The sequence below is a fragment of the Aquarana catesbeiana genome, linkage group LG05 (assembly GCF_042186555.1).
Source record: "Aquarana catesbeiana isolate 2022-GZ linkage group LG05, ASM4218655v1, whole genome shotgun sequence".
Classification (NCBI taxonomy): Eukaryota; Metazoa; Chordata; class Amphibia; order Anura; family Ranidae; genus Aquarana; species Aquarana catesbeiana.
In genome coordinates, this window is record NC_133328.1 from 318048476 (window position 1) to 318120564 (window position 72089).

Here is a 72089-nt window from a genome sequence, read left to right on the forward strand (position 1 = left end):
AAGCATGCAACTGATCTGCATGCTTTGGCCAATCACAGCGCAATATACTGTCAGAGCCATGATTAGCCAAAGGGAGGGTGCTTTTGGCCAATCATGGCTCAGGGACTAAGTCCACACCCCCCACTATATAAGGCTGCTTACACGGCGGCTGTATGTAGTGTGTTAACGTGGAGAACTTGAGATAGATTAGGCAGGTTAGTTAGTGGCGTGCAGGCAATGTAGTATATATACACACATAGGGCAATGTAGTATATATAATACAGTTCAGGGTATATAGTGCAGTCCATATAGTATATATATAATGCAGTTCAGAGTACATAGTGCAGTCAGTGTAGTATATATAATACAGTTCAGGGTATATAGTGCAGTCCGTATAATATATATATACAGTTCAGAGTATATAGTGCAGTCCGTATTGTATATATAATGCAGTTCAGTCTGTAGAGTGTATGTACAATACAGTTCAGAGTATATAGTGAAGTCCGTATAGTCCATATAATACAGTTTAGAGTATATAGTGCAGTCCATGTAGTATATATAATAGAGTTCAGAGTATATAGTGCAGTCTGTGTTGTATATATAATACAGTTCAGTGTATATAGTGCAGTCCATATTGTATATATAATACAGTTCAGAGTATATAGTGCAGTCCATATAGTATACAGTATATAATGCAGTTCAGAGTATATAGAGAGGTCTGCATAGTATAAATAATACAGTTCAAAATATATATTGTCGTCCGTATTGTGTATGTATAATACAGTTCAGAGTATACAGTGCAGTCAGTGTAGTATATAATACAGTTCAGAGTATACAGTGCAGTCTGTATAGCATATATAATACAGTTCAGAGTATATAGTGCCGTTTCGTACATTATCCACTTGAGCCCCGGACCATTATGCTGCCTAAGGACCAGAGGTCTTTTTCCAATTTGGCACTGCATCGCTTTAACTGCTAATTGCGCGGTCATGCAATGCTGTACCCAAACGAAATTTGCGTCCTTTTCTTCCCACAAATAGAGCTTTCTTTTGATGGTATTTGATCACCTCTGCAGTTTTTATTTTTTGCGCTATAAACGGAAAAAGACCGAAAATTTTGAAAAAAAATGATATTTTCTACTTTTTGTTATAAAAAAAATCCAATAAACTAAATTTTAGTCATACACTTAGGCCAAAATGTATTTGGCCACATGTCTTTGGTAAAAAAAATGTCAATAAGCATATATTTATTGGTTTGCGCAAAAGTTATAGCGTCCACAAACTAGGGTACATTTTCTGTAATTTGCACAGCTTTTAGTTTATGACTGCCTAAGTCATTTCTTGAGGTGCTAAAATGGCAGGGCAGTACAAAACCTCCCCAAATGACCCCATTTTGGAAAGTAGACACCCCAAGGAAATTGCTGAGAGGCATGTTGAACCCATTGAATATTTATTTTTTTTGTCCCAAGTGATTGAATAATGACAAAAAAAAAAAAAAATATTTACAAAAAGTTTTCACTAAATGATATATTGCTCACACAGGCCATGGGCCTATGTGGAATTGCACCCCAAAATACATTCAGCTGCTTCTCCTGAGTATGGGGATACCACATGTGTGGGACTTTTTGGGAGCTTAGCCGCGTACGGGGCCCCGAAAACCAAGCACCGCCTTCAGGATTTCTAAGGGTGTAAATTTTTGATTTCACTCTTCACTGCCTATCACAGTTTCGGAGGCCATGGAATGCCCAGGTGGCACAAAACCCCCCCCCAAATGACCCCATTTTGGAAAGTAGACACCCCAAGCTATTTGCTGAGAGGCATATTGAGTCCATGGAATATTTTATATTTTGACACAAGTTGCGGGAAAGTGACACTTTTTTTTTTTTTTTTTTTGCACAAAGTTGTCACTAAATGATATATTGCTCACACAGGCCATGGGCATATGTAGAATTGCACCCCAAAATACATTTAGCTGCTTCTCCTGAGTATGGGGATACCACATGTGTGGGACTTTTTGGGAGCCTAGCCGCGTACGGGGCCCCGAAAACCAAGCACCGCCTTCAGAATTTCTAAGGGTGAAAATTTTTGATTTCACTCTTCACTGCCTATCACAGTTTCGGAGGCCATGGAATGCCCAGGTGGCACAAAACCCCCCCAAATGACCCCATTTTGGAAAGTAGACACCCCAAGCTATTTGCTGAGAGGCATGGTGAGTATTTTGCAGCTCTCATTTGTTTTTGAAAATGAAGAAAGACAAGAAAAAACTTTTTTTTTTTTCTTTTTTCAATTTTCAAAACTTTGTGACAAAAAGTGAGGTCTGCAAAATACTCACTATACCTCTCAGCAAATAGCTTTGGGTGTGTACTTTCCAAAATGGGGTCATTTGGGGGGGTTTTGTGCCACCTGGGCTTTCCATGGCCTCCGAAACTGTGATAGGCAGTGAAGAGTGAAATCAAAAATTCACGCCCTTAGAAAGCCTGAAGGCGGTGCTTGGTTTTCGGGGTCCCATACGCGGCTAGGCTCCCAAAAAGTCTCACACATGTGGTATCCCCATACTCAGGAGAAGCAGCAGAATGTATTTTGGGGTGTAATTTCACATATTCCCATTGCATGTTTGAGCAATATATCATTTAGTGACAACTTTGTGCAAAAAAAAAAAAAAAAAAAATTTGTCTCTTTCCTGCAACTTGTGTCGCAATATAAAATATTCCATGGACTCGACATGCCTCTCAGCAAATAGCTTGGGGTGTCTACTTTCCAAAATGGGGTCATTTGGGGGGGTTTTGAACTGTCCTGGCATTTTATGCACAACATTTAGAAGCTTATGTCACACATCACCAACTCTTCTAACCACTTGAAGACAAAGCCCTTTCTGACACTCATTGTTTACATGAAAAAGTTATTTTTTTTTGCAAAAAAATTACTTTGAACCCCCAAACATTATATATTTGTTTAAAGCAAATGCCCTACAGATTAAAATAGTGGGTGTTTCATTTTTTTTTTTCACACAGTATTTGCGCAGCGATTTTTCAAACGCATTTTTTGGGGAAAAGACACACTTTTTTAAATTTTAATGCACTAAAACACACTATATTGCCCAAATGTTTGATGAAATAAAAAAGATGATCTTAGGCCGAGTACATGGATACCAAACATGACATGCTTTAAAATTGCGCACAAACGTGCAGTGGCAACAAATTAAATACATTTTTAAAAGCCTTTAAAAGCCTTTACAGGTTACCACTTTAGATTTACAGAGGAGGTCTACTGCAAAAATTACTGCCCTCGATCTGACCTTCGTGGCGATACCTCACATGCATGGTGCAATTGCTGTTTACGTTTGACGACAGACTGCGTTCGCCTTAGCGCGAGAGCAGGGGGCGACAGGGGTGCTTTTTTTTTTTTTTTTTTTTTCTTTATTATTTTTTTTGCTTTTTTATCTTATTTTTAAACTGTTCCTTTCATTTTTTTTTTTTTTGTCAATCATTTTTATTGTTATCTCGGGGAATGTAAATATCCCCTATGATAGCAATAGGTAGTGACAGGTAGTCTTTTTTGAAAAAATTGGGGTCTATTAGACCCTAGATCTCTCCTCTGCCCTCAAAACATCTGATGACACCAAGATCGGTGTGATAAAATGCTTCCCCAATTTCCCAATGGCGCTATTTACATCCGGCAAAATCTAAGTCATAAAATGCTCGTAGCTTCTGGTTTCTTAGGCCATAGAGATGTTTGGAGCCACTCTGGTCTCTGATCAGCTCTATGGTCAGCTGGCTGAATCACCGGCTGCATTCTCAGGTTCCCTGTTGAGACAGGAGAGCCAGAGAAAAACACGGAAGACGGTGGGGGGGGGGGGCTTTCCCTCCCACGGCTTGTAAAAGCAGTCTAGAGGCTAATTAGCCACTAGGATTGCTTTTACATGAAAGCCGACCGCTGGCTGAAAAGAATGATACCAAAATGATACCTAAACCTGCAGGCATCATTCTGGTATAACCATTCAAAGTCGTGAATGGCGTACCTGAAGACAAAAAAATGGTTAACAATAAAGCACAGTAAACGGTAAAGTATAAAAAATTGCATACCTGAAAAGCAAACATGATAAAACATAATAACAATAAAACATTGCAGAATAGAATACAGTAAAAAAGAGCAGAACAAGAGAGAGAGAATAGAGAGAGAGAGAACAATAAAACGACAACTATTTTTTTTTATTTTATATATTTTTTTTTTTTTTACACTTTTTTTGTAACTAACTTTTATAACTGTAACCGGTTCCAGGTTCGGGTCTCTCAAAATGCGATGGCATCTTGGGAGACCCTGTGAAAGTGTGCCTAGTCTGTGCAATGCTGTACCCTACGCTAATACTCAACTAGTGAATGGTAGCGTTCAAAACATTCATCAATGCAAAGACCAGGATTATCAGGACAGGAGGGACAATAATAGAGGGTGTCACGCCTATATTCGCGCTTGCTGCAGACACGACATCTTTTTTGGGGGTTCGTTGGGTAGGGGTACTCGGGAGGACATAAAGAAAATGCCTCTCATGCAGCCGACTGCATTTGGTTGGGGATGTGAATGGGGGAAGTACGGGCGCTGCAGAAGCGGTGGGTTCCCAATTAGGATTGGCGAATGCAGCAGGAAGGGCACTATGGGCACGACGGGCCTGTGTTTGTCTTCTTGGTGGCAGCAGGACACTACTTGTGCTTGCCACCTCACCAGCTTGAACTGCACTTATGGGACTCGCCACATCACCAAGTGTTACTGCAGTGCTGGTTTGACTACGACCGGGGTGTACTAGGCCGCTGGCACTTGCCAGTTCAATAAAAAGCTACCAAAAAAACTGTTAGCGATTGCAGGGATCAGGCCTGACTCTGCGAACGCTGCAGTTATGCGTTAAGTGTTTTGTAAGTGACAGTGATCGATCGATACTGCACTTGGGTGGGCTGGGCCGGGCAGAGGGGCAAAATGCAGGTGCTAGCAGGTATCTGGGCTGATCCCGCTAACACTGCGTTTTTGGGAACCCTAAACTGCTGGGGACGCCAGTATAGATCTGATCGGATCAGATATTGATCCGTTCAGATACTATACCACTAAGGGAGGTGTACGGTGCGTGCGTGGGTGTTAGCGGTACTGGCGCTAATCTGACGCTGCTTGGGGCTGGTGCTTGCCAGATCACCAAAATACTACCAAAAAAACTGTTAGCGATCGCAGGGATCAGGCCTGACTCTGCGAACGCTGCAGTTATGCATTTAGTGTTTTGTAAGTGTCAGTGATCGATCGATACTGCACTTGGGTGGGCTGGGCTGGGCTGGGCCGGGCGGAGGGGCAAAACGCAGGTGCTAGCAGATATCTGGGCTGATCCCGCTAACACTGCGTTTTTGGGAACCCTAAACTGCTGGGGACGCCAGTATAGATCTGATCGGATCAGATATTGATCCGATCAGATACTATACCACTAAGGGAGCTGTACGGTGCGTGCGTGGGTGTTAGCGCTACTGGCGCTAACCTGACGCTGCCTGGGGCTGGTGCTTGCCAGTTCACCAAAATGCTACCAAAAAAACTGTTAGCGATCGCAGGGATCAGGCCTGACTCTGCGAACGCTGCAGTTATGCGTTTAGTGCCTTGTAAGTGACAGTGATCGATCGATACTGCACTTGGGTGGGCTGGGCGGAGGGGCAAAACGCAGGTGCTAGCAGGTATCTGGGCTGATCCCGCTAACACTGCGTTTTTGGGAACCCTAAACTGCTGGGGACGCTAGTATAGATCTGATCGGATCAGATATTGATCCGTACAGATACTATACCACTAAGGGAGGTGTATGCTGCGTGCGTGGGTGTTAGCGGTACTGGCGCTAATCTGACGCTGCCTGGGGCGACGCATATCACCGCCGGGCGATCAGGGGGCTAAACCTTTATTCGGTAATAAACGGCGGGTGCCCTGACACTATAAAAAATAAACAAACTAACCAGCGTCACCCGTAACAGTTATACGGTGATCAGTGGTGAAAGGGTTAACTAGGGGGCAATCAAGGGGTTAAAACATTTATTCGGTAGTATATGGGGGTCCCTGTCGCTATAAAACGCTGACGGCGAACCTAAATATTTAGGTCCCTAACTAGCGTCACCAGCGACACTAATACAGCGATCAGAAAAATGATCGCTTAGCGACACTGGTGACAGGGGGTGATCAAGGGGTTAAAACTTTATTAGGGGGGGTTAGGGGGGTATCCTAGACCTAAAGGGGGGTAATACCAACTGTCCCAACACTGTAACTGTCACAAACTGACACCAATGCAGTAATCAGAAAAAAAAAAACAAAAAAACAAAAAAACTGCTGGTGTCAGTTTGTGACGGGGGGGGGATCGGGGGGCGATCGGGGGGGGGATCGGGGTGTTTAGTGTGCCTGGCATGTTCTACTGTGTTGTGTAGTGTTGGTGCACTCACATACCTGTCTTCTCTCCTCGGGCCGGAACGGAAATTACCGAGCCGAGGAGAGATGACATAATTTCCTTTGCTGCTGTTTAGCATACAGCAGCAAAGGAATGATGTGATTGGCCGGCGGCGATCGCGAGGGGGGGGCCACGAACGGATGGCCTCCCCCTCACCTCTGATCGCCGCTGGACAAAAGACGACCGCCTCGGGCACCGGGGGGGGTCCGATCGGACCCCCCACCCGCGGAAGGCAAATCACGTATATGTACGTGATTTTGCCTGTCCGTGCCACCTTGCCGACGTAAATCGGCGCGAGGCGGTCGTCAAGTGGCTATATATTATACAGTTCAGAGTATATAGTGCAGTCTGTATAGTATATATATACAGTATATAATACAGTTCAGAGTATATAGTGCAGTCCGTATTGTTTATATAATACAGTTCATAGTTTATAGTGTAGTCCGTATAGTATATATATAATACAGTTCAGAGTCTATAGTGCAGTCCGTATAGTATATATATAATACAGTTCAGAGTCTATAGTGCAGTCCGTATAGTATATATAATACAGTTCAGAGTATATAGTGCAGTTTATATAGTATATATAATACAGTTCAGAGTATATAGTGCAGTCTGTGTAGTATATATAGTGCAGTTCAGAATATATGCTGCAGTCCATATAGTATATATAATACAGTTCAGAGGCAAGCCTGAGAGGACTGGGAGGTTGCAGTCTGGGATGGGTGCAGAACCAGAGGAATGGACTGGGCAGTGGAGAAGGACAGCTGCAGCCAGGAGGGCTAGCAGGGCCGGAAGATGGCTTACTGGGCTCAGTAGCCACATGTAGGACAGCTAGCACCAGAGACTTTCTATTTTGCTACACTATAGGGGCCCGCGGTCCCTGGCCACTAAGGCCTGGCTGAGCCAGTGTCAGGCCTAACCACGCGGTGCTAGCTGTGCCTGGAAGCTCATGCAAGTAGAGTGCTGGAGGAGCTGATGCATAATAGTCTGCAGGAAGAGAGGCCTGTATATACCTAAGAGTATATAAATTGTCCCAATTAATAGTTCTAAAATTCACCAATTGATTGTTCTAAAATTCACCAATTATTGTTCTAAAATTCACCAATTGATTGTTCTGAAATTCACCATCTGATTGTTCTAAAATTCACTGGACATCCCATACTTCCTATACCCTATCCAAGTTCAATCCCCTCAATAAAAATAAAAACAAAGCTAATGGACTGTTCATTACCTTGGAGTGACTGAGGATTGAGTACCGGGCAGGGTGACAGGTGGGCCACAAAACTCAGCAGCCCCTACGGGGGTATATTATATATATATATATATATATATATATATATATATATATATGGAGAGTATATAGTGCCATCAGTGCAGTATATATAATACATTGCAGAGTATATAGTGCAGTCAGTGTAGTATATATAATACAGTGGAGAATATATAATGCACTCGGTGTAGTATATATAATACAGTGCAAGATATATAGTGCAGTACAGAGTATATAATACAGTGTATTGAAGTGGTTAAGGGGATCCCTATGCCAGAATTAAGAAAAAAAGCGGCATGGGGTCCCTCCTAAAATCCATACCAGGCCCTTTGGGTCTGGCATGGATTTTAAGGGGAATTCCATGGCAAAATTTAAAAAAAAAATGGCTTGGGGGTCCTCCCCAAAATCCATACCAGACCCTTATCCGAGCATACATTTTTCATCTATATTGCCAGGAGCCAGCAATGCATTACAGCCGCGAGCAAGTTTAATTGACATTTTTCTCTTTAGAAATTTCATTATTACTGTGGCATGTTTTACACATCGCACAGTTGTGCCACTTTACAGGCAGACTAAGGGCCCCATTGGCTTTAATAGGGTTTGCATGTTCGCTAGAACTTTTTGGCTGTTCACTGTGTTCTGGTGCGAACCGAACCGGGGGTGTTTGGACCATCTCTAGCAGTAACCCATCACAGACCTGCACAAGTCATCAGGTATGAATACTGTAAACTGGGACTTGAAGACTTGAATGGCTTTGATCTGGTACTTGTACTTTGCTTTGTAGTCATGACATTTTGCTGTTATCTATAAATTCATATATTTTCAAATTTGACAGACCATTTATGAAAACTGTAGCCATTGTGAGATAAAATATAACAATCAGTATTTTATAAATTATTAAAAAAACATATTGCAAATTCTGGGGGGAATTAACAAAGAGTGGTGCAAGCGCAATGCTTTCACCACTCTTCTAGACATAAGAAATAGGGGGCTTGACCAAGATGGCAGACTTAACAGACGTGGTTCCCGGAGCTCTGCTGGAGGGTGATATGATTATTCTCCGGTTACAGGACTTGCCTGCTCCTGCGTGGCAGCGATTGGGCTCTGGATGCCTCATAAACCTTCTGGGCATCCAAAGGGGGGCAAGAAACTTTGGTTTCCACCATGTGCAGCCGTTGTGGCCAGTTCTGAACCTCCAGCGGTGGGACTTTTGGCATGCTTCTCCAACATGACTTCTCAGACAGATCACAAGGTCTGCTGCCTCTTTGCCGCTGGGTATTCCTAAAGTGATGGTGGCTATTACTGCCTGCCAGGCTACACTGGCTTCCAAGATGGATGAGGTTCAGCTGGACATTGGCTTGATTTACCAGGACCTGGAAAAGATCCACTCCAGGTATACCACTACTGAGCAGCGAGTTAGCCACATGGAGGATACTGTGGTGGAGCATACTACCTCCATTCAATCCTTGCAAACAAAGATCGGAGCCCCGGAGTACAGAGCGGAGGATGCAGAGAATCATAGCAGACAAAATAATCTTCGAATTGTGGAGCTCCCTGAAGGTGCGGAGGTTACAAACCTCACTGTCTTTGTGGAAGAATTGTTGCAGTCCCTGTTGCCCACAGCCATGCTCTCCTCTTACTTCACGGTGGATCAGGGCTCACCATGTGTAACCTATGCCTGGCCCAGAGGGATCTCCACCCCGCACGTTCATCCTGTGGCTGCTGAATTTTAGAGACCAGGATAATCTTACTATGTAAGGTTTTTTCTCTGAGATATTGTGAAATTATTCTGTGTAGCCTGATCCTCTCATACTCTTTCCCATCTCCATATTATGGCTAAGTTTTCTAGAGGAAAGAAAGGCGCCTCTAAGTGCGGTATGGATAAATTTAATTCAGTGCACAAGGGATTAAAACACTTATAGGATTATTTAGTATGAAAAGCATGTAGCATGGAGTCCTCATGTGTGTTCCTAGTCCTTCCTCCTGTCTGTGAATAGAGTACAGGGGGGAGCCATCCAGCAGCTGTCAGAATCTCCAGTGCATGCAGGAGCGAGGAGGCAGTGAGACGGCCTGTCTTCCAGGTTCACACTGGACTTTACCAGGCTGATGGCATTAGTAAAGGGCGGTGGGCAGTAACGTGTTTCAGAACATATGTGGCTCCTTCATCAGACCTACGCCCATGTTTTCCAGATGAGCTTATGAGAGGTGCGGGGGCAGAGTAAGGGGAGGAGTGCGGACTGGGTTACTGAATGATTGATGGAAATGGGAATTGTATTATTGCTGGCGTGCCGCGAGTGCAGCCAGGGCGGCGATACACACACAGATTGTATCGTATTGTATTCCATACAGATAGAAAAAATGTTTTAACGTTTGACATAAATTAAATATTTTCTTTTCATATTTACTTGCTGCATCAACCTAGAATTTTTGCTGTTTGTCTTTTGTGTTTCATTAGGTTTTTTTTTTACTTGTGTACCTTGTAAACTACACTACTACAACTACATATATAATCGTCAAAAACACAAACAAGGAAGGAAGATAAAGGCGTGACCTCAACACGTTTCACAAATCTAGCTTGGAATCACACCATCATCTTCCTTCCTTGTTTGTGTATTTAATGATTATATTCTTGCATATCTTATTTTGACTATTATGTGAGGAAGGATAATATTGAGGGTGACTGAGCTGAACATGAATTGAACTTATGCTACATGCATTTTAGGGATTGATACCTCATCATTTTTTAAATAGATTTTTGTAATAAAATAAGTGCTTTTAAAAACACCCTTTCATGGCTAGCATATTATTAAACTGTTTCACTACCCTCTATACCCTCTAACACTTAATCCTCACCCATCTGAACACTTACAAATTAAACTCCTAACCTGCTCCCAACACTTAAGCCTTAACTTAACACTTAAAGCAGAGGTGAAATCCATATAAAAAGCATTTGAAGAAAAAGACTGAATGGACCCTGTCACTGGGTCTCACCACACTCAGTGCCAGTTCACACTGGGGTGGCTTAAAAGTTGCACGACTCTGAAGCTGCCCCATACAGCGTGACTTCAGCACGGCTTGCAAACAACTTCTGTAATAGTAGTCAATGCAAGCCACTCCAAAGTCGTCCCCAAGTAGGTGGCTAAGTCCCCTGACAGGTCGCCTTAGTTAGGATCTCAAAGTTTACAAAAATATTCCCCAGAACTGTTAGAGGGCATAATCCTGTGTGATTTTGGAACTTCAGCTTTTCCAGGATCCAATGAGCAAGTCCAGCTCAGCCTATGCAAGCCCACTGGAATTTGAGGAGGAAGGTATTTTTTTTCATCTAACCCTTGTGCTTGTCATACATGTAGCAATTTCCAGGAAATTTCAATCACATTCAATCAGTTTTCGATTGTTAATATAGTAAAAAATAATTAAAGGAAACCTACCATTAAGGAATTAGACTGACTGTCAAACTTGGATCAGTGTTAATAATTCCAACAGATTTATTAAATTGAAAGAATAATTGCAACCAAATAAAACTCAACTGAAACAAGGACTCCACCAAAAATCTGATAGAAAGTAACTGGATTTTTCACTGCTTTCAATCAAGGTTGCCCAGCAATTTATACAAAATTGTGGACTTTGATTTATTACTTTTTTCTGTTAATGGAAAACCAAATGAAAAATTAGGATCAAACAATTGGGTTACTAAGTCTATGGCCAGCATTGCATTTAACTCTCACCCTATTCTAACTCTTAACCTAAAACCTTTATACTACCCCCTAAAAAGAGAACCCAAAACGCTGTCCTTAATACATTTATAACCTAACCCAATACAATACACTAACGTAACCCCTACTACAACATACTTTCCTTACTTCAAATTCTCTACTGAAAGATACTCAGTGACTAAAAGCTACTGTTTTAACATCTTGTATTTACAAGAAGGACAAGTTTAATAAAATATGTTAGTCATTATGATGTGTCATTTTAACTCATGATTTTAATAATTCCATCTGCCCTCTAAGGTGGAAGCTCTAGAACACTTTACATGCCTCAGTGCTATTTACTGACCTTTGTTTTATACCAGACATATTCGTCAACAAAGATACGATCCAGATCTTGGAGTCTCTATATTTTTATAGCATGAGTAAACACTGAAAATCCCCTACTGTTGTCTTTTGGCATGTTACCATGTTACCAATCAGGATGTTTTTGTATGTGTTTCTTATTTAAGTGTACTGTTTTTGAACACAGGAACTGGCTTTCATGATATATGATTTTTGAATCATAGACAGCCCATAGTCACCAATTATGCTCTGGCTTGCTCATAAGCATAAACCAATGTGAATCTGGTCAAAACTGTTTCTTTACTAGTTCACAGCTTCACCACAGATTGGCATCTAAGAAAATATATTGGCATTCTATGCTAAGCTGTATTTTAACCATTACAGTTTTATTTCACTAGCGATAGAAACACAAAAACACAACCATTTAGCAAAATATTGTTAAAACAGTTTTTAAGTTGAAGCATTTTATAGAACATCATCAATATTTGTATAATGCATACCCCAAGCTGACATTTGTGCTATAATGATTCAGTACTTTTTAGGGGTCCACAATGAGAGGTTGATGGAAAATACAAATAATTTTGACTGGCGTAAACTAATATGTAGCACAGACCCCAAACTGGGGTCCTCCATTACCCAACAAAGTAACTTTGGTTGTAATCCCCCCCCCCCATATATATATATATATATATATATATATATATATATATATATATATATATATATATATATATATGGACTGGTACTCATATACATATATACGCACGCCTCCATTTCAGTTTGCTGTTACATTGTGCTAATCTTGCTCTAATCCTGTCTGTCCCTTCCAAGACCATTAAGACCAGAGGCACACTAAATCTAATGTGGTCAATATGTCACATGTACAACCACATTACTCTGACTCTGACCCTTTATGAAACCAACATCCATCCATTTAAATATAACCCTTGCATTTTCAGTATGCTGCACTTTAATATTAATATTATATTCCATGAACACTGGCTCATATATATTCTTCACCACCATCCAATGCCCCAGACCTGCACCCAGAATTGCATCACCAATCTCTCTCATTCCCACAATGTGATCTATATGTATATGCCTTTGACAGACTACATCCTCATTGAGCCTCGGCTACACAACCCTGGCTCCAGATCAATCCAATCAGTAGGTCTGCACTCCACCCTTCTTTCCCCCAGCCTATCAGCAGACACCAACTCCTCCCCTCTCTCCTCCCCCTCACCTCTTATAAGCTCGCCGGGCAAAGGTGGGCGTAGGTCTGACAAAGAAGCCAGGCATGCGCCAATATGCGTTACTGGCCACCGCCTTCACCTGATGTCAAATTGGTCGCATGTGCTCCAGCTTGGTTCCGGAACTGGGCGACCTCATCGAATCTTCACCTCCTCACTCATCCACATCACCAGGGAATCTGACAGCTGCAAGACGGCTCTCTCTCTCCCCCAAACAGACGAGGATTACAGTGATTCACATGAGGACTAATCATATATATAATAAGGGATTATTACTGCGCTGTCAGAAAAATTGTAAGTGATAAAATAAATAAAACAAGCCGCAACTTCCTGTGAGATATGCACAGCATCAATCAAAAAGTTCAAAAATAAGTTGCGCTAAACAATCAATTAATCATATAATATATGCAAAACAAATAAAGTCCATCCAGTGAAGTGACATCCGAAGTGACAATGTATCACAATACACCAAGAAATTAGTGATGTTCAGAAAGATGACTTCCACCTCTTAAAAAATGGCCGCTTACCGACTCCCTATGATCTCCTATTATACCCAGCCAGGGCCTTTGATGGGTCCAGGTGAAATCGTACTTCAGGAACTTCCACTGCCCCGATTGGGCACGATCATATCAGGACCCCAGAGAGAAATAAAAGCCTCCATAGGGTAAAATCTTTGTGGTATTTATTGTAAAAAAATTGTAGTACACTTACATATAGCAAGTAGTAAATGACATATAAAAACAAGTCGGTGGGCTTAGACTTGCATTCCGTCTCTCGGGGACCTGCGCGACTGTGGTGACGTCAGCACGATGCTCCTCCCTGGGATAGAATATGAACAAATTCAGCACAGCGGGATCCCACACTGGAAACAGCCCAAGCCAGAAAATCAGGAACAGTCTCTTCAGCAAATAAGCACAGACAGCAACAGTCTCTCTCCAGGATTTCTTTCAGGCCTCTACTCACTGTGTCCCTGTATACATGGAAGCCTCCTTCCTGTATCAGCCAGAACCTGTACTGTGTGCTTCCCAGCCACTTCTCTGGATCACATTGGAGGGCAAACAGCCCTTCCAGGCTGGGTCACTCTCCTACTGGCAAAGGACACTGCTGTTCCAGGCCCCTGACCATTTATACCCTCCCTCCTCTTCCCCCTGCTGGTCACTCTCCTGACCAGGGATTGGCTGAGGTGGTATGAATATTCTGCCCCTTCGAGCAAACTATGTTCCAGCACCTTCTGGAATACAGGGGAAAGTAGGTGAGCCTGCAGCTGCAGAACCCAAATAGCTTGTAACAATCAAGCCCAGCTCAACTGATTACAGTGAAGACCAAAAAAAAAATTTAAAAAATAAAAAAATTTACCTATACCTAGTAGCACCCCTAAATAGGAGGATGCTACAAATTAATACTTGTTTATTTATTATAGTAAATTTTGAATCATTATTATTTTTAAAACATTTAGGTTACATGGAAGAATAATATTTTACAACATGTATTTACAAGGGAATCTATAGCTTTTGCAATGTTTTTATCTGTGTGGGAAAGAGGTCAGCTTTATACACAGTAACTAAAGTCATCTTTTCATGTTTATAATATGCTTGACAGTGCACTGATATGTTATCATGGCAGTTGAACTAGTCAAATACAGAGATCCCGCAACTGAACAATTTTCCTCAAAGTCTATAATAAATACAATAACAAAAATTTAGAATACAGGCATGTAAAACGTGAAAGTGAAGGGCACATCAAATGCTACTAGAAAGTCCAACTCTAGTTTGGATCAAGCAGAAAGGTTAGAAGCACTGTCAAATTCATGTCTATTTGACGGGTGTGAGTGTTTTATTAGAGTAGGAAAGGTTAAAACCTTTGTCAGGTTATCAATACAAAGAGAAGGTGCAGAGGCGCCTCTAAGTGTAGACTGTTATAAAATGTATTCAGCTAAAAGTGTAAGAACAACCCACATTTGGGGCAGGTAAAACAGGCACATCAAATAGTCCAACATCCATGGGTCAGCACTCGCGCTGTACAAGATGGTATTACCGCTCAGCTGAGTCTAGAAGCTGGCTCTATGTGTGCAAGGATCCAGGAAAGATGGCTGAAATGCTTGTGAAGTGCAGCATCAAGCACAATGACATCACAGGATGTTCCACAACGCGTTTCTGAGCATATGCACTGGCGATAACAGGTCAGGTGTGCTCCTTTGTCAGGCTAATAGTACAGGGCTAATAATGCCTTATTTATACCACTATATAATGGTACTAATGGGAACTAAATGTGAAATGAAAGGTATATAATGCCACTAAGGTAATAATATCATATGAACAAGAAACATTGGCTTTACTGTATGTACCAGAAGGTGTAACGCTAGAGAGGTGTCAATAAGACAATTTTTTTCTTATACACTATAACTTATACTTACTGGGGATGAGACCACCCACCATCCCAGCCCTTAGATGCCACCCCATAATCACATGGAGCTCTGTAAGGAAAGGTAAAAAAAGAGGTGGCTAATATTAATAGTGGTACAGTCAAAGGATAGTACTAATATCAAGCTCCTCACTGAGTCCACCAGGGGAGAGTGTGTCTAGAGTGTATATCAGTATGTCTCCCTTTCACAGAGCCTATGAAATTGCTCTGCTTCCGGGAGACATCTGGGTATTTGTTCAATCACCCAGACTTTTAGGCAATCTGTGGATTCTTGGTGACAATCTGCAAAATGGCGGGGGGACACTATACTTGTCCTTGCCCTCCTTTACTAAGCGGCAGTGTTTTCCAAACCACTTTCTAAGTGGGTGAATAGTGCAGCCTATGTATAAAAGTTTACAAGGTCAGGTAAGGTAAGCCAATACATTACGAAATCTGAGGAGCAATTGTAGAATTCCTTTAATGTGAAAGTTTTCCCTTTAGATAAAAAAGAATTTCTACCATGTGTTACAATGGAGCAGGTTTTTTTGCATTGGAACATGCCCTGAAGGGAGATAAGACATATCTGGGGAGAGGAAACTGTTTTTTTGAGCTTCAATCTTATTTTGTAGACTAGGAGCCTTTCTGTATGTCACGTGGGGTCTGTTGGGAAGAATGTTTTTTAGATGTGGGTCTTCTAGTAAAATGTTCCAATGCTTTTTTACAATGTGTTCCATATTCCGATACTCATGGTGGAATCTGGTAGTAAATCTGACAGAGTGGTCGAAATGTTTTTTATCTTTATTCTTTGGTTTTCCTTCCAAGTATAACGTGTAGGCCTGTTAAATTAAAGATTTTTCTAGAAGCTTTTGTTTTAAGGAGGAACTCTGCTCTATATAGTCAGTTGTCTTTGTACAATTTCGCCTAAGGTGGCAGGCTTTCTTTTGGGTCCACTTTGGGTAGTGGTAACTACTAAAATGAAGTGGCGAGTTACCCACAGTCGGTTTTCTGTAGTTTTTTGCATGGATTTTTATGTTATCATGGCTGACCCCAAGATCTAAAAAAGGTGAGCATGTCTGTGTCTGGAAGCAATGTTTGTGCTGCAATTGTTAATCTTCTTATCGTTTATACCATTTTTTTTAATCTGCCTATTGTGGGGTAACAATTCCCAGCTAATTGCATGGTACCCCATGGAACTATTATCTCATATAGGGTCCCACAAATACAACATTTTAGATTACCTATATACCACTTTACCTAGCTCCTTGTTCTCCCCAAAACTCCCCCACTAAACCTGGTGGGAACACATGCATTCCACAAACGTATAATAGTGTGAAAAATTCTTTCTTTCCAAACATCTGAAGTCAAAACCTTAGGGACTCACCAATCAGGGGAATCACCAAGTCATGTCCATTTCTGGAGTCTGGCAATTCCAAAGAATTTCAGAATTCTGCACATCCAAATAGATTGGTATTTTGATCAATCATAGACACTCTAGGTATGAATAATTTACACACCAGGTGCAAATTTTGTCTCAGGAGATCATAGATATGAAAACCTGGATTCCTAGTTCTTGGTATGGCACCCTTGAAAAGAACACTAAAAGGAAATAAGACTTCCTGATTAAAACTAAACTCAAAGGAGATTTAGACGATTACACTAACAACATAATTTTCTCTTGGAAAAACAAAGCGAGTTCCTTACCTTCGCTTTTAACTCTTAATCTGTAATATAGCTAGACCAGCCCCATCACTTTTTCCTCCTCTTAACCAGAGTGTAAACCCCACACCACAAAAACATGGGCATATACCTCATCCCCTTAAATTGAATTTAAAAAAATCTCCTGCTCTTCTGCTGAAGAGCCTAAATCACTAAAACACAGGCAGATCCACCCCCCATGAAACTTTAGATTCAGGAAAAACATCTGCATGCATACATACCAATAGACCTCAGGAGCACAAGAGACCTTAAAACTCAAAAAGATATTATACGAGAACCCACTCCTACCAATAACAATCCTTCCAATCATGTGTGTTCTGACCCCCCTATAAATTCACCAGAATTTCTAAGAATAAACTTAAGGTTTCAGCCATAATCCACTGCCAGCCGAATACAGTGATCATCCCTTCCCAGGTACCTTCCTTGATAGACCTTACTGGGCAGTGCATCAACACTCCCTCTTTCTCACTCCAGAATAATGCATGGCAACACAGAAACCATAACCTCAAGCCAACCTGTGGAGTCTTTTTTAGGGAAAAGTCCCCTTCAAGTCAACTCCCAAAAAAGAAAATACACGAGAGAGGCTGCAGAGGGGAATAAGGAAGAAGTAAACAAAACAAAAATAAAATCACGCAGACTGTAAAAATCTTTCATTTGTCTATACATATACTGACAGAAGTAGAGAAAATTCCTTCCCGGTAAACAAATCCAATCCTTATCTTTTATTTAAAGATCTAAAAAGATATATTAGAAATGTAAACCTAAAAAGTTTTTTTCAGATCAAAACAACTAAAGACAACATCTCTTCCTCAGAACAAGAGGATGAACCAATAACACCAGTCTCCTTCTCTTTGGTATTTGATTATTAAGCAGAAGTTATAGAGACTTTCCAGCAATTATACCAGGCTAGCTCATACGGTAATCTCAGCCTATACATCCAACACCGCATGACTTCACCCCCTATGGTGCATTTACCACTTAAACCTAAATCCGTGTTTTATCTCTGTTATGCAAAAGGCCCATACTTTAAGACATTTTACAAGGTGGTTTACTCAGACTTCCAAAAACTATGTCCACTACCTCCAAAAAACATAGCAGGTCACCTTAAAAAAAGAAAACCAAGCTCTCCAAAATCTCATGGATAACAATGACATCATTTTAAAAACTGCCGACTAGGGTGTAGGTCAGGGATATGCAATTAGCGGACCTCCAGCTGTTGCAAAACTACAAGTCCCATCATGGCTCTGCCTCTGGGTGTCATGCTTGTGGTTGTCAGAGTCTTGCTATGCCTCATGGGACTTGTAGTTCTGCAACAGCTGATGGTCGGCTAATTGCATATTCTTGGTGTAGGTATGGTTATCCAGGACAAAAAAGATTATATTGCTGAAGCATATAGGCTACTTGCTGATACATCTACTTAGACAAAACTGAAAAAGACCCACTACCTGACTACTAAATTGAGGTAGAAACCCTAGTAGCTAATGCCCTTGCCAGTGGAATTATTAACAAATTTGAGGAATCTTTCTTAATTAGGGAATTCTATCAAACTCCCTACTGTTGTCATATACCCAAGATACAGTGTCTTGAAATAGTATTCATACCCCTTGAAATTTTTCACATTTTGTCATGTTACAACCAAAAACATAAATGTATTTTATTGGGATTTTAGTGGAAGGAAAATGATAAATGTTTTTCAATTTTTTTTTACAAAACAATATTTAAAAATGTGGCGTGTGTTTGTGTTCAACCCCCCTGAGTCAATACTTTGTAGAACCACCTTTTATTGCAATTACAGCTGCAAGACTTTTTGGGTATATCTCTACCAGCTTTGCACATTAAGAGAGTGACATTTTTGCCCATTCTTCTTTGCAAAATAGCTCAAGCTCTGTCAGATTGGATGGAGAGCGTCTGTGAATTTTCAAGTCTTGCCACAGATCCTCAATTGGATTTAGGTCTCTACTTTGACTGGGCCATTCTAACACATGAATGTGCTTTGATCTAAACCATTCCATTGTAGCTCTGGCTGTATGTTTAGGGTTGTTGTCCTGCTGGAAGGTGAACATCCGCCCCCAGTCTCAAGTCTTTTTTAGACTCTAACGGGTTTTCTTCTAAGATTACCCTGTATTTGGCTCCATCCATCTTCCCATTAACTCTGACCAGCTACCCTGTCCCTGCTGAAGAAAAGCATCCCCACAACATGATGCGCCACCACCATGTTTCACGGTGGGGATGGTGTGCTCAGGGTGATGTGCAGTGTTAGTTTTCCGCCACACAGAGCGTTTTGCTTTTAGGCCAAAAAGTTCAATTTTGGTCTCATCTGACCAGACCACCTTCTTCCACATGTTTGCTGTGTCTCCCACATGGCTCCTTGCAAACTGCAAATGGGACTTCTTATGGCTTTCTTTCAACAATGGCTTTCTTCTTGCCACTCTTCCATAAAGGCCAGATTTGTGGCATGCACGACTAATAGTTGTCCTGTGGACAGATTCTTCCACCTGAGCTTTAGATCTCTGCAGCTCCTCAAGTGTTACAATGGGCCTCTTGGCTGCTTCTTTAATTAATGTTCTCCTTGCACGGCCTGTCAGTTTAGGTGGATGGCCATGTCTTGGTAGGTTTGAAGTTGTGCCATACTCTTTCCATTTTCGGATGATGGATTGAACAGTGCTGCGTGAGATGTTCAAAGCTTGGGATTTTTTTTATAACCTAACCTTGCTTTAAACTTCTCCACAACGTTATCCCTGACCTATATGGTGTGTTTCTTGGCCTTCATGATGCTGTTTGTTCACTAAGGTTCTCTAACAAACCTCTGAGGGCTACACAGAACAGCTGTATTTATACTGAGATTAAATTACACACGGGTGGACTCTATTTACTAATTAGGTGACTTCTAAATGCAATTGGTTCCACTACATTTTAGTTGGGGGTATCACAGTAAAGGGGGCTGAATACAAATGCACGCCAAAATGCTAAATTTTTTAAACCATTTATTATTTTCCTTACATCCGACGGATGTTGGCTCAAACTTGTCTTTCATACACACGTTCACACAAAGTTGGTCGGAAATTCAGAACGTCAAGAACGCGGAAGATGAGCCAAGAAAAATGAAGTTCTATAGCCAGTGCGGCTCTTCTGCTTGATTCTGAGCATGCGTGGCACTTTGTGCGTTGGAATTGTCTACACATGATCGGAATTTATGCGAACGGATTTTGTTGTCGGAAAATTTTAGATCCAGCTCTCAAACTTTGTGTGTCAGAAATTCCGATGGAAAAAGTCTGATGGAGCCTACACACGGTCGGAATTTCAGACAACAAGCTCCGATCGCAGATTTTCCATCGGTAGAGACATCCCCAAAAAGACTTGCAGCTGTAATTGCAGCAAAAGGTGGTTCTACAAAGTATTGACGCGGGGGGCTGAATACAAATGCACGCCACATTTTTCACATATTTATTTGTAAAAAAAATCTGAAAACCATTTATCATTTTCCTTCCATTCACAATTATGTGCCACATTGTGTTAGTCTATCAGATAAAATCCTAATAAAATACATTTACGTTTTTGCTTGTAGCATGACAAAATGTGGAAAATTTCAAGGTGTATTAATACTTTTTCAAGGCACTGTAGATGGTTTTAGGGAAAGTGTTAACAACCATTGCGCCATTTCTACAGCTTGTCAATACAGTCTGTATTCCCAGTGAGATTTTTCCTTATTCCCTTTCCGGGAGATAGATGTCAGATAGAACAGGAAGTGAGGGGAAGTTTTACTTGGCTTGTGCTTTAACAACTTTCCAAACAACATACATATACAGTATCTCACAAAAGTGAGTACACCCCTGACATTTTTGAAAATAATTTGTTATATCTTTTCATGTGACAACACTGAAGAAATTACACTTTGCTACAATGTAAAGTAGTGAGTGTACAGCTTGTATAACAGTGTATATTTGCTTTCCCTTCAAAATAACTCAACAAACAGCCATTAATGTCTAAACCGCTGGCAACAAAAGTGAGTACACCCCTAAGTGAAAATGTCCAAATTGAGCTCAATTAGCCATTTTCCCTCCCCGGTGTCATGTGACTCGTTAGTGTTACAAGGTCTCAGGTGTGAATGGGGAGCAGGTGTGTTAAATTTGGTGTTATTGCTCTCACTCTCTCATACTGGTCACTGGACGTTCAACACGGTAACTCTCTGAGGATCTGAAAACAAGAATTGTTGCTCTACATAAAGATGGCCTAGGCTATAAGAAAATTGCCAAGACCCTGAAACTGAGCTGCAGCACAGTGGCCAAGACCATACAGCAGTTTACCAGGACAGGTACCACTCAGAACAGGCCTCACCATGGTCAACCAGAGAAGTTGAGTGCACATGCTCGGTGTCATATCCAGAGGTTGTCTCTAGGAAATAGATGTATGAGTTCTGCCAGCATTGCTGCAGAGGTTGAAGGGGTGGGGGGGTCAGTCTGTCAGGGCTCAGACCATACGCCTCACACTGCATCAAATTGGTCTGCATGGCTGTTGTCTCAGAAGGAAGCCTCTTCTAAAGATGACGCACAAGAAAGCCCACAAACAGTTTGCTGAAGACAAGTAGACTAAGGACATGGATTACTGGAACCATGTCCTGTGGTCTGATGAGACCAAGATAAACTTATTTGGTTCAGATGGTGTCAAGTATGTGTGGCGGCAACCAGGTAAGGAGTACAAAGACAAGTGTGTCTTGCCTACAGTCAAGCATGGTGGTGGGAGTGACATGGACATGAGTGCTGTCGGCACTGGGGAGCTACAGTTCAGTGAGGGAACCATGAATGCCAACATGTACTGTGACATACTAAAGCAGAGCATGATCCCCTCCCTCCGGAGACTGGGCCGCAGGGCAGTATTCCAACATGATAACGACCCCAAACACACCTCCAAGACAACCACTGCCTTGCTAAAGAAGCTGAGGGTAAAGGTGATGGACTGGTCAAGCATGTCTCCAGACCTAAACCCTATTGAGCATCTGTGGGGCATCCTCAAACGGAAGGTGGAGGAGCGCAAGGTCTCTAACATTCACCAGCTCCGTGATGTCATAATGGAGGAGTGGAAAAGGACTCCAGTACCAACCTGTGAAGCTCTGGTGAACTCCATGCCCAAGAGGGTTAAGGCAGTGCTGGAAAAATATTGACACTTTGGGCCCAATTTGGACATTTTCACATAGGGGTGTACTCGCTTTTGTTGCCAGCGGTTTAGACATTAATGGCTGTGTGTTGAGTTATTTTGAGGGGACAGCAAATTTACACTGTTATACAAGCTATACATTCACTACTTTACATTGTAACAAAGTGTAATTTCTTTAGTGTTATCACATGATAAGGTATAATAAAATATTTACAAAAATGTGAGGGGTGTACTCACTTTTGTGAGATTCTGTATATTATCCTTTATCAGAAAGTGGATCACTGTTACAGACGGCGGAAGGGGGTCCTCCCATGGTTGCTGCCACCCACTACCTTTCTTGGGTGCTTCTGTCCCACTAAGGATCCCAGGATTGATGCGACCTGTCGGATCAGATATCAGATGCACTGTGAAGAGTGGAAGGAACTCTCTGTTAGTCAGGGTTCGTGGCTCTCCCCATGCTTTCCCACGCTTAGCGATTGTGCGGCATTTGGTGGGGACCCGCCTTGACCTCTGGGCATAAAGGGGGAGGCAAATTAGGGGACTGTTCGCTTCTTCGTGTTTTCTTGCTTTGTCGGCATCTTTATGCTTTCCTACACGATGGGTCTCCACATCTTAGTGCCACTATGGCTATCACTGTTAGCACTCACCTTTTGGGTTTGTCACCATTGAGCTTATGCTCAATGCATGTATGTTTATATCTCCCCATTCTGGTTATTGTCCATACTAATTTTGTTTTGTCTTCTTCACATGTAATTTGTCACTATAAGCATATATTTCAACTCAGTATTCCTATTACATATATCTCTCTACTCTTTCTAAGAATGGTGGGAGCTGATGATGTATAGTATATAATGCTATATAATACAGTATACTGTACATAAAGCACTTGTAAGCACATGCCTTTTATACTGAAATTTAGAATAAACTTCTTGCTGAGTTAGTAATTCTGGCGACTTGATACCACTGTAGGGTCTCAAAAACAGACACCATCTCAGACTTCTTTCCATAAAAAATAAAGTCAGCAAATATTTTTACGTTAAAAAAAATAGGATTATGAACGCGGTGGACAGAATACTGTATTTACTGTAAGATTTGGTAGTCTGTCGGCTGAGAATTAATGTTCTGTATATAGTGGCCTCACTCAGTGTTTAATCTGCAGTCTAGTATATGCTTCTTATGGTTAACAACACTTATTTTCCACTCAATTACTCATACTCTGTTGGCAAAGTTAGCATAGCATATTAGTATAATGATCACTTTTATCTCTAAACCAATACATGTAATGTAGCAAGAAATTGGGGAATGTTTTTTGACTACATGCAAATCTATTTGCCCAGTGACTAAATGCTTTACTTACATCATTTAAAACCCTGCCATAAAGTCAATTTGTATGGTATGTTTGCAACTAATTTGCTTAAGGTAAAACAATTTCAAAATATCTGTGTGTATATCTAAAGATTCACATCTTTGTACCTCTGAATAAGGTGTGTGATTAAGATTTCCCCCCTATGTACATTGCTAAGTGGGCACATTGGAGTTTTTGCTACATAGCGCCTGTAGTTCAACAATAGTAATTGGGAGGCATCATGTTCTGTACAGTACTCACTTTATAAACTCACTGATAATACCCATGCCCAGTGTAAAAATAGAAGCATAAACTATATGTAGCAAGGTCTCTGGCCTTGTCCAGTCTAATGAGAACTTTCCAGGTCAAAGATAGCTGACATCCTTCTGTATGTGGTGTCCTGCAAGGCATAGTGGGTGCAAGGTGGACAAAGGTATTGAACGTCAGACACTTCTTGGATGTAAAAGAGGTTTTATTTCTCTTGACAGTCCTTTTTGATATTTTAGCCACCTCGCCAGCTTGTACTGTCTGCTACTCCAATCCTTGTGGTGGTATCTCCCTCAAGCGTCACCCACGCTTCCCTGCTGGGTTCCTAGCTTGACACTCCAGATACTTCTCAAGCTTCATCCCCGCTGACCACCTCGGTCCCTGACCTGACTCACAAGGCTGCTCTGCAAGCGTCACCTCCACTGGTTGGGTCCCGGACTTGATCACCGCCTGAAGTTTCCAGATTCTCCGCCGTGCCCATTCGTTGAGAATGCTGCTCCGGTACTTGCTTCAGTTACTCACTGTGGTCACTCGTAATAAGATGGTTGGTCCCTTTGTGGTGACAGCTTCCCTTCTACCTCTGACCACTGACAGGTTCTCTGGCCGGCAGAACCATCACTTCTGGTTGGACTGCAAGCTGCAATCCCATCCCTGAGCTGCTCTCTTACTTCTGGATAGACCCTCACACAGCCTAGCAGTCAGATGCTACTGGGATAGGCCCAATCTCTGGCCTAGCAGCCTGGGGCACACATCCACCCAGACAGCCGTTCAGGTGGCACAGAACATAGATCACCTGACTCCACCCGAATATTTAGGCTCTCCCAGCAGGCCAAGGGATTCAAGAAAACCCCTGCCCATTGGCTGAGATACCCCATATACCCATAACCAGACCTTCTCATATCCAGTACCACCAAATGCCCGGCCGCCTAGTGGTAGAAGAGAGAAGTACAACCAGGCCAAGCTTAGGAAGAAATCAATGGATCTCTAACAATTGACCAGGGTAACTACTCCTGGCAAGTAAATTTGTGAGGAGAATCCCTGACTAAACCCCAGGGTGCTACATGTATATTGAGGGCTGATACTATCTATCATTTCTGTTTTTTACCCCAATTACCTTACATTGGCTCTAGTGCTAAAAGTCTGAATTGGAAGTAATGAAATGGTATTCAACTCCTCAGTCATCTCATCTGAAATTTTGGAACTCCATGGGCAGCCTTTAAGGCTGAAATCCATGAAAAGTTAAACAACAGTGGGGCTCTGGCTACCCTGTAAGGGTTAAATGCTTGTTTTGTCTAGGGGGAACAATATAAACGGCTTTTCTTTCTACAAGCTTCCCCTGGCAGCCAGAGCTTTCAGATGTTCTCAAGCACTCCCGGGATATTAACGAGCTCCATCACATCCCCACATACACTGCATGACTAAGGTATAATGCACAACTAATGGTCCTGCCCTCTTGTGATGATGTTGAAGTATCTATGACTGGCAAAACAATGAAGAGAGTTGGCCTCACAGAAATGGTCAGGGATCTGGGAAGAAGACTGTGGAACAGAGGAATAAAATAAATATTTTTGCTTACTCTGCCTACTCTAGACAAAACAAGCAATTAACGCTTGCAGTATGGAGGGGTCATTTTTCAGCTGCCTAAATTTGGCCTTTAAAGTGGTTCTAAAGCCTTAAGCTTTTTATTTACCTTGATGCATTTATAAAAAACCTTCTGTGTTGCAGGATCCCCCCTTTTTCTTACCTGAGCCCTATCTGATCCAGCGATGTGCACAAGAGCATCATCTCTCACCCCTGTCTCCCTCCTCATTGGGAAGATTGATAGCAGCAGAAGCCATTGGCTCCCACTGTTGTCAATCAAATGCTGATTGGGAGGGAGCGGGAGTCACAAGACAGGGCAGCTCGGGAGCAAGCACGAACAGGTGCACCCATGGAAAGCAGCTTTCCGTGGGGGCACTTGCCGAAGAGGAGGGACCTGGATTGCCAGCGGGGAACCCCAGAATATGATTGGGGCTGCTCTGTGCAAAAGCATTGCACAGAGCAGGTAAGTTTGATATGCTTGTTATTTTAATTAAAAAAGAAGGTTTAATATCACTTTAAAGTATATGTGAACCCTTGCATTAAAAAAAAAAAAAAACATTCAGTTTAACCACTTACCGACCTGTCCACAGTAGATATAGTGCGAGCAGTCGGCACAGCCAGACACCACTACTGCTACAGCACAAGTTTGTCAGCAGGTTTCAGCCAATGATTTTGGCCATCAACCTGATAATGAGCTGTAGCCAATCACAGCAGGGAGAGATGAAAGCTAGATCATATAAGAGTAAAACCAGAACATATACACTTGTACACACTTGTTAGGCACATTCACCCTTTGACTGCTCTCCAGTTAACCCTTTGATTTCCCTGTTATCAGTGTCATTAGTACAGTATTTATCACTTATCACTGTATTAGTGTCACTAGCGACGTCAAATAGTCAAGAGCGTCAGAGTCAATTAGTGACCCTCCCAGCCATTGTTAGTTAACGTCAGATTGCCTGTTATACTATCACAGTCAAACTTTAAGTCACAGATCACCGCCATTACTAGTATAGTGTCTGTATGGATCAGTATCTTGATCAAGATCAAACTTATACCGGTGTCCCCAATAGTATAGAGTCCCCAAAAATGCAGCATTATCAGGATCAGCCCCGATCACTGCCAGCACTTGTGTTTACCCCTCCCAACAAGTGCAGTTCCAGTAAAATTTTTTACTGCCAGCTCTGATACATTGTCCACAAAACCACAATGTTAGCAAGATCAGGCCTGATCTCCGCTAGCACTAGCAGTTCATTTTATTATTAGTGCGCAGTCAGTCCCTGGTGCTAGCCAAGAGCTTTTTTTCCTAGTTGCCGCTAGGTATCTGTAAATATTTAGTGCCCAAAATGTCCAAAGAAAGATACACTAGAGAGGAGGCCTACAGCATTCTGAGCATGACAGAAGAGCGCAAAGGGGAAGCCTCACTGTCAGAATCAGGCTCAGAATATGAACCTGTAAAAAGCAGAGGGACCCTGACAGCTAGCTCAGATGCTGGTGAAGACGTCCTTGCTAAAATCAGGCACACCCAACCCCATGTTGCTGAAGTGCTAGAAATGCATGATTATGCACATATGCAACAGGGCGCAAGTACTAGCGCTGAACTACCTTTTGGTGATCTGGCAAGCACTAGCAGCTTAGCACATAATGGCCTTTAAGACACCAGCACTGCAGTATTTTATGGTGAAGTGGAGAGCAGTACAAGCTGGCGAGGTGGCTAGCACTAGTAGTGTAATGCAATCGCAGCCACCAAGAATTCAATCACAGGCCTGTAGAGTCCATAGTAGCCTTCTAGGGATGCTTGCAAACCCTAATTTGCTGCCTCCAAATTGAGCAGCACCTGTTACCCCCCCATTTACAGCCCAGCCCGGGGTTCAGGTGGAAACAGTCAACTTAATAACGCTGCTTGACCTTTTTGAGCTGTTTTCCATTGAAGACTGCAACATTTTGATTGTGGACCAAAATAATCTTTATGCCAAACAATACATTGCTGTCAACCCAAATTCACACCTTGCCAATCCAATTTGAGTAGAAACCCATCTGCAATAGCCAGGAAATGATATGAGAAAATAATGCATTTTATGCAATTGAGTTATAACACTCTTTCTCATCCCCGGGGTGTTTCTGACTATGATCAGCTCCACAAAATTCAGCCTCTCATATAATTACCTGTTCCAGAAATTTGCAGATCTTTATACATCCCAACAAACGTCTACATAGACGTGTCCCTTGTACATTTTACTGGCAGGCTTTCAACTAAGCAATATCTCCCCAGCAAGCGTGCCAGATATGTGGTCAAAATGTATCAGTTCTGTGAGAAGGCCGCAGGCTTTACATACCACTTTAGAATTTATGAGAGAAAAGACAGTCAAGTGGAGCCCCCTGAATGCCCAGACTACATGGGGAGCAATTGTAAGATAGTGTGGGACTTGTTGTCACCCTTGTTCCATAGGGGGGTAACATTTGTATGTGGACACATTTTATGCAAGCCTGACACTTTTTAGATATTTGTTCCTTAAAAAAATTGGCTGCTTTGGCACCGTGCACCCTAATCGCAGGGGCTTCCCCCAACGGCTCAGTAACATCCCACTTTGAAAGGGGGGAGAAAGCCTGTTTTGCAATGAAGAACTACTAGCAGTAAAATGAAAGGACAAACGTGATATATTTATCCTGTCCTCCATTCACTCAGACACGATGATCGAAATTCACACGGCATCTGATGTCGTTGAAAAGCCTCTGTGCGTCTACAACTATAATCTAAATATGGGAGGTGTAGACTTCAACACCAAATAAAGAAGCTGTATTTACACTGGTACAAAAAAGTGTCTATATATGTATTTCAATTGGCTATATACACAATGCTTTTGCTATTTACAAAGCTACTGAAATTGGACTATGTCGAGCACCCTCATCTTTCATTTATTGCAGACCAGCGCGGAAACTAAAGGGATTATCTCACATTGCTATCAGATGCTATTGATGCATCATTTAAAAGCTTACCCAACTAAGGTACCTTCCCGATGGCAGAACGATGTAGGTCCACTTATGGGAGACCAATGAGAGGAAGTCCTGCAATCAATTAATATATGCTCTCTCAACGTGGCTCAAAAGATCTCCCAATTACATATAATACTTAGAGTACGCTACACCCCACTTAGATTATATGAAAATGGGTAGGCGGTCGGATTCTCTATGTAGCAGATGCAGGCGTAATCAAGGCGATCTCATTCACTTAATCTGGAGATGCCCAAAACTCCATAGGTACTGGAGTGAGGTGCTTGGGGCGCTTAACCAGGTGTTCCGGACTACCGTCCCCTTAGATACAATTCATTGCATACTAAGGGTTCTGGAGGAAGTTGTCCCGGAGGAGGTGACTAGAATAGCACTCTCCAGGGCACTGTTCCAGGCACGCAAAATTATTTTGATAGGCTGGAAGTCGGTCTCCTCGCCCTCAGTGGCATCCTGGATAGCACACATGGGAAATAACTTGGTTATGGAAAAATACATTTATCAACATAGGGGTAGCCCTGGCAGATTCGAAAAAATTTGGGCACCATGGTTGGACACCCATGGACTAAGCCCCAGGGAATTGGTAATGTCTTGATTGTTGCAATGCCCTGCGGGAGGAACATAAAAGTTTTATTGCTGGACAATAGTCAGATGTTTAATATGTATTGGTATGTTGTTAACATCTTAAGTTTATAAGATGTGATAAATCTGATGGACGCTAGGAGGACTGTACTTTATGCATGAAAACTGTATTATTAAGTGCTGCTTGTGCATTGGAAACTGTGTGAACTTGTTTAATAAACACCTTTTGATTAAAAAAAAAAAAAAAACAAAGCTACTGAAAGAATTGAATCCTTCCTAAAATTTCAGGTAGCCTTTTTGTATCCAGAAGGCACTGTGACCCAAATCCCAAATCCACATGCAGTTAGCCAGCTGCATGAGAGCCATTTTCCAGATGTCCTCCAACCTACCCCAACAAAAGCGTTGCCTCCAAAAAGATGTTGTGTCTGTGGTAAACACAGAATAAGGTGTGACACCAATTTTTTGTCCCTCATTTCCTTGCCAACCTGGCCTCTGCTTCAAGGACAGCTTCTGTTGCTACCACACTGTAGTGACCTACTAGTCTATGGTATAGCACGGCACAATCTAGGGTACAACATGGTACACAATTCTGCACATGTAGGGTCACAGTCAGATGCAGCACTGATCTGAGTATTCTGACAGCAGCAATGTGCTGCTCCCAGAATACATATGTCAGTGCCTGCAGAGGGAGATTTCTCCCTCTGCAGTAAAAAAAGATGTGCTTGCCATGGGGTGGTCAGCGGGCGGTAGTTCCGATGCTCTGGCATATACTCTTTTCACTTTTTTCTGGCGGATTTCTTCATCCACATTGATCAATTTGATTTGCAGAATCTGTTCTTTTTTTCATTTAGCCCACAGGCTGAATGAAAAAAGAACATTACATGTATGCTCAACATTGGAAGTGTGGCAGAAACTCCTAATGCTGGTCATACCAGGACAGTTCAAACACCCTCAAATTACCCCTTTTTGGAAAGTAGACACCCCAAGATATTTGCTGAGAGACAGGTTGAGTCCATAGAAGATTTTATTTTTTGCCACAAGTTTTTGGAAAATAGCAAAAAAAAAAATATTTTTTTATACAAAATTGTCACTTTATTAACCACTTAAGCCCCGGACCATTTTGCTGCCCAAAGACCAGAGCACTTTTTGCAATTCAGCCCTGCGACGTTTTAACTGACAATTGCGCAGTCGTGCGATGTGGCTCCCAAACAAAATTGATGTCCTTTTTTTCCCACAAACAGAGCTTTCTTTTGGTGGTATTTGATCACCTCTGCGGTTTTTATTTTTTGCGCTATAAACAAAAATAGAGTTTCAATTTTGAAAAAAATCATTTTTTTTTACTTTTTGCTATAATAAATATCCCCAAAAAATTATATAAAAAAACATCTTTTTTCCTCAGTTTAGGCTGAGTACCTGTTCTCTTAATGATTTGTCCAAAAGCTTACCACATTTGTTCCCTGATTCATATGAAACGCGCCGGCAAAACTGTATTGCAGCCTTAGCACGAAACTGCATTCGTTCTGTAATTTTGTTACGTAGAAGCAGGATTTCCGCCTCTACCGAGGGGGTTTGAGCATGTTTGTGTCTAGCTTCGGCTATATGTAAATCATTAAGGAGCGACGTTAGCTGTGCCGAACGCCGCCTCTTAATGCTTGCCCCATGTTTAATTAGAACTCTGCGGATCACCGCTTTGTGGGCCTCCCACACGATTCCAGGGTTACTGTCAGGGGTATTGTTGGTTTTAAAGTAGCAGTCCAATTCCCTAGTCACGTCTTTAAGGACTTCTTCGTCCTGTAAGAGACTTTCATTTAATCTTCAGGTCCTCGTTCTAGAGGTGAGATTGTCAGTCAGGGCGTATGTCAGTAAGACCGGAGCATGGTCAGACCATGTAATAGATCCAATTGAGGAGTCGCGGATGGCGTGCAGTTGGGCATGGGGGAGTAAGAAGTAGTCAATCCTTGAATACTGCTTATGTGGAGTAGAGTAGAAGGTGTAATTCCTTTCAGTCGGGTGGAGAAGTCTCCAAGCGTCAATCAGTTGTGCTTTGTGTAAGGTGCGTGCTATGCGTTTTCTAGCTGCAGGTGTGACTGAGGAGTATCCTGAGGAAGTATCCTCGGTGGGGATTAGCGGGACATTAAAGTCACCCCCTAGTATCAGCTAGCCTCTAGTGAACTCTACCAGAGTATCTAGTGTCTGGGTAATGAAATGGTCTTGCTGGTTGTTAGGGGCATAAATATTTGCCAGAGTAACCTCGATACTACCAATTTCACCCCTGAGGAACAAATACCGTCCCACCGGGTCCGATTTCACATCTATACATTTCCAAGGAACATAGCGGGAAATAAGTATAGGGACTCCACGGGATTTAGCAGCCCCATGTGTGGAGTGGTACACCATTGGAAAGAATTTGTTCTTCAGTATGGGAAGATTACCTCCCTTGAAGTGCGTTTCTTGTATGAACGCTAGGTATGCCTTATGATAACGAATATCATTTAGCAACATGCGCCTTATTTCAGGCACATTTAGGCCCTTTGCGTTTAGTGAGAGCACAATCATCGCCTCCATAGCTCCCAGTTGTAAATGGGGGATAGGGATCGAGAGGTACAGGTAGGGGAAGAGAAGCACTTACGGTGGGGGGAGGAGAAGAACGCAAAAAGAGGAAACAGAGGATAGTAAAGTGAGAAGGAAAAAGAGTTTAGCGTTAAGATTGCTCTTATAAATTACAAAAAGTGTATTCTAAGTGAGTCGCACAACAGTGCTAAGACTCTCACCAGTACAAAAAAAAAAAAAAGGACTGGTAATCGAGCGCAAGCCTAGGTGGGGTCGTGGAAAGAAACAGCCAGTATTGAACCCACTGGCCACCTACTCCCACACCTTGTCGTGATGCTAAGTGGCACAACTTATATGATTACGGCTGTAAGTCATGAATAAGGAGGTTAGATTTAAGTAGGAGGTGTACAGACTTCCAAAAATGTAATGCTCATTTTTATATAACATACCTGATCGTGTCAACAGCTGTGAACATAGTATCCCCGTTCAATTCCTAAACCATTACTAGAAACCTATGACTGTATTCCCAGCACCTATGTGGTATGCAAAAAATCCCTACCCATCCGGGGGGAGAAGATAACTGGCAGTATAGGCTCAATGCTCCACATCAGCTGCCATTCCATCCGCTCCCCAGGATGTCCCCCGCATTCCTTTCATGTAAGGTGAATTAAGCCCTTAGTACCCAGATCCACATTCCCCTACTTAAGTCGCCAAGGCCGCATCACAGAGTCAATTTCAACACCCCGACCTAGTGTCATAGTGTGGATCGTCTCCTCCAGATCTTGCGGGCCAAATCTCCCCTACTAGTTTTATGGCATTTTTATTTATTTTATTTTATTTTTTATTTTTTTACTAGTAATGGCGGCGATCTTTTATCGTTACTGCGACATTATGGCAGACACATCAAACAATTTTGAAACATTTTTGGGACCATTGTCATTTTTACAGCGATCAGTGCTATATTACAGCGATGGCACAGGGCAAATTCAAAGGGACATACAGGTACGCCCATTTGCCCAGCCGTGCCATTCTGCCAACGTATAAGTACATGCAGCGGTCGGCAAGCGATTAAGGTATTTCTCACACATGCCATGGGTATACATGGAATTACATTCTGAAACACATTCTACAACTTCTCCTGAGTTTGGGGATACCACATGTGTGAGGCTTTTTGTAAGTCTAGCCATGTGCAGGGGCGAAAATCCAATGACTACCTTGAGGCTTTCAAAAGGCATTAAATACGCTGACTACCTATCACATTTTCGGTAGCCCTAAAATGCCAGGACAGTATGAACACCCCCCAAATGACCCCTTTTTGGAAAGTTGATATACCCCAAGGTTTTTGCTGAGAGGCATGTTGAGTCTTTGGAAGATCTTTGTGTAAAAAGAAAAAAAAAAAAGTTGTAACTTTACTGAGATCTTTCACACACACACATGGGTATATTACACCCCAAAACACATTCTGCTACTTCTCCTGAGTATTGGGATACCACATCTGTGAGGCTTTTTGGAATCCTAGCCGCAAACGGGGGGCCCAAAATGAGTATCTTCAGACTTTCAAAGGGCGTAACATAAAATCCCAGGATAGTACAGATACCCGGCCCCCACATGACACGCCAAGGTATTTGCTTAAAGGCATGGCAAATATTTTGCAGTTCTCATTTGTTGCCACAAGTTTTTGGAAAATGAAGAAAGAAAATGAAAATTATTTTAATCATAGAGCTTAAGCCATGGTGCACTAGACCTAAAGAATCAAGTAATTATTGATTTGTCCTTCTACAGAGATCCTGTTTTCTAGTTTAGGTAATATGAAATGGCAGATTTATAAAAAAAAAAAAAAAGAAACACTTTTGTTTTAAGAAATTTGAAAATGAGTTAAAATAGAATCTCTGATTCATTTTGATGAACAGATACCTATTATTCGCATACATTTATGATGCTGATTTTCATAAAAATACTCAACATCTTATACATTTGAAACTGGATTTCAATATAAAGGCAAAATACTGTATAAAAGGTAAAAACTAAATATACAATTTTGGGTGGTGGTTTTGACTGGTGATGTCTTTTCTGTCTTTAGTGCCAGTACACCTTCCACAGGAACTCCTAGTCTCGCAGGCAGTCTCCCAAACCACAAGCAAGGAGAATTTCTCCCTGTGGTCCAGACTAAATTAACAGCCATGAAAACAAATTGAATAATGAAATTCAGGGGAGAGATAAATCTACTTATGTCTGGCACAGTAGTGCACTCTAGTACAGTAAATTTCAGTTGAACTTTCAGAAAAGAGACTCCAGCTTTTAAAAAAATACTATTAAAGAACAATGTTGGAGGAAAGTGACACTAAAACTATGCCCAAAACATGTTTTGTTTGTTTTAGTGTTAGGTAGAATTTAGCCACGTATGATCCCTACTAGGCCTTGATGGTCGTATATGATTGCTCCCATGAGAAAGTATGTATTCTTCATACATACTTTAACTTTAGATTTTTATGTTTACATTAGGGCGTCAGCAGTCCTCTACTAGTTTCTCTATAGGTACATATAAAGAATACATTTTAAAGATAGAAACCAAAAACTTCAGAACCTGGTTGTCATGGCTACGCCGGCGGTGGTAGGACATCAGCCCACCAATGTGATAGAAAAAAACCCAACATAGGACCAGGTCCTGCAGTATTTCCCCAAAATTGAGCCCATTTTAAATGGTATATTAACGAAACAGAAGAAACACAAACTTAACTTTATTTATATAGATGGAAGATTTTCAATAGTTAAACAGTAGGGATGAGCTCTTGGTTCAGTCAGTGTCAAACGCCGGGTTTTTAGTTCATTCATTGGGAGCCGGACATTTACATCTACTATAGGTTTTTCCACCACTACTATAAATGACAGATTCCTCTGTTACCTCTCTCAATAGTAATGAACCCAGTTACATCCTTAGCAATCAGTGACACCAACTGGCCACATTCATTTGCTGACCAGGAATCCCCAACTATGTAAACAAAGAGGTAGGAATAGGGCAGACATCGCTAACTAAATATGTCCACATGGCTATATTTTGGCAACGAGATTGACCAAATATGGTCAATGACATCACTAGGTATACTTCACCCTTTGTTTACATTTAGTGACTGGGACCAGAGCTGCCATTTACCATGTAACAGCCATTTAAACAAATGGGGTATTTGTTTATAGTCATGTAAACAAAAGGGCAGGGATAGGACTGACATCGCTGACAAAATATGTCCACATGGCCATTGACATCACTAGATATACCCCAGCCCTTTTCTTACATTTAGCGGTTGGGACCGAAGCCGTCATTTGCGGGGAGTATAGCAACAGCAAATGTGTCCATTGACTGGCAGGCTTTTACTTTCGCCATGTCAGCGAGCATTGCTCATCATGATTTGATGTACCCTACATTGGTGAATGACATGATTGACTTTTTGGGGCCTTTTAATTTCTTAATATAGGATTTGTCAAAAAGTTTTTTTTTTTTTTTTCACACTTTACACTTTTTTTGTGATTTTACTCATTTTACTCATTTATGCCTTTTTGCGGGCCAACTTGTTTTTAAAGGTGGCTTCCAGATTCTGGCAAGACACCTGGCCGCAGACCCCACAACCAGGCCCTTGTACTCACTTTCATCATGGAAACCCATGTTTCCAATGTGGCCTGGTATGTTTCAAGAAGGAAGGGAATATGCTTATCCCTCTTATCCCTCTTTACTGACCTCTCAAGCTACATGCTTGGATAAAGGTCTGGTATGGATTTTCGGTGGGTCCACATGCTTTTTTTTGTGTCTTTTTGCGTGGGGTTACTCTTTAAAATCATTGAATTTGAGGGGGACCCAATGCCAAGTCTAAAACAGCCTATAATGCCAGAAGTCAAAATCCCTACCCCACTGCAAGGGTCAAATACAATTTTTTCCTAGGTATAAAGGAATAAGGTGTAATACTTACCATCATTTCTTACTCCAGCAGGGTCTCTCCAGTGGTGTGATTGATCCTCCTCTCTAAGGGGCTTATTTTCCAGCACTGCCTAAACCCTCTTGGGCATGGAGTTCACCAAAGCTTCACAGGTTGCCACTGGAGTCCTCTTCCAGCGCTCCATGACAACATCACGGAGCTGGGGGATGTTAGAGACCTTGCGCTTCTCCACCTTCTGTTTGAGGATGCCCCACAGATGCTCAATAGAGTTTAGGTCTGGAGACATACTTGACCAGGCCATCACCTTTACCCTCAGCTTCTTTAGGAAGGCAGTGGTCGTCTTGGTGGTGTGTTTGGGGTCGTTATCATGTTGGAATACTGCCCTGCGGCCCAGTCTCCGAAGGGAGGGGATCATGCTCTGCTTCAGTATGTCACAGTACATGTTGGCATTCATGGTTCCCTCAATGAACTGTAGCTCACCAGTGCTGGCAGCACTCATGCAGCCCCAGACCATGACACTCCAACCACCATGCTTGACTGTAGGCAAGACACACTTGTCTTTGTACTCCTTACCTGGTTGCCACCCTACACACTTGACACCATCTGAACCAAATAAGTTTATCTTGGTTTCATCAGACCACAGGACATGGTTCCAGTAATCCAAGTCCTTAGTCCGCTTGTCTTCAGTAAACTGCTGCAGGCTTTCTTGTGCATCGTCTTTAGAAGAGACTTCCTTCTGGGATGACAGCCATGCAGACCAATCTTATGCAGTGTGCGGCGTATGGTCTGAGCACTGACAGGCTGACCCCCCAACCCTTCAACCTCTGCAGCAATGCTGGCAGCACTCACACGTCTATTTCCCAAAGACAACCTCTGGATATGATGCTGAGCATGTGCACTCAACTTCTTTGGCCGACCATGGCGAGGCCTGTTCTGAGTGGAACCTGGCCTGTTAAACCGCTGTATGATCTTGGCCTTCGTGCTGCAGCTCAGTTTTAGGTTCCTGGCAATCTTCTTATAGCCTAAGCCATCTTTATGTAGAGCAACAATTCTTTTTTTCAGATCCTCAGAGAGTTCTTTGCCATTAGGTGCCATGTTGAACTTCCAGTGACCAGTATGAGAGAGTGAGAGTAATAAAACACCAAATGTAACACACCTGCTCCCCATTCACACCTGAGACCTTGTAACACTAATGAGTTACATGACACCGGGGAGGGAAAAGGGCTAATTGGGCCCAATTTGGACATTTTCATTTAGGGGTGTACTCACTTTTGTTGCCAGCGGTTTAGACATTAATGGCTGTGTGTTGAGTTATTTTGAGGGAACAACAAATTTACACTGTTATACACACTGTACACCCACTACTTTACATCGTAGCAAAGTGTCATTTCTTCAGTGTTGTCACATGAAAAGATATAATAATATATTTACAAAAATGTGAGGGGTATACTCACTTTTGTGAGATATATACATATATATAAATATTAAATATAAATATAATATTTCTTTTGTTCTTTTTTGGTTACCACACCAAGAGAGGAAACCCGAAGGAGCGTTAGTGGTGAATGAAAGGGATCCAAAACCCCCGATTAAATCCCGACTGTAAGATTCAAGCCTCCCTACTGAAAGAGTACTGGTCTAGCCAGTGCAACATCCTTGAGACTTTCACTGTTATCCTCTATCTTAGGAGGGTTGAACTTGGAACCTGGTTTGGCAGGTGGTATATTCTCAATTCAGAAAGTCGACTGCTGGGTGGGCACCACCACCAAGGGAAAAGTTGTGCGCACACAGTGGCTCTCATTAACTGTTTTCGCCCCGGAAGATTTTACCCCCTTCCTGACCAGAGCACTTTTTGCGATTTGGCACTGCGTTGCTTTGACTGACAATTGCGCAGCCGTGCGATGTTGCACTCAATAAAATTTACTTCCTTTTTTTCCCACAAATAGAGCCTTCTTTTGGTGGTATTTGATCACATCTGCAGTTTTTATTTTTTGTGCTATGAACAAAAAAAGAGCGTCAATTTTGAGAAAAAAACAATATTTTCACTTTTTGCTATAATAAATATCCCCCAAAAATATATAAAAAACTATTTTTTTCTTTTTTTCCTCAATTTAGACCGATATGTATTCTTCTACATATTTTTTGTAAAAAAAAACAAAAAAACGCAATATGCATATATTGATTGGTTTGCGCAAAAGTTATAGCATCTACAAAATATGGGATAGTTTTATGGCATTTTTATTATTATTTTTTTTTTTTATATTAGTAATGGCGGCGATCTGCGATTTTTATCGGGACTGTGACATCATGGCGGACACATCGGACACTTTTGACACCATTTTGGGACCATTGTCATTTATACAGCGATCAGTGCTATAAAAATGCACTGATTACTGTGTAATTGACACTGGCAGTGAAGGGGTTAACAACTAGGGGGCGATGAAGGGGTTAAGTGTGTCCTAGGGAGTGATTCTAACTGTTGGAGGATGGGCTTCAAGTCACATGACAGTGATCACCACTCCTGATGACAGGGAGCAGTGATCTCTGTCATGATACAAGACAGAACTTCCCCCTCCTGCGTCTCCATTACACGATCACGGGGAGACCGGCGGATATCGAGTCCGCCGGTCCCACGGGCATGGTCACGCTGTACGTGGCGGCGCCCGCGCCTGCTATCCCCACCTCTTAAAGGGGACGTACAGGTACGCCCATTTGCCCACCACTGCTATTGTGCCGACGTATATCAGCGTTCAGCGGTCGGCAAGTGGTTAAACAGTCAGCAGTTGCCTAGAGTGAATAAAGTTGGCAGCTACCAACGCAGGTCAATATACATATATACCATAGACTAACATTTCGGCAGTCAAAACTTAGTTATTTCCAGGCAGCCATTTTTAGGCAAAACTGGTTATCAAAATTAAACAGCACAGCCCTCCATATATTTTGTAGACCTCCCAACTGAGATCCACAGAACTGAATAGGGAAGGGACTAAATCTAGATTTTCTTTTTTTTTAAGGCCCCTGTCACACTGGGGCGGTTTGCAAGCGCCTGCAAACCGACCCGAAACAGCCGCTGCTGTGTCTCCAGTGTGAAAGCCCGAGGGCTTTCACACTGGAGCGGTGCGCTGGCAGGACGGGAAAAAAAGTCCTGCTAGCAGCATCTTCGGAGCGGTGAAGGAGCGGTGTATACACCGCTCTTTCACCGCTCCTGCCCATTGAAATCAATGGGACAGCGTGGCTATACCGCCGACAAAGCGCCTCTGCAGAGGCGCTTTGCGTTGGTTTTTAACCCTTTCTCGGGTGCTAGCGGGGGGTAAAACCTCCCCGCTAGCAGCCGAATACCAATAGCGATGCTAACAATAGCGGTGCTTTACCGCCGACGCCGCCCCAGTGTGAAAGGGGCCTAACAGAGTAACGCATAGGCACAGAAACCTTGCAGCCAGTTCCCAACAACACAAGGACGTTGCTTAGATTTTTCACCCTCAGTATTAACATCAATATCTTTCTATATGTCAACTGTCTGTGTATCAAAAAGCACCAGTGTCAGCACGTCAGTGAACTGAGGGTGCCATTTTTAAAATGTATTTATTTAATCCCCTGTTATAAGTAAGGATGAGCCAAACATCTCTTTTGGTTCGCACCAGAACTTGCGAACAGGCAAAAAAAAATTGGATGAACACACGAACACAAGGACACGAACATGAAAAATTAAAAGTGTTCATTTTAAAGGCTTATATGCAAGTTATTGTCATAAAAAGTGATTGGGGAAATGGGTCCTGCCCCAGGGGACATGTATCAATGCAAAAAACAGCATTTTTTTTGGGAGCAGTGATTTTAATAATGCTTAAAGTGAAACAATAAAAATGAAATATTCCTTTAACCGATTCAATACAGGGCATTTTCACCCCTTCCTTCCCAGACCAATTTTTAGTTTTGAGCGCTGTCGCACTTTAAACGACAATTTCGCGGTCGTGCGGCGTTGCACCAAAACAAAATTGACGTCCTTTTTTTCCTACAAATAGAGCTTTCTTTTGGTGGTATTTGATCACCTCTGCAGTTTTTATTTTTTGCGCTATAAACAAAAAAAAGCAACAATTTGAAAATAAAAAGCATTTTTTTTAACTTTTTGCTATAATAAATATCCCCCAAAAATATATATAAAAAACTATTTTTTTCCTCAGTTTAGGCTGATATGTATTCTTCTACACATTTTTGGTAAAAAAAATAGCAATAAGCGTATATTGATTGGTTTGCGCAAAAGTTATAGCGTCTACAAAATACGGGATAGATTTGTGGCATTTTTAAAAAATTTTTATTTATTTTCTTTTTTACTAGTAATAGCGGCGATCTGCGATTTTTTTTCATGACTGCAACATTATGGTGGACACATCGGACACTTTTGACACATTTTTGGGACCATTCACATTTATACAGCGATCAATGCTATAAAATTGCATTGATTACTGTATAAATGTGGCAGGCAGGGAAGGGGTTAACCACTAGGGGGAGACGAGGGGTTAAATGTGTTTCCTAGGGGAGTGATTCTAACTGTAGGGGGAGGAGACTCACAAGGGGAGGAGACCGATCGGTGTTCCTCTGTACTGAGAACACAGATCGGTCTCCTCTCACCTGACAGGACGTGGATCTGTGTGTTTACACACACAGATCCACGGTCCTGCTCGTCAAACGGGCAATCGCGGGTGCCCGGCGGACATCACACGCACCGGGTCCCGAGCAACGCGCTGGGCGCGTGCGCCGCCCCCGGCGGCGCGCGCCCCCTAGACGGCCGGGAAGCCCAGGACATCATATGACAGCCGCCCAGGATGGGAGATCCCATCTGCGGCCGTCATTTGACTATGGGCGGGTACTGAAGTGGTTAAATATCATGCCTGGGGGGTGTCTATAGTATGCCTGTAAAGTGGCGCAGTTTTCCTGTGTTTACAACAGTACCACAGCAAAATTACATTTCTAAAGGAACAAAAGTCATTTAAAACCAATCGCGGCTGTATTGAATTGTCGGGTCTCAGCAATATAGATAAAACTAATTGGAAAAAATGGCATGGGTCCTCCCAGTCCATTACCAGACCCTTTGGGTCTGGTGTGAATATTAAGCGGAACCCCGAACCAAAAATGTTTAAAAAAATGGCATAGGGGTCCCCCCAAGATCCATACCAGACCCTTATCCAAGCATGCAACCTGGCAGGCAGCAGGAAAAGAGGGGGGGATGAGAGAGCGCCCCCCCTGAACCATACCAGGCCACATGCCCTCAACATGGGGAGGGTGCTTTGGAGTAGCCACCCAAAGCATCTTGTCCCCATGTTGATGGAGACAAATGCCTCATCCCCACAACCCTTGCCCAGTGGTTGTGGGGGTCTGCGGGCGGGGGGCTTATCGGAATCTGGAAGACCCCCAGATCCAAGCCACCCCCCCATGTGAGATGGTAACAGGTACCATTTCACAAAAAAAAAGTGTCAAAAATAGTAAAAAAGACAGGAGACACTTTGGGACAAGTCCTTTATTAAAAAAAATAATAAAAATGTCCCGTAATGTAGATCCATCTCACGCCGCCCAAAGGACCAAAAAAAGAAAAAGCTGCAACAGCTCCACCTCCATAGGAGGCTCCAGACGAGTGACGCTTCTTCTCGATGACAGCTTTTATATAGCTGAGGGCGGGGACAACCGGTCCACACGACGTCAGAGGAAGGCAGGGTCGCCCATTTACGTCACCGAGTGACCCCGCCCTCAGCTATATAAAAGCTGTCATGAAGAAGAATTAATTTTTAATCTTTTAATAAAGGACTTGTCTCAAAGTGTCTCCTGTCTTTTTTACTATTTTTGAACACTTTTTTTGTGAAATGGTAGGGGTGTGTACCCGTTACCAATACACATAGGGGGAGGCCGGGATCTGGGGGTCCCCTTGTTAAAGGGGGCTTCCAGATTCCGATAAGCCCCCCGCCCGCAGACCCCCACAACCACCGGACAAGGGTTGTGGGGATGAGGCCCTCGTCCCCATCAACATGGGGAACAAGGTGCTTTGGGGGCCTACTCCAAAGCACCCTCCCCATGTTGAGGGCATGTGGCCTGGTATGGTTGAGTGCTTATATATGGGTCTGGTATGGATTTTGGGGGGACTCCTACGTCATTTTTTTTTATTTTGGCGCAGGGCTCCCCTTAAAATCTATACCAGACCTGAAGGGTCTGGTATAGATTTTGGGGGGGGGCCCTATACCATTTTTTTTTATTTGGTGCAGGGTTCCCCTTAATATTCATACCAGATCTGAAGGGTATGAATTTTGGGGGGACCCCCATGCAATTTTTTTAAAAAAATTTGGTTCGGGGTTCCCCTTAATATTCATACCAGACACAAAGAGCCTAGTAATGGACGGGGGGGACCCATGACGTTATTTTCACTGAGTTTTATCAATATTGCCGAGACCCGATAATTCATTACAGCCGCGATCAGTTTTAAAAGACTTTTTTTCCTTTAGAAATGTCATTTTGCTGTGGTACTGTTCTAAACACTTTACAGGCATACTATAGACACCCCCGAGGCACGATATTTAAAGGAAAATTTAATTTTTATTGTTTCACTTTTAGCATTATTAAAATCACTGCTCCCAAAAAAACGGCCGTTTTTAAAAAATTTTTTTACATTGATATATGTCCCCTGGGGTAGGACCCAGATCCTCAAACACTTTGTATGACAATAACTTGCATATAAGCCTTTAAAATACGCACTTTTGGTTTTTCATGTTGGTGTCCCATAAATTTTAACGGGGTTCCGCGGCTTTCAAATTTGCCCTGAACACCGCATAATGTTCGTTGTTCGCCGAACGTCTGAACAACCAAAGTTTGGCCCGAACTTATGCTCGGGCCGAACCATTCACCCATCCCTAGTTCTAAGTGCAAATCGATGGGGAAAATCGATTATAGAGGGCCACCCAGGTGAGAACCAGACCCTGGGGATGAGGTGGGTGCCACAGCTGGCATGACAGCCAATAAAGTAAACATAAAAATTGATTGCACTGCTGCACAAATGCATCAGTAGCCCTAAAACAGTACACTTGACTTATCTCAGACCACCATATAATTACACTTACCCAGCGGAGGTAAAATAGAAGGACTGATAATTGCTTGCAGAAAGAGCTGGAAGGAGAGTCTGGAGTCCAGGAGTTGACCCTGTGTGTCAGAGGTTGTGCTGGGACATACAGGGTTAATAAGAAGGAGCCTCCTGCCTCAAATGGCACAGAAAACTCAGTCTCTCTGACAAAATCCAGGGAGTGAGATGCTGCAGCTGTCCAAGGTCCGAGGCCTATTCACATGTGTTGGCAGTGCTCTGGGAATCCTAGGATGGGGAAGGTGGTGTCCATTAACAGAGGCAGATGCTATAATAGAAGTCTTCACAGGTTGTGGGCAGAGGAGTGAGTGGTGAAAGCAGGAGAGGTGCCAGTGCCATCAGCGCCAGTAGCTGTGGTGAAGGGCCCCATTCCATGCAGGAATGAGCATAGGGGAAGGCTGCTGGGTGTAGAAGAGAGACACCTTCTGGTAAGAGCAGAAGTTTTCAGGGGATGTGATGGCTGAGTGTGTGGTGTGTGTAGCATCAGGGGTCCATGAATTAAAGGAGAGATCAGGGCTATGTAAATGATCCTGTAGAGCTGTGGGCAGAGTGGGGATTGTAGGAGTGAAGCCAGCAAATTCATTACCAGTGGCTCCAGTACTAATCCAATGTCTGACTGAAGTACTGAAGGACCCTGCAGGGGCTGGGGATCAGTCAGTATGATGGATCAGAGCACCTGTGATTTTTTTGTAGTGAGGAGCCTGGGAACAGAGGATGGATACTCACCTAGCAACTCTTGTGACAGGCTCCACCTCAAGTCTTTGCAGCCAATCATAAGGGAGCTACTTAAGTTCCCTTTTAGGTTCACACCCACAGTGATGCCATGCTTCCAGCAGTCAAGGCTCCCTTTCCCTAAAGGCAGTTCAAGGGGCCATCATGATGTCACCAAAAGGATTCTTTCACATGTGAAATGATCTGAAGGGACTGAAGAAATATGAAAAATAGTCATTAATTTCAAAAGCGCAAAAGTGCTTCTTAGATTTTGGGCCCCTCTAAGCATCTAGACTGTGAAAAAGTCTCACACATGTGGCATCACCATACTTAGGAGGATTAGAAGAATATGCTTTGCGATGTATATCCAAGTATACATATGCTGTGTGAGAGAAATATCTTATTAATTGACAACTTTGTTTAAAAATATATACATTTTCATTTTCTTTCCTGCATTTTCCAAAAACTTGTTGCTAAATTTACAACTTCAGAAAACTCGCCTTGCCCCTTACTATATACCTGGGACTGTCTACTTTCCAAAAAGGGGTCATGTGTGGGGGGTACTTGTACTGTCATGTTGTTTTAGGGACTCAAGAAATTAGATACATCAGAATTGATCAAATTTCAAATATATATACTATAGTTTGTAGACGATATAACTTTCACAGAGACTATATAATATACACTGATTTGGGTTATTTGTACCAAAGAAATTTATGAATTTATATTATTTATTTGTAAAATGTCATAAAAACTAAAAAAATGTTTTATTTTTTTACAGTTTTAAGCAGTGATAAACTGCTGCCAAATAAAAGCAATATCAAAAAACGATATAAAATGTATTTGGGTATGGTCCTGGATTGCTCAGTCATTGTCATTCAAAGTGTCACAGTGCTGAAATCTGAAAAATGACTGGATGGGGGTGAAACAGTCCAGATCTGAAGTGGTTAATCTTTTTTTACCATTATCTTCCGCTCTTCAGTCCTTGACTTATCCTCCCTTTCCTTTATTCTCTTTTTAGAAATCAACAGTATACGCTGTATATATTCAGAAATCAGCCTATTATTTATCCATATATATTACATTTCTAATTATCTACACTAATTCAGAAAACATCTCTACAGTTCTATATAATATTGTTTTCTTAAAACAGAACACAAGGCCAAGATAATGTTTATACTCTATGTTTTATTTGTATTGAAATCATATTAATAATACCATTAATTACCATTAAGCGGCAAGGATGTGGAATTCCCTTCCACAGGCGGTGGTCTCAGTGGGGAGCATCGATAATTTCAAGAAACTATTAGCTAAGCACCTGAACGACCGCAACATACAGGGATATACAATGTAATACTGATATATAATCACACACATAGGTTGGACTTGATGGACTTATCTTTTTTTCAACCTCACCTACTATGTAACTATGTAACTGAATGTAATTAATGGTAATATGTAACAGATAAACATTATTGTCTACTTAACATATTGCATATATTGCATATTATGGTGTTTACTCATATGCCTTCCTGTAACATTAACATAACATTCTATATGCTATGTTGTATATATCTTTACATGGTAAAGATAACCAATAAAAAAATACTTAATTAAAAAAAAAAAACTTTATATACTGTATAAATCCTTATATATTATATATAAAGATTTTAGTACTGAACCTCACACAGTGGGGCAAATTCAGCTCACACAACAATAATGCTGGGTTCACACTTATGCGAATTGGATGTGGCTTTCGCCACATCCAATTCGCATGACAGAAGAGTGTGACCGGCTCTCTATGGAGCCCCTTCACACATCTCTGGGGAGGCCGCGGAGCGCATTGCAGAATCCTGTGCATCTTTGGCTCTGTTTCAGTTCCGGATTCAGGCAAAAATTCGTTCCTAATTCAGACCTGAAACAAAGTGTGAACCTAACCTCAATAGTAAAGCATCTTCATAGTTTGGACCTGCTAGAGCTCATGCCCACTGGCATTCTTGTCAGTTTGCTATAGTATACAAATGAAGTGTTTGACCAGAAAAGGTTGCCTTTGATTTGCTTTGCCTGCAATTTAAAAATACCTCAATAGGACATGCTGCGTTTAAGGCAGAAGTAAACCCATCCATAAAACAGTTTAATTTCTGGCACGTGCCAGAAATGTAACACTCCCATTGGTTGTGCTCTCAACCGAACTGTCAAACCATCCAATGGCTGGTGTCATAACTGATCACATGTGCAGCATTATGGCAGTTTAAGATTAAACAGAAGCAAAGATGGCAGCTTCCTTTAGGGCTCTTTCACACGGGGCGGATCAGTGATGATCGGCCCCGTGAACACCCGCTTGCTCAGCGGGGATCGCTCCGCCGATCCCCGCTGAGCAGGAAGATGACAGGTCTGTCGCTGCACACTGTGCAGCGACGGACCTGTCAGAGCGCCGCTCTCCCCTATGGGGGATCGGATGATGACGGACCGTAGAGTCCGTCGTCACCTGATCCGATCCGAAAACGGATGGAAAAGTAGGGTTTTCCTCCGTTACACTTTTTCGGATCAGAGCGGGTCGGATGTCAGCGGACATGTCACCGCTGACATCCGACGCTCCATAGGGATACATGTATGTCCGTTTTTCATCCGAAAATGGAAGGATGAAAAACAGACATACAGATCGTCCGTGTGAAAGAGCCCTTAAGGAAACTAAATGCAAAGCAAATCAAATGTCTCCGAATGCCACGTACACACAAGCGGACTTCTGGTCGGACTGAAATCCGAAGGACTTTTCGACGGAGCTCAGACGAAACAGACTTGCCTACACGCGATCCCACCAAAGTCCGATCGTTTCGAACGTGATGACGTACGACCGGACTAGAAAAGGAAGTTCAATAGCTAGTAGCCAATAGCTGCCCTTGCGTTGTTTTCGGTCTGTCGGACTAGCATACAGACAAATGTTTTTTCGATAGAATCGAGTCAGTTGGAAAGATTTAAAAACATGTTCTATTTCTAAGGTCCGTCAGATTTTTCAACAGAAAAGGTCCGATGAAGCCCACACACGATCGGAATGTCCGACGGATTTGTTCCGTCTGACCTTTTCTGCCGGAAAATCCGGTCGTGTGTACGCGGCATAACTGCCATGTTTACTACTCAAGTAAAGTAATGGGATTTTACTGCCGTGAGTTTGGCATGCGTTTTAAACACACGTCAAACGCAGGAAAACAATACCTGTAGACATGACCTCTTACTGGTGATTTTTTTCTGTGGGTGCTCTCATTTGAACATTTATATATTTAAATAAACATAAAATGTTTTGCTTCAAGTTAAGTTAACATTAGGGGTTAGTTCACACTTGCAAGGGCAGCTGAGCTGCGATTTTACCCGTCAGCAGCCAAATCCCCCCCCACCACCACCACCACAAACACAGCAGCAAGAGGAGGTTGCATACATGCATTCAGCAGGTAGCACCACAGGGCTGTACCACAATGGCCATGCACACTGTTGCAGAGCGGGAGATGTATAGAATCCCAACTCCCCAGATTGTTTTTCAGGGGGGGAGCAAGGGCTGCCACAAGTATAAAGGAGCCCTAAAGATGTGCTGCCTTCTCTTTCCTTCTATTTCGTGAGTGAAAAACATATTTTCTATAACTGAGGCTAATCGAGCAAGCAAGCAGACATTTATGTGGCACATTTTCTGATAACAACTGCCGCTGGGATTTAATGAGACATAATAAAAACATTTTCACTCTGAGCATGGCACTAAAGGGTGTGTGACAAATGAATCAGCACGGCTAAACCAAATGTGTAGGTAGTTTATGACGAGAAACAGGAAAGGCTGGGTGGCTGGAAAGTCTGAAAGTAGGTAAAAAGAGGAGGCTTTGTGAATTTAGGACACAAAATCAGACAGTTGTGATAGTAAGTTTCTAACAAAGATTTCCTGTAGTGGGATGCATCAAAGCCACACAACATTGGTATTAGTTCAAAATGTGATCCATGTTATGACCTAATGAAAGTCCAAAGCAAATATTGTCATGATATCGGCTTTTATTTGTAAACCACTGTGTTAATACTTTACAGAACATACCACAAGTGAAAGACCTGAGAAAGTTTTAAAGTGATAGCTACAGAAACATCATCTAACAGTTAGACTTACCTGTGCATTTTCACAGTCATAGCATCATTTTAGAGAGGCATTCTTAGCCTAATTTAACCTTTTTCACCAATTATTTATATTACATATACTGTACGCCTCTTTAACCACTTGACCTCCGGAAGACTTTACCCCCTTCATGACCAGAGCATTTTTTGCCACTCAATACTGTACTACTTTAACCACTTGCCGAGTGCCGCACGCCAATATACGTCAGCACAATGGCAGCGGTGGGCAAATGGGCGTACCTGTACTTCCCCTTTAAATTGCGGGGCTAGCACGCGTGCGCCCGCCGCGTACAGCGTGACTGTGCCCGCGGTACCGGCGGACTTGATGTCCGCCGGTCTCCCGGCAATCGTGTCACGGAGCCGCAGAACGGGGAAGTGCCTATTTAAACAAGACATTTCCCCTTTCTGCCTTGTTTCATGACAGGGATCACTGCTCCCTGTCATTGGAAGCAGTGATCGCTGTCATGTGAGTGGAAGTCCATCCCCCCACAGTTAGAAGCACTCCCTAGGACACACTTAATCCCTTCATCGCCCCCTAGTGTTTAACCCCCTCCCTGCCAGTGTCATTTACACAGTAATCAGTGCATTTTTATAGCACTGATCGCTGTATAAATGACAATGGGCCCAAAATAGTGTCAAAAGTGTCCGATGTGTCTGCCATAATGTCAAAGTCACAATAAAAATCGCAGATCACCGCCATTACTAATAAAAAAAAAAATGAATTAAAAAAAAATGCCATAAAACTATCCTCTATTTTGTAGACGTTATAACTCTTACGCAAACCAATCAATATACGCGATGCGATTTTTTTACAAAAAATATGTAGAAGAATACATATCGGCCTAAACTGAGGAAAAAAAAATTTTTTTATATATTTTTGGGGGATATTTATTATAGCAAAAAGTTAAAAAAAAAAGCTTTTTTTTTTTAAATTGTTGCTTTTTTTTTGTTTATAGCGCAAAAAATAAAAACTGCAGAGGTGATCAAATACCACCAAAAGAAAGCTCTATTTGTGGAAAAAAAAAGGACGTCAATTTTGTTTGGGTGCAACGCCGCACGATCGTGCAATTGTCAGTTAAAGCACGCAGTGCCGAATCGCACAAAGTGCAAAATCTTCCGGGGCTGAAGCGGTTAACTGGCGATTGCCCGGCCATGCAACACTGTACCCAAATACAATTTTTATTTATTTTTTTTGACACAAAAAGAGCTTTCTTTTGGTGGTATTTGATCACCATTGAGTTTTTTATTTGTTGTGATATAAACCAAAAAAGACAGAAAATTTTGAAAAACACACACATATATATATATATATATATATATATATATATATATATATATATATATATATATATATATTTAGGTCAAAATGTATACTACTATATGTCTTTGGTAAAAAAAAAATCCAAACAAGTGTATTTGGTTTGCGTGAATATTTATAGCGTCTGGTATAGATACTGGAATTTTTATTTATTTGTTTTGATATACTAGTAATGGTGGTGGTCAGCGACTTATAGTGGGACTGTGATAGTTTGGCGGGCAATCCTTGACTAGCTAATGCTGGCTGTGGGTACACTAACTGACATCAAAAGTGACACTAAGGCTGGGTTCACATATCTGCGGCTGCAGTCCGGAGTCCGGTGCGTTTCTGTTCACCGGTTCAGATGTGATTCAGGTGCAAATTTTTCTCTGAAGTCGCACCTGAACCAGACCCAAAAATGCACAGGACCTTTTCAAAACCACACTGCGGCCGCCCCGCACATGTGTGAACTGGCTCCATTGAAAAACAGTCACATTCACATGTTATGTGAATTAGATGCGGTTAAAAATGCATATGTGCGTGGGGCGGTTGGAAAGTGATTAAAGTGTATGTTCAGCCAAAACTTTTTTAACCACTTTACTACCACTGTATCTTTTTAAATGGCATAGTGGTGGATGCTTACTTATAAACGGCAGTGCAGAAAGAAACATAGTGGGTCTATTAACCCCTTCCTGCCCAACCCCGGCATACCTTTAATAGGAGAATGGGAAGGATTATCGATTGTGTGAACTTTCAGATGCCATAAGGTGTGCAAAGTCTAACATAAAAATGGCCAAGAGGGCTCTGTGGCTAAAGCCTTGTACACATGATCCGATTGTTGGCAGGTGATTGTCTGTTGACAGACTGTTGTCCTAAAATCCGACCGTTAGTACGCTTGTTCAGACAATTGTTGTCCAACTTTCGGAATCAATGCTCACCAAACATGAAATTAGCAGAAGGTGCCCAAAGGGTGGCGCTTAAGAGCTGAAATTCCTGGTAGTACGTCACTACGTTCGTGGTTGTTGGCCGACAATTGTGTACCGTTAGTATGCAAGACAAGTTCCTGGCACACGCCCTTTGGACAAAAGTCTCTGTTGGCCAACAATCCGGTCGTGTGTACCAGGCTTTATACCCTGGGCTGCAGACCCTTCTTCTAAACAGAACTTATGTAAAGTACTGTAATGCCCCGTACACACAGTCGGATTTTCCGATGGACAATGTCCGCTCGGAGCGTGTTGTCGGAAATTCCGACCGTGTGTGGGCGCCATCGGCCATTTTCCATCGGATTTTCCGACACACAAAGTTGGACAGCAGGAGATAAAATTTTCCGACAACAAAATCCGATCGCGTCAATTCCGACCGTGTGTGGCCTGTTCCGACGCACAAAGTGCCACGCATGCTCAGAAGAAATTCCAACACGGGACAGCTCGTTCTGGTAAACTTAGCGTTCGCAATAGATACAGCACTTTCGTCACGCTGCAATGTTCAAAATGGTTTAATACAGCGCACTCTCTTCTTCTTTATAATGTGACAAGAATTAAGTAGTTTTGCTGCTCATATTCACACACACTTCTCACAAACTTTTATTTGTGTTTTTTTAGTGGGATTCCCTGAATATATTGTTATTAGTTGTCACATCTGACAGTTTTATATTTTTTAATTTTTTTTTTTATTTTGGATTTTAAGCCTTTTTTTTTCTTTAATGTTTGGATTTTTTCCAAGGCTGATCTTTGTTCAATGTTATTTTTATTTTTACTCCAGAATATTTTTGGGTGTGTTTTGTGTGTCAAGTTACCCCAACACCATTGATATCTTTTATTATTTAATCTCAAGGAGATTGTTTGTTGTTGGTGTCCCTTGTTCATTTCACATTGTATATTTGAAATGTACCTGAATCCTCACAAACAAACTGTCCTTTTTGAAGTAAAACACATAGGAGAGTATAATTCAAAACAAAAATCCTTTATTAAGGGATCAGAACCAAACAAAGAGGAAGGCAACACTGGATCAACAGGAGAAATTAGCGAAGCCTGGGACCCCCACGGCAGACATCAATTCTTCAACATCAAAATTGGTGGCCTGAGGAGTCCATATGTAAGGGAGTGCAGTCTGGTCCGGGATTCGCAGAGATCTGGAAAGCAGCAGATGACATGTGTGTCCCCAGGCTGTGGTACCACAAGAGGCTGCATCTTTTGGCCGACCAGACTGAACCCAGGGCAATCACTGTCTGGTCTTCCTTCCACGCTTCCTTCCCGGCTGTGGCTGTGCAGTTGGAGATGTGGCAGGAGGAGGAGTAGGACCTGGAGGAGGAGGAGGACTGGGGGGACCTGGAGGAGGACTGGGGGGACCTGGAGGAGAGGGAGGAGGAGGAGGAGAACCTGCAGGAGGAGGAGGACCATCCCAAAGATGTGTGTGAGGTGTAATTTGGCCCCTCATACCTTTCTCCAGAGCCTCCGATATGAGGGCCTCACACATGGCTTTTTGGCCCTCCTCCATCCTCTGCATTTTATAGGCTATGAAGGCAGCAATGTTCTCCTGCATGGTGTGGGGTGCTCCCAGGACCTCTGTAGCCCTCCAAAAGAATGCTATAGCAGCCTCCTCTAGGGTACTCCTCCTACTGCCACTTTCTCTTTTCAGGGGGGGTGGAGGGACCTTGATATCAGCCAGCCGGCTCGGCCTGGCCACCTCCTGGCTGAGACTTCCCTGTGTATGAAAAAGGGACATGGTTTTAGTTTTTGCATCATCGATCACAATCCTAAATTAGTACTCCCAACTAACATCTAGTTAACATCATTGATTGGACAAGCAGAAATATTTAGAGGAATGCTATACCTGGCTCAATCTGGGCTCCTCCACATGTGGCCTGGAAGGCCCAGGTTGGGCGTCAGAAGCCTCAGCCGGGGGGAAGGAAGCGTGGAAGGAAGACTGGAGAGGGATGGCCTGGGTTCAGTCTGGCCTGCCAGAAAGTGCAGCCTGTCGTAGTACAACATCCTGGGGACATAGATGTCATCTGCTGCTCCGGATCTCTGTGAATCCAGGACCTTCTTGCGCTCCCTTAGATATGTGCTCCTCAGGCCACCAATTAATATCTTTAAATAGGTGATGTCTGCCGTGGGGGTCACCTGCTTCACAATTGCTCCAGTGCTGCCTTCCTCTTTGCTTGGTTCTTGAAATGGGGGTGTTTAATCTCCCACAGACAGGGCAGCTCACTTAGCATCTCTATGAATACTGACATGAAGTCATTGTCTTTCATTAAGATATCCATGTTCACTGCAAGACACAACACAAGACAAAGCCTAATGTCAGACAAAACTCTCCTAATCTTGTTACAATATAGGCCTCAATCTAGAAGCAGTATAGGCACAAGTTTGTCTCTTACCTTCGTTCTTACGATCGGCGCGTCCAATGCTCCTTCCTCCGCTCACAGATCGTACGTAATACGCACACGTGTTAGGCTTTATACACACTGCGCATGCGTGTAACTCCGCCCACCCCTGACGTTCTTTCTAGTGTATTCCCCGCCCCTTTTCGTTCGGCGCAGTGGGTGAAGAGCACATGACGGAGTTACAACAGGTGCGTGCTAATTCTAGCAACGAGGAGGAGGAAAGCCTGGATCCAGGCACGTCCCGATCCAGAAGGAGACGTTTTAAGGTCACAAATATGTCGTTTGGGGAGATGTTGGAGATGGTCGACATCATGAGGAAGTCCGACTATGATGGAAAATATGGGCCTTACCCCAACCCGAACATCCGAAAGGCCAAGATCATGGCGAAAGTGGTCAGGAGTCTTGAGAGGAATTTCGGGGTACGAAGATCTAAAGATCAGCTCAGGAAGCGGTGGTCGGACCTGAAGTTGAGAGAGCCAGAGCAGTATCCAGGGCCAGATCAAGAGCATCATGGGCCTGGTGCTGAGGATTTTGGTGGGCCTTTTTATGGAAACAAAATGAAAATGCAAACAATTTTTCGCTAAAACGAATTAAATATACTCTCACCAGTAATACCAGCCGTGCAGCCTCTGAGCAGCAGCAATACCACCAATACCACCTGCTATGCGGTCTCTCACTAACAGCAATATAGGGCGACCACATTTCCAAACTGTCATTTAGGGACAACCCCCTCTTCCCAAAAAAAGATAAGGGTGGAGGATGTAGTCTCGGGGTTGGCAGGGAAATCGGCATTGGAGGTGATTTGTCAGGCAAATGGCTGGTGTTAGTACTTAAAATCAATCATCCTGACACCATGCTTGATATGGTGTCAGGATGATCAAATTCCATTATTTCAGTTACTACATCGTAATATATAGTGAAATAGTTCAACTCACCATCATGCAGAATCAGTGGGAACCTGAGCTTGTCACTTGCCACCAGATGCAGCTTGTCACTTGCCACCCATAGCCTGCCACCAGATGTAGAGTATCACTTTCCACAGTTGCCTGCCGCTAGATGCAGCATGTCACTTGCCACCAGCAGCCTGCCACCATATACAGTGTGCCACTTGCTACCCACAGCCTGCCACAGATACAGTGTGCTACTTGCCACTAGCAGCCTGCCACCAGATACAGCGTGCCACTTGCCACCACCAGCCTGCCACCAGATACATTGTGCCACTTGCCACCAGATGCAGTGTGCCACTTGCCACCACCAGCCTGCCACCAGATACAGTGTTTCACATGCTACCACCAGCCTGTCACCATATACATTGTGCCACTTGCCACCAGATACAGTGTGCCACTTGCCACCAGCAGCCTGCCACCAGATACAGTGTGTCACTTGCTACCAGCAGCCTGCCACCAGATAGTGTGCCACTTGCCACCAGCACCCTGCCACCAGATACAGTGTGCCACTTGCCACCAGCAGCCTGCCACCAGATAGTGTGCCACTTGCCACCAGCACCCTGCCACCAGATACAGTGTGCCACTTGCCACCAGCAGCCTGCCACCAGATACAGTGCCACTTGCCACCAGCAGCCTGCCACCAGATACAGTGTGCCACTTGCCACCAGCAGCCTGCCACCAGATACAGTGTGCCACTTGTTACCAGCAGCCTGCCACCAGATACAGTGTGCCACTTGGCACTAGCAGCCTGCCACCAGATACAGTGTGCCACTTGCCACCAGCAGCCTTTCACCAGATATAGTGTGCCACTTGCTACCAGCAGCTTGCCACCAGATAGTGTGCCACTTGCCACCAGATACAGTGTGCCACTTGCCACCAGCAGCCTTCCATCAGATACAGTGTGCCACTTGCCAACCACAGCCTGCCACCAGATACAGTGTGCCACTTGCCACCAGCAGCCTGCCACCAGATACAGTGTCACTTGCCACCAGCAGCCTGCCACCAGATACAGTGTGCCACTTGCCACCAGCAGCCTGCCACCAGATACAGTGTGCCACTTGCCACCAGCAGCCTGCCACCAGATACAGTGTGCCACTTGGCACTAGCAGCCTGCCACCAGATACAGTGTGCCACTTGCCACCAGCAGCCTTTCACCAGATACAGTGTGCCACTTGCTACCAGCAGCTTGCCACCAGATAGTGTGCCACTTGCCACCAGATACAGTGTGCCACTTGCCACCAGCAGCCTTCCATCAGATACAGTGTGCCACTTGCCAACCACAGCCTGCCACCAGATACAGTGTCACTTGCCACCAGCAGCCTTCCACCAGATACAGTGTGCCACTTGCTACCAGCAGCTTGCCACCAGATAGTGTGCCACTTGCCACCAGATACAGTGTGCCACTTGCCACCAGCAGCCTTCCATCAGATACAGTGTGCCACTTGCCACCAGCAGCCTGCCACCAGATACAGTGTCACTTGCCACCAGCAGCCTTCCACCAGATACAGTGTGCCACTTGCCACCAGCAGCCTGCCACCAGATACAGTGTCACTTGCCACCAGCAGCCTTCCACCAGATACAGTGTGCCACTTGCCACCAGCAGCCTGCCACCAGATACAGTGTGCCACTTGCCACCAGCAGCCTGCCACCAGATACAGTGTGCCACTTGGCACTAGCAGCCTGCCACCAGATACAGTGTGCCACTTGGCACTAGCAGCCTGCCACCAGATACAGTGTGCCACTTGCCACCAGCAGCCTTTCACCAGATACAGTGTGCCACTTGCTACCAGCAGCTTGCCACCAGATAGTGTGCCACTTGCCATCAGATACAGTGTGCCACTTGCCACCAGCAGCCTTCCATCAGATACAGTGTGCCACTTGCCAACCACAGCCTGCCACCAGATACAGTGTGCCACTTGCCACCAGCAGCCTGCCACCAGATACAGTGTCACTTGCCACCAGCAGCCTTCCACCAGATACAGTGTGCCACTTGCAACCAGCAGCCTGCCACCAGATACAGTGTGCCACTTGCAACCAGCAGCCTGCCACCAGATACAGTGTGCCACTTGACACTAGCAGCCTGCCACCAGATACAGTGTGCCACTTGACACTAGCAGCCTGCCACCAGATACAGTGTGCCACTTGTCACCTGCAGCCTGCTACCAGATACAGTGTGCCACTTGTCACCTGCAGCCTGCCACCAGATACAGTGTGCCACTTGTCACCTGCAGCCTGGCACCAGATACAGTGTGCCACTTGCCACCAGCAGCCTTTCACCAGATACATTGTGCCACTTGCCACCGACAGCCTGTCACCAGATACAGTGTGCCACTTGCCACTGACAGCCTGTCACCAGATACAGCGTGTCACTTGCCACCAGCAGCCTGCCACTAGCAACGTGCCACCACATACAGTGTGCAACTTGCCATCAGATGCAATGTGCCACTTGCCACCAGCAGCCTGCCACCAGATACAGTGTCACTTGCCACCAGCAGCCTTCCACCAGATACAGTGTGCCACTTGCAACCAGCAGCCTGCCACCAGATACAGTGTGCCACTTGCAACCAGCAGCCTGCCACCAGATACAGTGTGCCACTTGACACTAGCAGCCTGCCACCAGATACAGTGTGCCACTTGCCACTAGCAGCCTGCCACCAGATACAGTGTGCCACTTGTCACCTGCAGCCTGCCACCAGATACAGTGTGCCACTTGTCACCTGCAGCCTGCCACCAGATACAGTGTGCCACTTGTCACCTGCAGCCTGGCACCAGATACAGTGTGCCACTTGCCACCAGCAGCCTTTCACCAGATACATTGTGCCACTTGCCACCGACAGCCTGTCACCAGATACAGTGTGCCACTTGCCACTGACAGCCTGTCACCAGATACAGCGTGTCACTTGCCACCAGCAGCCTGCCACTAGCAACGTGCCACCACATACAGTGTGCAACTTGCCATCAGATGCAATGTGCCACTTGCCACCAGCAGCCTGCCACCAGATACAGTGTCACTTGCCACCAGCAGCCTTCCACCAGATACAGTGTGCCACTTGCAACCAGCAGCCTGCCACCAGATACAGTGTGCCACTTGCAACCAGCAGCCTGCCACCAGATACAGTGTGCCACTTGACACTAGCAGCCTGCCACCAGATACAGTGTGCCACTTGACACTAGCAGCCTGCCACCAGATACAGTGTGCCACTTGTCACCTGCAGCCTGCCACCAGATACAGTGTGCCACTTGTCACCTGCAGCCTGGCACCAGATACAGTGTGCCACTTGTCACCTGCAGCCTGGCACCAGATACAGTGTGCCACTTGCCACCAGCAGCCTTTCACCAGATACATTGTGCCACTTGCCACCGACAGCCTGTCACCAGATACAGTGTGCCACTTGCCACTGACAGCCTGTCACCAGATACAGCGTGTCACTTGCCACCAGCAGCCTGCCACTAGCAACGTGCCACCACATACAGTGTGCAACTTGCCATCAGATGCAATGTGCCACTTGCCACCAGCAGCCTGACCCCAGATACAGTGTCACTTGCCACCAGCAGCCTGCCACTCCCTCCAGGACTCTTCCAGGATGGAAAGAAGGGACAGGGCCTGCATAGTCAAACAAATCCCTGGAGCCCCCACCCCTCCTCATCTGGGACGGTATGGTTGTGTGTAAAATGAATGCCAGCAGTATTGATCAGACCAAGTTCTACAGAGGGGGGTGTGTACAAGCCTTTGGGCTCACAGTGGTGTGCTGCAGTTTGGGCGCACTGCTTGTGTATCTGAAGTTTTAGCTGCAGACCTATTGCTTTATATCAGGTTGCATATTTTTGCTGCATTTTCTGACAGTGCGCCAAAGATAAAATGCAGCACGCAGGAATTTTGGTGCTCTTTCAGAAAAAACATGCAACCTAATAGAAATCAATAGGACTGTGGGTAAAACGCAGGAAAACTGCGGATACACCAGCAATGGGCCAAAACACAGCAAAGCAGTGCGAACCAACCTAAAAGAACAAGGAGCCAAGTCTACATATGGACTGCAGTTATAACAGCCATTGCTGAAGATAAAGGTAAAAGAGGGGGAGAGAAGGGAGATAAGAGTCCAGTCACTGAGCTCACACTTGGATGGTTGGAAGCTCATCACTCACATATGTGTTCACCTTCTATCTGCCGGCTGCTCTGTTCATAATTTCCCAACCCACACGGCTCCTTCACTGCACACAGAGAGAGGAGAGAGGGGAGGGGGAAGGCAGAGCCATTCGTGTAGGGGGGGAACTGTGCACTGTGACACTAATAAACACAGTGAGCCAACACAGATGCAGCCAGACACCCCTACATTTACACACAGCTTCTCCTGTCCCATAGAAGTTTATCGACAGGAGAAACCAGGCTTATAATGCTGGCTGGGAGGGCCGATTTTAAGGCAGGGGCCTGGAGCTGCAGCTCCATCAGCCCCTATGTTAATCCGGCCCTGGCAGTACCGAAAGATCCGGAGAGTGCTGCAAAAAAGTAAGTAGTTGTGCTGTGTACCTATTCTTTCTGTCTTTATTACGTTCGTTCTGCTCCATATGCTTTTATTAATTGTAACGTTTAAAAAGGTCAACTTTAATGTTCATGGGCCCATTATTCGTTCGTATCAAACATTTTTCTTTCGGCCTCTAGAACACCATTGTTTAGGCCATATGCATTTTCACACATTTTTGGGGGCCTACTTGGATGCCAAATATTTGTTTGTGTAGATGGGTTTGTTACTAGAATGAAATGCAAACTAGATTGTGTGTAAGGAGAGGACACTCAGCAGCTGTTTTCACATCTGGACACTGGAGCACTAGTGTGGGACACAAGAACACCATTTTTATTAGGGGGGGCCAAACAGGTGCTCCAGTGTATACTATAGGGGGGGCTACATCTGTGAAGCTTGTACTAAACAGGTAAAGTATTGCAGCTTGACAAAGGCCAATAAAAAAAATACAACTTGGAACTCTGCTAAAATAGACAATTGTACCCCACTTCCAAGCAATGTTTCCTATTTCTAGTTCTGCCATCAAATATCTGTGTGCTAATTATACCATTTTTGTTTTACATAGGGGAGAAAAGACTCGGACACCCCTCATCCCAGGAGACCAGAGACCCCCCCCCCCCTCTGGAAGAAGGGGAAATACCAACCCAAGAAGCTGAGCAGGAGGAAGAAGAAGACGTGGTGGAGATTGGCACCACAACAGGTGAGTGTCTGCGACCACAGGCTCAGGTAAAAGAGATGGATGGTGGCAGATTTTTGAGACCTTTTTTTTTGTTCTTTATCTCTTTTTAGGTGATCGTGATCCAGAACGCTTTACATCTGAAAGTGCCCAGATACTGATCGGGGAGATCATGGGGTGTAATCTCCAATTGCAAAACATCCAGCAACAAATCAGCGATGTTATTTAAAAAAATAATAACATCATTGATGTTTTGGGGTGAATTTAAACCCCACAAAATCACCTGTTTTATCGTACGAAAATTTTTTCAATGTTTAGAAAAGCCAAATTTGGAGGATGCACACAGTGTGCCAACATGTGCTATCTGCCATCACGGGAGATCAATGGACGCGTTTTGGGGGTGCAACCCCTTCCTCAATTATAAAGTAGCGTTGAGGAAGGGCTTGCTCCCCCAAAACACGTCCCTTGATCCCCTTGAGATAGCACATGTTGACATTCGTAAATTGGTGTGCATCTTCCAAATTTGGCTTTTCCAGGGGTGATTTCCCCCCATCTGAACGCTATATCAAACCCAGTTCCTAAATACTGATGTCTGATATAGCCTTCAGGTTTTACCTAATGTGAACTTTGTAAGTTCAAGTTTTTTGGCTTTCTTGTTGGTTTTACACAGGCCTGTTTTATCTGAAATGGATATTTCGTTTTTTGATAATGCTACTGCAAACATTGTTATACAACAAACATGTTGGTTTGTTTTAAAAAACCTTTGGGAAATGCACATGTGATTGTGCAGGTATAAAAAAGTGCCTTACTCAAGAATGTGTGGATTATTGTCTCAACACTACAACACTTTTGGGGTGATGTAATTGCTGTTTTATGCAAAAATGGGGGTTATTTCCTAAGGGCAAATACACTTTGCACTACAAGTGCAGGTTCAGTGCAGTTGCAAGTGCACTTCTAGTGAAATGTGTTTTTGCATTTAGGAAGTACCAGCCAACACTGTTTTTTATAAGGTTACCCAATCACGACATTTTCTGCACTCAACACATTTCTGTCAGGGTCAGCTAAAACAAACACAAGCAGTAAATGTCCACAAAGAATTTCTTTTGGTTGTTTTTTATTTGAAAAAGGTGTCACAGATCGTGTGGCATATTGATAGCCCCCCTACCCGCAAAGAACTCCAGGTAGTGTAACCGGACATCACGGGCATTCAGGGAGGGCAAGCCAGGACGGCCACTTTCAAGCGCCGTCAGTGTTGATGGATTAGGGATTCCGGCCTCAGGTCCAACTGAGCCAGCATAGTTGGCTGAATGTTTTCTTAAAAAATTATGGAGAACACAGCAGGCAAGTATTATATGGTTCAGTTTATACTCCGCCATATGGATGGGTGTCAGAAATAATCGGAACCGGCTGGCCAGGATTCCAAATGTGTTCTCCACCACTCTTCGGGCTCTGGCCAGCCGGTAATTAAAAACCCTCTGTTCCGGGCTGAGGGTCCTCATCGGGAATGGCCGCATCAGGTGGTCCCCCAGCGCAAATGCTTCATCAGCAACGAACACAAATGGGAGACCTTCAACATTGTCCTCTGGAGGTGGCAAGTCCAAGCTGCCATTCTGGAGACGCCTGTAGAACTCCGTCTGGGCGATCACTCCACCATCGGACATCCGGCCATTCTTCCCCACGTCCACATACAAGAACTCGTAATTAGCCGACACCACCGCCAACATCACTATACTATTAAACCCCTTGTAATTATAATAGTACGACCCCGAGTTGGGTGGTGGGACGATGTGGACGTGTTTCCCATCAATTGCCCCTCCGCAGTTAGGAAAGTCCCACCGCTGGGCAAAGTGGGAGGCCACAGTCTGCCATTCCTGTGGCGTTGAAGGAAACTGTTGAGGAAAAAACAATAAACATTACTATTTTTTCACAGAAACATGGCAAGCAGATTAGACACAAACATTATGGGGCAACCTCCAGATAGCATTTACTAAGGGGAATTTAACAACAACAAAGTATAAGGTACACCTATCATATTCCCCCTCCCCCCCTCTCATGGGCCATTTCTAACATTATAGGGGGGGGGGAACTCTTGGACAGGTAACCCTCTTCACTTCATTGAGAGATGAATGCCTAAATACAGGGTATTACTTGGAACAGCCCCTCCTTAGTTACACTACTGGCAGACCACTGGACAGGTAAGAAGTGTCATAATACAAAGATATAAATACACACTGTACACATTTGAGGACATTTGAACATTCTGCTATTACCGATCAAGATAATAATAGGATACAAAAACTTTAAACAGTACCATTGGAAAGTATACAGGCAGGCCCTTGCACTACATGCTTTGGGGAATTCATCCATAAATCTGACCAGTAAAGAGATGGGTATAGTGTGTATGGGTTTGGCAAAGTCAGCAGATAGATGATTGAGGATAGAGAATTGTGATCAGCTGACTTAGCAGTTGGGGGGAGGGAGGGTTACAAAAAATTTGGGGAGACCACAAAAAAAAGCCTCTGGCACTCTGCCTGAATTTAAATCAAAAATAACATTTCCAAACATTTTAGGGGGTGTTTGGGGTAAAGCACTACTATGGAGCTGATAAAATACATTGTTAAGTGACTACATGAGGTGAATATAGGCCAGGAAAGACCGTGCTGGGGAGGTTATTGAAGGGCAAATATGTATGAAGGACATAAAATAATAATTACCTAAAAATCCAGCATGCATGAGAACAAAGGGGACATTCACAGCATATTACAATCATGGTAATTAGGGAATGAGGGAAGAAATACAATATATTATCAAACATTCAATACAATAAAATGTGATATAAAAGGATAAAAATCTTACCTTCATATACTCCTTCTGCAGGACCTGAATGATGGCAGAACAGGTCTCTGGGATAATGATCCCCAGAGCCTGGGGGGAGATGCCTGTCGAGAACTTGAGGTCCTGCAGGCTTCTCCCTGTGGCCAAATACCGCAAGGTAGCGACCAACCTCTGCTCCGGAGTGATGGCTTGCCTCATGCAGGTATCCTGCCTGCTAATATAGGGGGTCAGCGAAGCCAACAAACGGTGAAATACGGGGTCCGTCATCCTGAGAAAGTTCCTGAAATCATCAGGATTATTCTCACGGATCTCACGGAGCAAAGGCATATGACAGAACTGGTCACGCTGAAGCAACCAATTCTTGGTCCATGAACTCCTCCCCACCCTGTTCATGGACTGGACTTGTGTCAAGGTCAGGACCCCAACACCAAGCCCCCGCACAGCACGAACTCTACGAGGAGTACGCATACGAAACATGGCTAGAAAACGGTCGGCTGCTCAGAACGAAGTTACAGAACGCACTGAAGAACAGCAAGGCCTGTGAAGAGCGACCTGAAAAACAGCAACGAGCGGGCAAGATCGCACAGAAAACTCTGATACGAACTGACTGCACGCACTGAAGAGCAGATACAAACCCACAAGCACAAACTGAACGGCAGAAAACGATCTGAAAGCCACGAGTCTGAAAAAGCGCGAATCGTCTCTCACCAAACTTTTACTAACACGAGATTAGCAAAAGGAGCCCAAAGGGTGCCGCGCTTGGTTCTGAACCGGCCTTTTCTAGTCTCGTCGTACGTGGTGTACGTCACCGCGTTCTTGGCGATCGGAAATTCCGACAACTTTGTGCGACCGTGTGTAGGCAAAACAAGTTTGAGCCAACATCCGTCGGAAAAAATCCTAAGATTTTGTTGTCGGAATGTCCAAACAAAGTCCGACCGTGTGTACGGGGCATTAGGCAGGAGATCTTTGTTTGCAGCAAAGCTGGAGATAACTATAACTAGAGTCAATGGAGGCAAATCTAGCTTGCTCCCCCAGGACTAGTGACCCAGACAACAAAGATCCTATGTGAACAGACAAACACAAGCTGGATTTAAAGATTCTAAGCTGTACTGCCAGGGGAAGTGGTTCGGGAGAGAATGGAAGAGAACTCCGGTAATAATGGGGTGAACATACCCAGGTTTGGTTCAGCAAATATTGAATTTTGGATCCAAAATTTGAACCCAACTGAAATCAATAGGAGCTGAATGTTAAATGTTAAAAGTAAAGGGATTGACAAAGAAAGGTTATGGAGGCTGGGTACTGACCTAAGGGACATGCCAAAGAAATCTTTTTTTGTTAATTATCTTTCAATGGGGAAAGGCCATTTTAAAGTGTCTAAAATGGCAACATAAAAAATATGTAATTCCTTTAAATAACATTCTTGGGGGATGCAGATATATTCATTTACTTTACTTTTACATAATTGCTTGTCTTAATTATAGCATCTTCAACCCAATATGATTGATTTCCACCCCAAAAGAAAGTTGTAGTAGCTTGTTTTTGCAGAGTGTTTTCTGTGTAGCAGTAGGTTTTATGTGTAGTCTTAATTGAGCGTTGGAATCAGCAGAGGCAATATAGCAAAAACTATTGTAAGGTATAAATAAATAACAAAAAAAAAACAAGCTACCCTGTTTCCCCGAAAATAAGACCTAGCGTGATTGTCGGTGATGGCTGCAAAATAAACCCTACCCCCCAAATAAGCCCTAGTTAAAGTCCTTGTAGGTCTTATGTTCAGGGTAGGGCTTATTTTTGGGTAAACAGGGTAGGGCTTATTTGGGGGGTAGGGCTTATATTGCAGCCATCACTGACAATCACGCTAGGTCTTATTTTCGGGGAAACAGGGTATCAACATCATATAATTTGCAAAACAGGGGCAAAACAAGTCACAGAGTTGCCCTCTATAGGGCCATGAAGTCCCAACTTCAAATCCTACTCCAACACCAGATCCACTACTTCTGGGCCTTTCCTTTTTTTCTTAAATTCACCTATAATCGGAAAAAGTATACCAGCTCTTCCTCAGCTCATCTACAAATGCTTCTGGCCGACCTGCATTTGATTCTATTCACTCAGCTTCACTTCGCACTCCAAAGCGCATTGCCCCAAAGCAATACACCGCCACACCACAATGGTCCTCCAGACGATTCTCTTCCAAGACCAAGAGCACTCCAGCTCACCAATCAAGATCTGGCTATCAACTCACGAGACGGTCCCAGGATGAAGACCTAGAGCCACAGTAAGGTGGATATATTTGTTTGTTACTCCAGGACACCCTTCTCCTGGGACACTTGAGCTCAGTATTCCTGCTCTGAGTCTTATGCCCTGTACACATGATAGGATTTTCCAATTGAAAATGTGTGATAGGACCTTGTTGTCAGAAATTCCGACCGTGCGTAGGCTCCATCACACATTTTCCATAGGAATTTCCAACACACAAAGTTTGAGAACTTGCTATAAAATTTTCCGACATCAAAATCCATTGTCGGAAATTCCAATAGTGTGTACACAAATCCGACACACAAAGTGTGCTCAGAATAAATTAAGAGACGAAAGCTATTGGCTACTGCCCCGTTTATAGTCCCGACGTATGTGTTTTACGTCACCACATTCAGGATGATCAGATTTTCCGACAACTTTGTGTGACCGTGTGTATGCAAGACACGTTTGAGCCAACATCCGTCTGAAAAAATCCATGGATTTTATTGTTGGAATGTCCGATCAATGTCTGACCATGTTTACGGGGCATTAGTCTTAGGTTTAGTTTGCATTGGTTCTTTTATTCTTTATTGTAAACTGTTGGGACTTTTCAAGTGTATTTGCTATACACTAGCTAATAGACCCTAGGTTAATTGCAAACTCCCGGCTCTCTCAGTTTGTAGGTTTGTTTGGTTGCAGACTACTGTTGTAGCTAAGTCTACTCAATCTACCCTTCCATATTTGCTTATATTCCACTGAACTGGGTTAGCTGTGTGGATGAGTTAAATATGATATTAAGATTTATGGTTTACTGTTTGCCTCATATTGCTAACATTGTATTATGTTTGGTTTTAATGCTTTAATGCTTGGTCTTATTCCTGACACTCTACAACTGTTCTGATAATTTTCTCATGAGTCCTTGAGAATGAAAGGAGGAGATTGAGCAGCATGTGCTATTGCAAGGGAGTATTTGGTTGACCTAGGCCGCCCTTATTGTCTTTGGAGCTTTAATTTCCCCCTGGATTTGGTTTTGGTTTGGGCACAAATTCCACGCAGCTGATCTCTGCCTTCACTTATTGGTAGCTCGTTATTTTTGTTAATATTTGCACTGTGGTGTACCCCTGCAATTGTTTATATGTGTTGCTCCATCATAATTGTTTAACCTTCTTAACCTTCTTCAGCTATGAAAGATCTCCATTCTCCCCATAGTCCCTTTAATTTTTTTCCCTTCCCTGTGCCCTTCTTTCCCTTTTCCCTTCTTCCCCCTTCCCCCACCTCTTATCTTCCACTTCTCCCCTTGTTCTACCCCCTCCCTCCACCTTTTTATTTATTTATTTATTTTTTGTTGAGGCTATGCATCCATTGCTGTTTTCTACATGTTTATATGCGTGGTTGGGGTTTTGCTTATTGTTAATTTATAATGTTAAAAATGCTAATGTCTAAAGCATGACTTTAAAAGTGCCTCCATTTCTCAGGGCAGTCTTCACTGCACCCTCTCATGATTCCCTCTCCTGTGTGCTTTGGCCCTAGAGATGGCATGTGTTGTAACCTCTTTAACTTAGATGGTAAAATTCTCACACTTTGCTTGAATCCAATTATAGGTTCTCTAGTTCAAAAAGCTCAGGTAGGCTTTATTCTACATAGGCATTCTACATAGGCAGGCAGGTGATTTACCAAATTCAGGGCTAGCAGCTTACGCTTCCCGTTGGGCCGCTGATATTGACATCCAGCTGGAGCCTGAGGATTGGACAGAAACCTGGCAAGCCACTAAATCATCTAATATACTGGCGCTGGAAACAAATTTAAAAGTCTTAACCAGATGATATTTAGTTCCAGCTAGAAATGCTAAAATATTGCCCTCGTACCCCTCAAATTTTTTCAGGGGCTGGCCAGATGTGGGAACGCAGCTGCACATATGGTGGACCTGTTCATTATTCTCTTCATTCTAGACTGAAATATTTAGCATGCTTTCTGTGTTACTGAATACCTGAATTCAACCTGACCCAACCATTGCACTTTTAAACAAATGCCCCAAAGATTTGATATCTGCACAATTCAAACTTCTCTTGTAAGTAACCACTGCCTCCAAGCAGTCCGTTGCCAAAGCTTGGAAAAACCCCTCATTATGCACTCTTGAAACGGAACACAGGATAACCCAATTTATGATACATAACAAAGTTTAGTCCACACTGCTGAACTGTGTACCAAAGCATTTAAAAATCTGGCCTCCATGGGTTGATAAATATTTGCCATCTAATTTTGACCAATCATTGCTGGAACCCTAACCACTGTTACTTTCTCCTTCCTGCTCGTTTTCCTCTTTTCCTACTCTTTTGTTTACCTTACTATTATCCTACTTTGTATTTTTTTTTTATTTACCTCTACAAGAATTTTTATCAGTCACTCTGAGTAGTATTTCCCCTTTCCTGTATGACGGGGAACACATTTATGTCACATTCATTTTAATGTACTCTATGATATCGCCTATCCTGTTGTATCACCAAATGTATACCTCATGAAACCTGAAAAATATGTTTATTATAACAAAAGTACCAAATTGTAATTTCATACATGGTTTGTTAACGGCTGTACACCGCTGTGTTTTCTTTAATAAAATATTTAAACAAGAAAAAAAATTATATAAGGAAATAATTCCGGACGGCTGTGCTTCCAAAAATCCTTTCATTGACGCTTCATATGACAAGTGGTTGACAGATGGAGCAGGGGACAAAGAGGTAGACGCGTTTCGTGCAAATGTTAATGCTTAGTCATTACTTATTGGAACTAGTCACCACAATCACCTATATATTGCATCATCAATAATTTTTTGTCATATTTCAATAATTCTTTAAATCTCAGTTTCACTGGACAAATGGATAGATGCTCTATCAATTTTCTAGATGTAACCTTGGAAGGCTGTGAGGGTCGTGTTGTCACTAACCTTTACAGGAAGCCCTTGCCTGGAAACAGTATATTGAGGGCAGACTCAGGTCATCCCGCACATAGCAATAGAGGCATTCCTGTAGGCCCTTTTTTACATTTACGAAGGATATGTAGCAGGGATTCTGATTTTGAGAGGGAGACTCTTAATATGAGGAATAGTTTTTTGCAGCAGGGTTACCCTGAAGGTTCCCATATATTTATTATTATATTTTTTTTTAACTAGTTTCCTGCATTCTATTAGCACCTATTTCTCTCCTATATTATTTTTTCTTTTTCTTTACCATTGGCATTCATTCGAGACTACGCACATACTTTGGAAATATGCCACTATCGGTCCTCATGATGTTTTAACACTTTGCTTTTAAAATCATTTGTTCTCAACATCAACTTCATTGTGTGTATACATATCATTGTATAGTTACAACATCATTGTATAGTTACAACAAAATACAAAATCATTGTATAGTTACAACAAAATACACAAAATAATAGAAAACATGTATATGTTTTCTATTATTTTGTGTATTTTGTTGTAACTATACAATGATTTTGACTGATGTGTCGAGTTTGCTCCGAGTTTAATTGGTGTATCAGATTTTTTCTGGCAGTGGTTTTGGACCGAACACTTTACATCAGATTTGAGTATAAGTACCGTGTATTCTAGCTGGGTTTTCTTTGTAACACCAGCTGAGTGCTAATTTTAATTGGTTAGTTCACCTGTAACCTAATGATGACACATTAGAGCAGTATATAGGTGATTGTGGTGACTAGTTCCAATAGGTAATGACTAAGCGCTAACATTTGCGCAAGACGCGTCTAACACTTTGTCCCCTGCTCCATCTGCCAACCACTTGTCATATGAAGCTTCAATAAAATGAAGTGCAGCCATCCGGAATTATTTCCTTATGTTACACAGAATGCGAGCTGGCCTAGTAAAATTGTGTCTTTTTTTGGACATTGTTGATAGAAATAGCATACAGGATTGCAGCACAGCCAGAAAGTATTTCTGAGCAGACTGGAATTACTGAGAGATCAAGCAGGCATTTAGCATCTATTAAAAAATGTGTGTTTTTGTGGACACTGATAAAAATAATATAACAGTATGCACCACAGCTAAAAAGCTTGTTTGGGCACTTTCTGAGAGACTGAATAGGTATGTAGCTTTCATAAGGAAAGAAAATAGTGTTTTTTGGATACTAATGATGGAAATAGCATACTGGTTTGCATCACAGTTAGAAAGCATTTTTGAACATGCTGCAATTTCCAAGAGGTTCAGCAGTGGTATAGCAAAAAAAGAAGATGTGTATTTTGTAAGAATACAGCAGACAGGCATTTTACATCAGGAAATTGTATATCAGTTCCTATGTTTTTACACTGAAGGTGGAACCAGCATACATTTGTGCAACATAACTTTGGACCCTTTGTTGTCAAGGCTGCAATTCACAAGGGAGAGAAAAACCAGATTGCAATGCACATCTTTTTAGGCCTCATTCACGCAGGAATGTACTGGGAAGTATATAGGCCCGGACTGGCCATAAGGCACACCGGGCACTTGCTCCTTGAAGTCGTGATGCTCACCTGGCCTCTCCGTGACCAGTCAGCCAGTTCTGTTGCGCCGTCAGATGGGGGGAGGCGGAAACTACAAGTCAGGTGATCTGTGACCATGACGCGGGAGGAAATCTGGTGGGGACACCAGACCACAAAGAAGGCAAGCTCCCTGTGCGCCTGTATAGGAGGAGCTGCATAGAAAAATCAATCTCTCTGTTCTACTCCTGCAGCCTCTTAAAACTCGCTTCTTCTCCCCTCTCTCCCGCATGCATTCAGAGGCTGCAGGAGGAAGATGGAGAGATTGATTCCTCTATATCCTCCCATCCGGCCACTTTCTGCTGCCCCTCCTGTGCTCTCTGACCCCCCCTGGGCTCTCAGGTCCCCCCATGTGATCTCCACCCTCCAGGTGCTCTCTAAACCCCCTGGGCTCTTAGGTCCCCCTATGTGCGCTCCACCCCCCCAGTGCTCTCTGACCCCCCTGGGCTCTCAGGTCCCCCATGTGTTCTCTACCCCCTCAGTGCTCTCTGACCCCCCTGGGCTCTCAGGTTCCCCATGTTCTCTCCACCCCCCCAGTGCTCTCTGAGGCTGTGTGAGGAAGATGGAGAAATTGATTCCTCTATATCCTCCCATCCGGCTACTTTCTGCTGCCCCTCCTGTGCTCTCTGACCCCCCCGGGCTCTCAGATCCCCCATGCGCTCTTTACCCCCCCAGTGCTCTCTAACCCCCCGGGCTCTCAGGTCCCCCATGTTCTCTCCACCCCACCCAGAGCTTTATGTCCCCCCCCCTTGGCTCTCAGGTCCCCCATGTGCTCTCCACCCCCTCAGTGCTCTATCACCCCTCAGTGCTCTCTGACCCCCCCGGGCCAGGGACGGACTGACCATTCGGGCACTCAGGCACTGCCCGAGGGCCCCATTCCACTAAGGGGCCCCATCAGGGTTGCCAGGCTCAATAAAACCAGGGACAGTATGTAAGAAATCTGGGTTTTTTTTAAATCTCAAGGTTATAGCTGCCCCGCCTCTCCAGTACCTTTTCAGTGTGTGTATTCTCTGTGTGCATATTGTGTGTCTGTGTGTATATACTGTATGCGTGTGTGTGTGTATACTGTGTTGCCCCTATAATCTATTGCCTGGGGGCCTCATAATCTCCTATTGCCTGGGGGCCCCATAATCTTCTATTGCCTCGGGGACCCATAATCTCCTATTGCCCCATGAGTTGTCAGGCCGCCCCTGCCCTGGGCTCTCAGGTCCCCCATGTGTTCTCCACCCCCCAGTGCTTTCTGACCCCCCCTGGGCTCTCAGGTCCCCCATGTGCTCTCCACCACACCCCCAGTGTTCTCTGACCCCCCCAGGGCTCTCAGTTCCCCCTCATGTGCTCTCCACCCTCCAGTGCTCTGACTTCCCCCCAAGTGCTCCCCCTGCTCTCCAGCTCCCCCCCCAGTGCTCTCAGCTCCCCCCATGCTCTCAGGCCCCATGCTCTCAGCTCCCCCCATGTGCTCTCCCCCTGTGCTCTCCAGCCCCCCATGCTCTCAGGCCCCACCTATGTGCTCTCCACCCCGCCAGTGCTCTCTGACTTGCCCCCAATGCTCCCCCCCTGTGCTCTCCAGCCCCCCTGTGCTCTCAAGGTCCCCCCCCTGTGTTCTTCGCCCCCCCCATGCTCTTCAGCCCCCTAGTCCTGTGCTCTCAGAGTCCCCCCAGTGCTCTACAGACCCCCCTGTGCTCTCTTCCCCCCTTTGCCCTCCAGCCCCCCTATGCTCTCCAGCCCCCCTCCGGTGCTCACCAGCCCCCCCATAGTGCCCTTCACTTCCCCACATTCTCCAGACTCCCCCATGCTCTCTGACCCCCTGAGCTCTTTCCCGGCCCCCCTCGCATCCATTAGAATGGAGATTGGGGAAGGGTCCGGTAAATATGCCATGGGCTGCTCAGTCTAAAATGCCTGGACCTATTTTTTCTTCCAGTTCGGGCCTGGATGTATACATCTGGAATGCACTTAGGGATCTGTGCATGTTCATGCAACCTGCTGCCTGTCATTAATTTGAACAGGTTGCCTGCCCGGGGCTGCATGGAACATGTGCATCTTGTGTAGGTGAAGATGACCTTTGCACTGATGTACAGATGGTTCACTATTGATGAGAAAGAGAGAGCAAGCAAATTGCACATTACAATACATTTTTTTCCAAGCAAAAGATGGAAAAAATGTAAGTACATGCCACCACAGCTTTTTACCCTTTTTGGAGAGGTCACTATTTCTAAGGGAAATAGTAGGCAGATTTACTTAATTAAATAAAATAGACTGTATATTTGCAGAGATATGATTTAAAGATGAGCTTCAGTCTCTTAAGTGAAAATGAAATGTCAGCAGCTACAAAAACTGTAGCTGCTGACTTTTAATAAACAGCTACTCACCTGTCCCACGATCCAGCGGTGTGCTCACCCCAGCCGTTTTCTTCCTGTGTCCTCCCTCGCCAGCGCTGGCATCATTAATATGGGCACCCGGCTATGGCAGCTTGCAGCTTCACAGCTGCCCACTGTGCATGCTCAAACAGCGCTACGCACTGTGAATGGTCCTGCGTCTTCTGGGACCTGTCATTTTTCCCAGAAGACTTCAGGAGGGAGGAAGAAAGGAGAACTTCTGCTTCTGATCACGTAGGTGGTCAGAGAGGAAGTGGGAGTGGGTACCTGTCAAAATCGGGTACTCGCCCCCATTTACCCAGCGCAAAGATGGAACAATTTATAATGATCAAAAATAAGCTTCGTAAAATTAGGATAATCCCCCCCCCCCCCGAGATAAAGTCCTTCAGAGCGCAGAATGGAACCTTGTTAACAAAACTCACAGCATTTGTAACTGTGAAACAGCTGCCACATTAAAATTGCCATTGCAAAAAATTTGGAGGGTGGCAAGATTCCCCAAATATTTAATCAACAACATCTGCAGCGGGTACTTTGTATCTACGGCTGACCGAAGAGTGGTTTGCTTTCACAAATGTAAGCCAGTTAGGAGTATGCATGGATAGATACACTCATTCATCTGTCATTAAGCACACTAGCTGCAGGGCAGTTCCAGAGATCAACTGCATATTGGGCAAGCTATGGCCAGTGGTCCATCTTCATGACCCAATAGTCCAGATCCACTCTTAACCCCAGATAGTCAGCCACCATGTGTTGCAGCCACTGCTGGTGATGGCAGCAGACAGCCCTGGGCACTGAGGACTGAAACATTTTTTAGAGGCATTGCTTAGGCAGCCAACCCCATCACCCCTCCTCCTTTCGCCGTTAGACACCGTATTCATGAGACGTTATCCTGCCAGCCTCTGGAAATAAGTGCTACAGGTTTCTGCATAGCATATCCTTTAGATATTGTATCTGCTTAATCTGTGAGGGCAGGGGGTTGGCAACCAGCAATGGTTCCTCTGCTTGATGTCACAAATCCTAGGGTCCTCTTACAGGCTCTGGAGCATGAGGGAGTCCATTGGCTGCAAATTACTTAAGACCGAGGAACCTGAGTTCTTGTGGTTGCTGACGATGGCATTGCCATGAGTTACCTGCCTTAGCCATGAACTACTCCCGGGGTTTGGGAGACATTAAACCCACCCCTGCCAGACTGCCCCGTATCATCTTCAGCTTTAACCATACTCGTCTTTCCTGTGCCTGCTGTGGCCTTTCAGAGATGGTGTCTGAATAGAGCAGGCCCTTTGTTGCAAGGAAGTCGACCTCTTCCTCCTGCTGCTCTGCCTCGAGTGCCCTGTCCATGAAGTTATGCAGTGTATGCCCCAGCAGGATCACAACTAGTAGAGTGTTGCTGATGCACACATTGTTATGGCTCACCATTCTTTTCCCCTCCTCAGATGGTGACTGTGACAGAACCAACCAGGACAGGGGCTTTTGGAGGAGACTGCAGGGTAGCCTCTTGCCTACTGCCTATGAGTAGCTACAAGCATTCAGGAAGATGTCCTGTTATATAATGCAAGATGACATTATGATATTAAACAGTCAAGGAACCCATGCTGGTCTCTGCCAACTTGAAACTTAGTGAGAAGATGTATGTGTAAAGAAAGCTGGTTAATGAGATTTGGACAGCCCTGGGTCTTCTTGAATACTAGTGCTAAATTGTCTGGGTGGGCACTGACCTGATTCACCTAGGCTTGTGTAGGTGACTAGTTTGTAATTAGCTTACTGTTTAATTAGATTACTGTTTGCGGGTTGTTCCTTAGATGTGTTAGTTA